The following is a 72089-nucleotide window of genomic DNA, read 5'->3' on the forward strand; positions in this document are numbered from 1 at the left end:
GGCGTATGCTTAAAACACGCCCCGCCAACGTCAAAGTAATAGATACGTCGAACGATCTTGAGGCGTAAACAACGTACCATACTTTCAAAAAAATTTATCCCGTGAACTTGAGATTAAAGATACGAAAATCAATGACAAAGATGCGGAATTCAACTTTCCAATTGTCAACTTCATATTTCTAAGCTGTAACATACTCACTCCTCGTCGAAAGGCGTTTACATGTCTCAATTGAAACGTCATCAACGTTCGTGTGTCAATTCACTGGTGATATGCTATCGCAATCTTTGCTATCGCAATCTGTTAATTAGATACTAGAATAATTGTCCAATCTGTATAAATTATTTGTGTGCAACCCAAGGATTAGATTACTAAAGATGTATTTAGCAAAAACATTTTCGAGTTTCGGGTGATCAATGCTCTACATGTTCGTACTTTATTTGTTTTTTTAAGACTTTTTTATCCGAGCGTCTGACGTAAAATATTTCGATCCATGTATCCAAGATGAGATTATTTAACGATTGTGACATTTTGACATGATGCATCACGGAATGCATGAGACGCCTTCTATGACAACGCACCCGGACTCGCGTGATTTCAGTCTTCTTAATCAATTTGAACATCGGTAAACCTTTGCTGCTTAAATTTACTATCTGTCTATATAAACATATTATGAATGTATATAATCACCAGAAGAAGTTACTTAATCGAGTAGCATATATGGTAAATATGGGGATACTTCATACTGTTTAAAAACAGCTATAGATGAAAGGTGCGATGATACTTAGTGCAACAGGTAGATTTCTGGTAATCATAGAGAATATAGATGAACAGCTACAGAATAAAGGAATGCCTGTCTTGTTTTCTTAATGTAACTGTTAGCATACATCGTAAACATGTGGACGTGTAGATAAATAACTAGAGATTAAAAGAACGATGTTTTTTTAACTTAATGCAATTGGTAGCATACATTGTAAACATGTGGACGTGTAGATAAATAACTAGAGATTACAGGAACGAAGGTTTTGTTAATTTAACGTAACTGGTAGAATATATTGTAAATATGGGAACGCTTAATAATGTAGATAAAAAGCTAGAGATTACAGGAACGATGATTTTGTTAATTTAACGTAACTGGTAGCTTATATTGTAAACGTGGGAACGCTTAATAATGTAGATAAATAGCTAGAGATTACAGGAACGATTTTGTTTACCTAATTCAACAGGTATCATACATAGTAAACAATAGGACGCTTCATACTGTAGATAAACAACTCATCAAATATATCAGAATATCTTCTACTATATGGATGAACACAAACATAGTAATCAATACAAATGTGCATAATAAATTTGATGATATATGATCAATGATATTCTTTATAACAGTTTCACCAGTTGAAAATTCTTTTGTAAATGCAACAGACAGGCAATTTCCATAGGACTGGGGCTCTAAAAAAGATCATGCGAACTGCTCACTGAGGCGAACTGTTTTATTCTTTTTATCTTAAATAAACACAAGAAAATGGAAGTTATATAAAGGTGTATATAATTATGGAAGAAGAAAACAAATAATTTTCTCCTATTAAGTACAACAAATTCGGTTTGCAATGATTTATATCAAACATCATGTCAGCGTCTGAAAGCAACTTGTCAATGTCAACCTTACTTTGAAAATGTTATTAATAACCATGACTGTGAGATGAAACAACAAGTGTCACCATCACAATTCACTGTTTTCAATTGGATAAAAGTTATAGTTTGTCACGCCTTCATCAAATAGTGTCCTATCAACGCCTGTCAACGTAACACTAAACATGAGTATACGCATTATTTACTACATATCCTCTATATAAAAAAAATAACAAAATGCAGGACAACTGAATATTTGTGTTTAATGATATTGCATGTACATGAGCCATGCGAAATAAGGAGATACGTTATTACACAACGATATTTTTCACGAACCGTTTCATTTTTTTATCGACATAACGCACATCCTTGAAATTAGAAACCAAATTCTGTTAGTTAAATTAAACTTTAAGTTCTATCATACACTTGTAAAAATAAGAAGATGAATAAAGCTAGATTATTTAAATTCACATACAGGTATATTGATGATGTTCTTTTCCTTAGCAATCCATTTTTTTCTGATTTAGTTCCATTAATATATCCTATTGCTTATACTCGAGATTTACGAAACTACATCTACAGATTTATTTCTATACATTTTCCTCGATTTGACAACAACGGTCATCTCGGTACCATTATTTACCGGATTTGTTATACCATGAGCAACACGACGGGTGCCACATGTTGAGCAGGATCTGCTTACCCTTCCGGAGCACCCGAGAGCACTCCCAGTTTTTAGTGGGGTTCGTGTTGCTTATTCTTTAGTATTCTATGTTGTGTCATGTGTACTACTGTTTGTCTGTTTGTCTTTTTCATTTTTAGCCACGGCGTTGTCAGTTTATTTTCGATTTATGAGTTTGACTGTCCCTCTGGTATCTTTCGCAACTCTTCTATGAAAAACGAGACCATTTCAATTTTGAAAGTTTTAATTTTGCTCACCTTAGCATCAATGTGCCAACTTCACTGTCGTAAGGAGTACACATTTTTCAGCTCATTATGGTATTCTAGAGATTGCAGCTGCCACTCAGACTTTGTAAAACGTCATCGGTGTCTTAGAAAAAATAATGAGCCAGGGTTTTGTGTAAGAACGTATCAAGACCACCTAATAGATAAATATTGAATGTCTACCGTACAAAATATAAATCCTTACTTTAATCTATAAATTACGTACACGCTTACACGTTTTGCAAATGCATGCATTGATAAGATAGATGCATTTAAAATATTTTTATTTAAAACTAAAAATTCTTTTTGGTAATTCTTTGTCCATCTCCTAATAGCCCTATTGACGGAAAACCAATAATTCTGAAAAGAAATAACTTAATAAACAGAACAGTTTCATATTATTTGCAAATCGTATAAAGAAATCAATGTATGCAAGTACTTTAATGGTACCTTTGTTCAATACTTGATTAAAATGTGGTTTATTTCTCTGTTTTGTGTCCTCTTTGTAATAATCAATAGTAGCCATTCAAATCTTTGATATTGCTATATAAAAAAGAAGATGTGGTATGATTGCCAATGAGACAAATCTTCACAAGAGACCAAAATGACACAGAAATTAACAAATATAGGTCACCGTACGACCTTCAACAATGAGCAAAGCCCATACCGCATAGTCAGCTATAAAAAAACTTTCATTATCAGATGTTAAAAAAGATCAACATTTTTTATAGAACAAATATTGTAAATAAAAGAAGTTTAACATGTTTTATAGAACAAATATTATGAATAAAAAATAGTTTAACATGAAATTATTTACAATATATAGAACATATATTGTAAATAAATTCTCATTTTAAAGAACACATACCTTGAACCTTAACAGCCTCTTCCTCCTCGCCCTCCCTGGCCTCCTGGGCTACCAGGTTCACCTCCACAGCCTCCATCAATAGGCCAAGTAGTAGTTTCAAAACCCCAATCTGGTCCTCCAGGCCGTCCTGGTTCTCCTGGTCCTCCTGGGTTTCCTGGTGCACCAGGAGAACCACCCCATCCATTTACAACACACAATAGTGTCACAGCAATAAAAGTAATAAAAAGTAAACTCTTCATTTTCTGTAAGAAAATTTTTTTTTTAAATCACAATGACCTTCACGATTGAATCCGGAAGAGTAAATAGATAATCTCATCTGAAAAGATTTTTTATAACAAATTTTGTGGGAAACCCCTCAAAAGTACAAAATTTTACAAGATTGTAAAATGTAATGTGTGAAAGCCAATTACCATAATATTAAGTATGTTAAACCAACTCTCCCAGCCCTACCTCTTTGTCCCCTTAAGTAAAAGACAATCGAGATTGTAAACTTCTTTGGTGGTATTAACTTTATATTTATAAATTAACTCACATGTTTTTCTTCTTTATTCTATATAATGTTTTTTTCTTTCAAAAAGACCAAGTAAGTCTGCACATCAAAAATACAAAAAAGTTATTTATATCAAAAAGTAAACAATATTAGTACATCCTTTTGTGACATTTTGAAATATTTCATTGACGCAATTAAACGAGAAAAAAATATATTTCCGTGTTATAATGGACAGTTTGATATAATGTTCATGTCTTGTCATAATAATAAACGAGTTTATTTTTAAGTTGGAAAATGGTCATAGGGAAACTACTATTACAGAGAGACATTAATAATAATCATGTACATACACCTGTAATCGGTTACTTACATTTGTTTTATTCACCTTAACATGAAATGTCCCATCCGCACTATCATTTTCTATTTTCAGTGGACCCTGAAAATGGTATAAAAACTAATTTGGCAATAAAATAAGAAAGATCATGTGTACTAAGTTTCAAGTTGATTGGACTTCAACTGCCATCAAAAACTACCTCGACCAAAAACTTAAACCTTGAAGTGAGACAGACGAACGAACGAACAGACGAACGGACGCACAGACAAGAAAATATAATGCCCATAAATGGGACATAAAACATACCTCTTGTCGATAAAACATTAGATACAGCATAACAAATTTACTTTTATATTGCGTTTATCTTTTTCCATACCCATAACAAAGGCAAAAACGTTTTCATGGAGGTTTTCAAGGACCATTTTTGATGGTGAAAGGTTGCCTTCGTTTTAGGTAAATGCTCATATTGAGTTTTCTCCTGAAAATGTTGAAAACCATTTTATCACTTTTCTCTTACATTATAATTGTATGTACATTTACCAAATAGATGCAGAAACAATAATATCCAAAAGCACAATGCCTTTTTTGAAAATCATTTAAAACATTACCTGTCAACTTGTTTGTGTTCAAACGTTCACTGGTGTGAGTCCTGTCATGTATCAGTATTTGTTTTCAATTGATTTACAAATATTTATCTCGTTGTGGCCATGATATATAACCCTTCTTAAAATTTTCCGTTAAAAATTTTGAAATCGTTAAGAAAGTAAAATTTCAACTCCCTCAGTCAAAGCTGACCTTAGATTTATTTGGCTATTATTATGTACTATTGGGCCGTATAGATCTTTAACTGTTTCGGTTCTTATACATCCTTTGCTTTCGAATATTTGAGCAATCCAGAAAATCGTTTTTGAATGCATGATTTGTGATGAGGGGTTGTCTACTCTTTCAACAACACTAGGTTAATACTGCTGCTTGTAGCCTATCAATAACCGAGTATCATCAACTGAGTAGTCAGTACTTCAGTTATGACATGATTGTTCGTTAATAAATTTTTGTTTATTATGCCCAACCTACGATATTAGAGGGGCATTATGTTTATGGTCTGTGTCTCCGTCTGTCCGTCCGTCCGTCTGTCCCGCTTCAGGTTAAAGTTTTTGGTCAAGGTAGTTTTTGATAAAACTGAAGTCCAATCAACTTGTAACTTAGTACACATGTTGCTTATGATATGATCTTTCTAATGTTTAAGCCAAATTAGACTTTTGACCCCAATTTCACGGTCCACTGAACATAGAAAATGAAAGTGCGAGTTTCAGGTTAAAGTTTTTGGTCAAGGTAGTTTTTTTTCCCAATTTCACGGTCCATTGAACATGGAAAATGATAGTGCGAGTGGGTCATCCGTGTACTTTGGACACATTCTTGTTGTTGACTCTAAATGATTATTCCCTTTTATACGTTCTCTTTAATCAGAAATAACGACAGCAGTACTATACCGCTGTTCAATAGTCATCATTCGATTGAGCGAAAACAAATCAGGATTACAAACCAAAACCGAGAGAAACATATAAACTATAAGAGGAAATCAACGAATAGGGGGAACTTTATCTTTTAATCATGATGACAAACCACTGACAAACAACGTCAGTACCTATAAAAGAGCTGCGAAATATAACAGAGGGACATTCAAACTCAAAGATAGAAAATATACTTCAAGACCACCATGTATAATTTATTTGTGTAGTTAATTCGGAATATTTATCTGCATGTTCTTTGTATCTTCCAAATAACTTTTTTTCATAAACAGAAGACTTTCTTTGACATACAGTAAGTTGAATGCAGACCAAGCATTATATAAAGTAAACGCCGCGTGCACATATTTCGTCAGTTAACTTCAATTTTCGGTTTACTATAACTAAAACACACCCGAGATTTAGATCTTGGTTGAAAGTAAGTAAAGGATATTTTTTTGTAAAAAAATGTATGTCTTGAGAATTTCAGAAAAGGTACAAAAAGTCATAGGTACTTGGAGACAAGACAATTATTTTAATCCCTCTTCCTTTTTCCAAAGTCCGTTATTTTTTTGTTTTCTGTTAAATTCCATAATTTTCGTATTTCTGTCTGGAACTATTATAATAATAGTGTAATAGTCCCAGTTTTTGTATACTATGAACATACGTATATTATAAATAAAGTGTATTTGCTATTAGTACTATACTCAGTATCAATTCCAAGTTCCTTCTCCAAGGCGATCACTGTTATATTATATAGACAGTCTCTATATATTATAGGAGAATAATCATAGTAAACATGAAGAATAGCAGAATAACGCGAAAATAAGTGTCCTTTTCCCGAGCCAATTCCAAGTTTCTTATCCACGACGATCACTGCTATATTATACAGAGTCTCTATTTATTATCAATTTATGAGGAGTATAATCATAGCATGCATGCATAAGAACGCGAAAATAATTGTCCTGATTGTTTCTGAGTAATTATGAAGGGGGTTTCATTGGGGATCCTAATCCCGATTCCCATATCCAACTTACACTATGTACGTAAGCAATACTTATTTTTGTAATTTCCCGTGTCCCGCTAGACTTCATTTCCCGTTTTCACGGCACAATAATTTGACTTTCACGTGTCACGCTTACAAACAAACAGCAATCCCGCGTCACGCTTACACCCAAATGAGACCCACTATGAAAATTATCATAAAAGTTTAAAACCGGAAGTCTTGTCTATGACTTTTGAGTCGGTCTGATGACGGAAACAATATCCGGACACCTTTTTTCGTTTTTCTCCCAAAATAACCAAAACTGAATAATCATAAGAATGGGTAACAAATGCGACTAAGCATGGTACCTATATGAGACGAGGCATGCTGATTAATTTATTGCGGAAGGAAGAGAAGCGATATACAAAATGAGGTCTTCTCGTTTAATAGTATAGATTACATTAAAAGGGCACTTGCTGCCAAATTCATGTTTACCGATTTGACTCAAATTCTCATATTTTATTTATAACAATGTAAAATATTTTTCCAAACAATCAAAAGTATAAAATGAACAATTTTTTACAGGACATGGTCTCAATAAGATGTACCTTCGTTTCGTGTGAATTTTAGCCAAGACGCTATCTAATTAACTATCGAGTTGACCTTCTATGACCATATAAGCGATGTTAACATAAACATAGATATAAGTAGATTAAGCAACTCGTGCAATTGTATTTTTATAGGTCTGTTAAATTTTGTAGTAAATGTTAAAAATTTATGTTTAACGTCGTGTTTACCCTTATAAGAATGATTTTTTGTGGATCGAATCAGTCAATCAAATTATTTACCTTTGTTTCACTTTCAATGTTGACATTCTTTTTCTTTAAATAACCATACACGGACAATGTATGCGTTATTCTTTCTCTTTCTACGGAGTTAAATTGGAGTTCACATGAATACGGATTAAACGAGGTCGTATTATACACTTGCAAGTGAATAATTCATTATCAATGTTTATTACCTCTTTTTGGCCAAATTGAGCCATTTTGTGTGATAAAAACAAATTATTATTTCACCATTTCACTTTCATTAATGATTGAACAAAAAAAAATCATACTTTAGATTTTTTATATATCTCGTAGCTAGTGCCCCTTTAACGCGGTCAAAATTGAAATTTCTATTTAACTTTTATTAATTGCAAAAAATCAGTTTCAACAATTTTAAATAACGGACTTTCTATATTTTCTTTTCAAAAGAACAAATATTGACTCTGACGGAAATCATTAAAACCCTTTCTAGAAACTTGAACATTATTTGAACTTAGAGATCTGATCTTTTTTGTTGACTCATTTATCCCCAACTTCCTACCGAGTGATTTAAAACTTAACATATTGTATATGTAACTGTCTATTGTTGTAGATTGTATGTTGCTCTCTTCATATATTTTTCTGGAAGTAGCAATACATAAATATGTGTATTTCTACACCACAATTTAATTGTGTATTTTGATATCAAATTTATTGAGAAAAAACTTTTCTTCAAGTTTAGAGTTCTAATTGATTAACTTAGTGTAAACTTTCCACTCCGCCTTTGCATCTAAATTTTTGCCTTTTTGTTTTAGTTGTCTTTAAAATGTAATATAAACCATTTAGTTTAAGTTACAAGTTTATTACCACAGCGTGTTCTTCTGCGTTAGATATGAAGGTCTTTTTTAATTCTACCTTGCCAGTACTGCCCATAGTTTATAGCCATATCCGGAAGCGTTTTACACTTGTGTTGATATTATTTTATCAGTATGTTTTGTTTTATATAAGTTATAAGAACTTTACAAACTATTGCATCTTATTGCCAGTATAATACAAGCTCAGATCCCAGGGGAACAAACGGACTGAATTACCGAAATATAGAATTGCTTTCTAGGAACACCACTTGATTTCGTCCTAAGTTTAAATCGATGGTTTTAGTTCTGTCGTCAGTTAACCCAAAGCACTCAATAAATTTGGATTTTTTTGTGTTTTGATTGGTCAATTCAGATCCCTTCGTATCAGCTGGGTACGACAACATATAGCTGCCTTACCCTCCTGTTTCATTTTTGGTGGCCAATGTGGGGATCTGAGTAAAAACAAATATATTTGTATATATATTGGCAGCAAGATAGAAATAAATGTTTTGATTTTGCTTATTTCCTTACAATTTTTAAATAGATAAATAAACAATTAAAAAATGGCGGAACGTGGCTCCGATTTACAATGGACAAATGAGAATGATCTATATTTAGAATGTATTAATATGAGACAGGAGGAAAGACGTGTTAGCTTTAGTGAAGTAGACACACCACCCCTAAAACTCTGCCGCCGTCGAGGGGGAGAATTTATATCGACGAAACATCTCAGAGTAGATTGACAATTGACCGTTCGTATGTACCAGACTCAAGATGTCACCAGAGAAAGATTAAAAAATGATCTCTCTGGGAGACGTTATTACCAAGATATGCGTAATAATTGAGATAGAACAACAACCTGATTCGCGCCGTCCTTAGTCATATAGTAGCAATTCTTATGGGTAGTACTGAAATCGCGATTCTAGATACACAAGTGATAGAAATAGAGATAGCTTTAACTTGAAACGTGGATTTGCCGGTTTAAACACATCTCGATATGAATCAACCAGTAATCGTGGACCCAACACTAGGCGAAATTATTATAAGGAAGATTCTCTATTACCGGTGATTAAAAGTTTTCTCCTCATTCAAGGGGTGATCGTTTCCGAGTTAACACTCCTATTGTTCGAAGAGAAAAAAGAACCGGAAAATTTTGACGGAAAGTCAGTTAATTGGAAAGATGACTTGGTTCATTTGAACAGACGGCTTAATGAAACAATTGGACAAAATTCTGAAAAAGAACAACACCTATTCGTGATTTTGCGCAGTACTGCCCAGAAATTGCTTGTGTTTAAAGTATTCAGCTGTAAACCATTACACGGCTTCGAAAGATGTATAAGCCCAAAGATGTAGACCAAAAGAGCAAGTTACCGCTTGAAAATGTGAATTCAGAGCAAGCAAATACAAACAGAGAAAGTTTAGCAGATTTTTGGTACGCGTTACGTCGCCTAGTACGACTAGCTTATCCCGATCACGAGTACAACAATGTACTAGAAAAACTAGTTATCAATCAGTTCACACTTGGTTTATGCCACACGGAAATAGGAAACATGTCCAATTATCACATCCGCAAACACTTGAGGCCGCTATTGCGAATGCTGTTGAATTAGAAGCATTTACCAATGTACAAATGACTCCGCGGAAACCAATTGACAATGAAAGGCCATTTACAGTCGGAGCTATCAGCAATGAAAACAAAACTGAAAGAGATGAAAACCCTAATAAGACTAATGAAGCTCCAAAGAATGATGAATTATAAGAATTAATTAAATCATTTAGTGAATGCGTAGGCAAATTGTCAGAAAAATTAGACCAAGTAAATAGTACTTAAAATGAAAACGGCGGTAGCCATGCTTTTATAGGGATATTACAGCTGTACTTAAGAATGTTGGAAATATGGAAAATGTTGCCACATTGCTAGATATCGTCGTAGCTATACAAATAGGGATGACAGTAACATAGAAAATAATGACTGAGAAGTAAAAGGGAAAGATTTAAAAATAATTAGGTTGGAATGATCTTAAGGCCGAAGGTTCAGTCCCAATGATTAAACCAAGTGAAAGATCAACTATTAATTTAAATGCTATCAGTGGAAACGCTGTCTATGCTATTTAGATGACGTCATTATATTTGGAGAAACATTTGAAAAGTCGTTCGAAATTTGAGACTACTTTTTCAAAAAGTCTTCCAATTTGAAACTAAAACCAAGTAAATGTACAATGTTTCAAACTCATGTTTTGTTCTTAGGTCATGTAGTGTCTAATAAAGATGCCAGTTGCGATCCAAATAAAGTTGAGACTGTGAAAAATAGGTCAATTCCAACAAGTGTAACCGAGATCAGGTAACCGAGATCAGAAGTTTTCTGCGACTTGCTGGGTATTACCGGAAATATGTTCCAAACTTTTCAGAGATTGCGTCCCCCGTCACGGAGTTGACTAAGAAAGCTAGAAATTTTAAGTGGTCTAACGATTGTCAAAAAGGTTTTGGTAAATTAAAGGAATTATTGATTTCGGTCCCTATTTTGGTTTATCCTAGGGAGGACAGTGAATATGTATTATATACTGAAGCAAATGCCAATGGTCTAGCTAGGTGTCGTTTTGTCACAAATCCAAGATGGTGTGGAAAAATTATTGCATATAGCAGTAATAATCTTAGTGATTTACAAAGAAAATAGTGTACTATTTATAGGGAGTTGCTTGCAGTTGTCACATTTGTTAAGCAGTTTAGACATTTTTTGTTAGGTCAAGACCGATCACGCCTCTTTGATTTAGCTAAAAAAACTTCAAAAATCCTGAAGGTATAATAGCCCGTTAGATAAGTTCATTGGATACTTATGACATGGTTTTGTAGTTTGCACTCAAATGCTGGTGGTTTATCTAGGCGTCCCAAAAAAATGTATGAGAAGATAGTCCTGATTGTACTAACGAAGATCTTGTGTCGGCTAAAACATTGACAATTGTCAGTTAGAAACATATTCACTACCTTTAGTGCTTATACAAGTTATAAAATCCTATCAGGAAACGACATGGAAAACATGTATGGTACAGGATAATCTTACACCTCAGGTTGCAAACGGTGACCTTGAAAATAGTTTGATTCCAAATTGGTTGTTGATTTGGACTGATAAGCAGATATCTGTTTGGCAGAATAATGACCTAGACATTAAGATTTTTTTTATATCCAGTCAGTGTATTGTGGAACATTTGTGATCGTTTGTTTGTTCAAAACAAAATTCTGTATTACATGTTTATTTGTGGAAATTCTGAAACTAAGGCTTTATTAGTAGTTCCTTGTGAAGTTAAGTCTGAAATTTTAAAACAACTACATAATTCGCGTGTAGCAGGTCATTTAGGTCGTGATAAACGCCAGGAATGACAACAGATTGTAAGTCGTAGGTGTTAAACCTGTAATGAATGTGCACCAGCTAAAGTTGGTACTGTATTAGGTCGTTATCCGTTAACAGTCAGTAGTAGGAGGTCTATTTGATAGAATTGCCCTTGACATTGTAGGTCCTTGTCTGATTTCAGGAAATAGAATGAATATTTGATTGTCATAACGGACTATTTTTCAGTGGACTGAGTCTTTTTCTGTACCTAATCATACGGCATTAACTGTCGCTGATAAACTGGTTACTGAAGTTATCGATTTCACATGCTTAGTCAAATCCATTCAGACCAGGGAGGAGATTTTGAGTCCTAGTTATTTGTCCAAAAGTGTTCACTATTAAACATTGAAAAGACCCGTACTTGTCACTATATGTCTCAATTAGATTGGTAGAAAGGATGAATAGAACTTTGATTCAGATGTTATTCATTTTTGTTAACAATAATAGAAATGATTGGGATGACCATCATAGGGGCTTTGCATTGGGAATGAGTACATGTATTTCTAAAACCATTTGAAAGTTGTTGTCATGATACAGGTTATGTTTTCTCGTGGTTTTTTTTTTACGGTATGATACTAAACCCTTAACGGGGGGATTGCGCTTGATTTCATATGATGTCGACATAATCTTCCAATCAGTTTAATTAATCAATTTTATTAATGGTTTAAATTGTAGAAAAAGTTCTTGTTTGGGGTTGCCATGTGAAAAAGATTGAATGTTCTAACCACGCCTGCAAATGCTTGAGATCAAACCTTGAAAAACTAGTGGTTAATAAGCAAGATTATAAGTGAAAAGGTAGACTTAGCAAAATACGAAAAATTAGACTTACAGACTAAAAAATTAGACTGCGGTGCGATGTTCTATCCGAATGAGATTACTAGAAGCATCCATAAAAGAGGATATACAGAAGTTTGAAAATGTTATGAAATTCCTTGAACCATATATATGGAGAACATTCTAAACAATCCGAACTAATCCGATTTTTTTAAGGCGAAAACACCTGCCAATGAAGCAAGCAAAAAAATTTATGAAGAAAAAAAAACGCACTTTAAGATCCGAATGTATTTTTTAGCATCAAACTGCTATGAAGACAGAGGGGGCAAACTTCAATAACAGGACGAATACAGAGTATCATCTCTTTTATAAAAGAGGGACGAAAGATAGCAGAGGGACAATAAAACTCATAAATGCCATGGCTACAACTGAAAAAGATTAACAGACAAACAATAGTACACATGACACAACATAGAAAACTAAAGAATAAACAAGAACCACACCAAAAACTAGAGGTGATCTCATGTGCTCCGGAAGGGTAAGCAGATCCTGCTCCACATGTAGCACCCGTCGTGTTGCTTATGTGATATCAAATCCGGTAAATAGACTAAATCGGTAAGTCACATTCATGAAAGGGAAGGGAATTGTAGTTACGACGTAAGGAACATATCCGATATCATTTGTAAAACGGTTATTCCATAACGGTCAACCAACTCGTGATGGCGTCCGTAATATTTAATGTTGCTACTTAGAAATGGAAAGTTCACAATTGGAAAGCTGAAATCATCTCTTTTGTCGTAAAGTTTTATTTTCAATCGACCCTCATTGTGAATTTCAAAGTAGGATTTATCCCTCCGCAAGACAAGATACTTGTATCTACGTTGGCCATTTTTTTTATGAAGCAAAGCAATACCAACTCTTTCAATTTGTCCTTTAATTTGGAATTCGGAATACATGTGTAAAGAGTAGAAAAGTCAAATATTTTAATACTGTTACAAGATGAAAGAGAGTTAGATTGTATGTACTCTAAAAGATCTTTGGATTTTTTAAGTATCCACATCTGATTCACGCCACCTCTAGAATAGGCAGTTTCACAATAACTTTGAAGATCGTCTTTGTTTGCTGATAAAATAGATGTTAATAATTTAGAAAGAGATTTCGTGGAGCACTTGGAAGACCCAGCAATATACCGTTGTTTGTAAGGACACGTATGTAGTTTAGGTATCCAATACAGTGATGGAAGATCCAGTTCTTCATCTTTGGTTGATATTCCAAAGGAACATAGTGAACCATATCAAGCATGTCTAGAGCGACTCAACTGTTTGTTAATTTTATCATCTTCCGCAGGGATGAATATTGTGATAAGTTCTGAAGACCTGAACAACTTTATCATCCTAAAACCTCGTGCTTTTTCATATAAGTCGAGCGCTCCATTTAAGGAGTGCTTGAATGGTCCATATTTGTATTATATTTAACCTTTATTTAAATACTTCTTAAGGAAATCATGGGTAACACTGCATGCAGTAATATCTGTGTTTAAGTTGTTTGCATTGGATACATAAGCTTCACAAAATACCGTACAAACAACGTTACATTGCCTACTCCCCTGCATGTTCGACAAAGGAATTGTCCATTAGATTGACCAAAAATTCTGTCCGCAGTGAAAGCGGGTGTTCGGAAATACTGTGAAACTGTTTACTTGCGTAGTGGTATAATCAGTTGTAAATTCTAAAAAAAATATAAAAAAAAACTTTTTGATAATTTAAATCTCGATTTATCTCCGAAATAATTTCTATCAAACTTTTGATTTTTTAACCTGTATACCACCATTCCCCATGCTAAATGGAAATATCGTCTACAAGTAATAGTCCTAAATGCTATTCAACGTAAAAATGAAAGCATACGCTATAAATTTATTACTTTGTGATACAATACTGCAGATCAGTTTATCAGTGAACAAAAATGTAAAGCATGCTACAAAGAGGAACAAATGATCCAATATGCTGGAGTTTCTTATTGACAACATTGACTTTTTTCAACAAATTGTTGGCATTATAATGGGAACGAATTGTATTCCTCTCCTTGTCGGCCTTTTCTAATTTTTGTATTAGTCAGAGTTTCTTAATCCAATTGTCAAAAACCAGAAGATAAAGGAAGGAAGCTAGTACTGTTAATCTCCCAATCAGATATATTGATGATGCTCATTTCAATAACAATCAAAACGTTTTTGATTAAATTCCATTAACAGGACAAACTTAAAAGGAACAAGAGACACAGCTTTCTCTTTTTGAGATAATACTTGGAATTTGACACAAGCGGTCAACTAACTACTAGAATCTATGACAAACGAGCCAATTTTAATTTTCCTACACCTTAGAATCAATATACCAACTTCACCTGCATATGGGGTATATATTTCCATAACTCATTCGGTACTTAACAGCTTGCAGTTACTACTCAGACATTTTAAAATGTCACCAGTGTCTGAGCAAAAAGTTTCGGAACCACGGTTATGTCAAAGAACGTCTTGACCTTTTTTTTTTAAATTAAAAAGCGACAAAGACGTTGTTTATAAATATTCCGTATCAGGGAAATGTTAAACGGAAAGACTCATCAAATGGCAAAATCGAAAGCTCAAACACATCAAACGAATATCCAAGTCACAATTTGTAAAAGTAAACCATGATAGGACCTTCATCGCGGAGCCTTGGCTCACATCGAACAGCTATAAGAAGCCAGCAAAAATACCACTATAAAACCGGTCAAAGAGAAAAACCAACAGTTTAATTTATATTTAAAACAAAAAACACTAATGAACCAACTCAAAACTTTCGACGGCCATTGAATGATGGTCTTGAAGTATAGATTCTAGGTATTGACGTTGTTTATCATCTAAAGTACATGCTATATATTTATTGTGTTCTTGTATTTGTCTTTGTAAATTTTTACGTTAACTGTTTAGTCTATTTTTAGTAATATGTGGTTTGGTACTTATACATCCCGTTATTGTGATAGGGTAATTTTTGTATTCTTGTCTTTCGTTTCTGTTTATGTGTTTTATCTTTCTGCCTTTTTGTATTTCTTAGTTGACAAATTTGTTTATTTTGTATTGATTAAGATTATAACGCAATGTTGACTGATGCACACCAATATTTGAGATTGTTTACACAATATTGTCAATATAATAGAATTTTAAGCGACTGACATACAAGTGAGAAGTTAAGCTAGCTATTAAACCAGTTTCAATCTACCATTTTCTACATCCATCAGTAAATGCCTGTATTCAGTCAGGAATGTGACAATTGTTCTTCATTCGTTTGGAGTGTATATGAGTGTTGATTTTGCCATTCGTTGAGGGTCTTCCGGTTTTGAATTTTCCTCGCAGTTCGTTATTTTTTATATTTTACTATTTTTTAAGTACCTTATTGTCAAATATTATATACATAGTACAACCGGAAACTTTAAAGGCTAATCGTGAATTTTAGTCTAATCAATATGATGGCAAATTCTTTTTGATACAATACATACATTATTTGAAATTTGATTACTGTTTTAATGGTATAAATAAAGATTTTGTTTATTACTGAATTAAAACCATACCATATATTATCGTAATACACATGTGCACTTTGACGGAACTACAATTTGTCAATACCTATATTTCAATTCGCGCAAAGTCTAGTTTTTCTCTGACTGTTAATTACGTCTCTACATGAAATCCATCAGATTTTGAATGGTTACCGATTTATATTTTAGTCGTAAATACCTAAGTTTTTTGTATTAATTGTTATTGGCCTTGAACTAGCTGTTAATGACCGCGAGTACTCTCAGATATGTACTTTATGTCTTTTGGTGTCGTTAAGATACATAAATATCCTGCCACGTCCGGTCTGTGATCTAGTTATATGTTTTCTAATTTGAATTGATCTGATGAGCTAAGCCTTTTCAACTGATCTTTATAATTTGTTCTTATGTTGTGCTGTAGTAGCACTGTCCGAGATTAGGTGGATGAGTGAGCGCTTCCAAACATGTGTAACCCCTCCACATTCTCTATTGAGCGCTTCCAAACATGTGCAACCCCACCACATTCTCTATTGAGCGCTTCCATACCTGTGTAACCCCCACCACATTCTCTATGTGCTTAGTGCTTCCAAACATGTGTAACCCCACCACATTCTCTATGTGTAACCCCACCACAAGCTCTATGTGTAACCCCACCACATGCTCTATTGAGCGCTTCCAAACATGTGCAACCCCACCACATTCTCTATTGAGCGCTTCCAAACCTGTGTAACCCCACCACATTCTCTATGTGCTCAGTGCTTCCAAACATGTGTAACCCCACCACATTCTCTATTGAGTGCTTCCAAACATGTGTAACCCCACCACATTCTCTATTGAGCGCTTCCAAACATGTGTAACCACACCATATTCTCTATTGAGCGCTTCCAAACATGTGTAACCCCACCACATCCTCTATGTGCTCAGTGCTTCCAAACATGTGTAACCCCACCACATTCTCTATGTGTAACCCCATCACATTCTCAAAATGTAACCCCACCACATTCTCTATGTGCTCAGTGATTCCATAGGTCAGTGGTTTTCGTTGGTTCATATCTATCATATTTGTTTTCGTAAATTGTTGATATTCATCAGTAAGCCCCTATTAGTTTTCTGGATTAAACGGTTTAATAATTTTCATGTCGAGGACTTTTATAGCCGACTACACGGTGTTTCTCATTCAGTCATTGTTCAAGGTCGTACGGCTGCCTGTAATTGTTTAAATCCACTTTATTTAAACTTTGTTGGACAATTGTCTCATTGGAATCATACAACATCTCTTAGTACCACGTATGTTTTTAAATGTCGTACATTATATTGTGTATCTCTATAACCATGTTATTTGGTTACAACTGATCTTTATATAGCAATATAATAAATTACGACATATTATATTTGTTATTAGAAAACACAAAATTCCGTGAAAACATGCACAGTAGAGTACAAAATGTAAGCATTGGCTTATTTCAGACAAAGAAACGGTTTTTTTCTTAAATAGAATGAGATTTTATTTTAACGAAATCCGTGCAAGTTTCTGTTAAAACAAATATTTGGCGGTTATCATTATCAAAATCCCTAAAACAAATTTTGAACAAGTTTTTATGCTTAACGAAAACTTTGATTAGGACAACGGGTGACTTTAATAAAAATAATTACAACATTTGAACTTTGCATAATGGTGCTTTAATCCGAAATGAATACAAAATGGTTTTCTTCGTCTTTTATAAAGGCATCATTGTAAAAGAACTGTGATTGTATTTCAACGTGTAAATCAGTTGTTTCTGTTGTTTCTTCTCTGTAAATTGTTTCTTCTGTGTCAAGTTGCGATTGGACTTCATCATTGACTTCTTTTGAATCATCCTTTAAAAAAAGTAAAGGAAAATTCAGTATTAACAACAAATTTTTCAATATAAGATGATAACTTAAATGTTGTATGTGAGTTCTTAATTTATCAACGACTTATATCCATACAATTTACATTTAATTGATAAATTCCGTGTTCGTGATGTTATGAATTCTTAAATATACAATATTTTTATATCAGAATAAACACATTGGAGCATAGATTAGGAATTGCAAGCAGTAAAGGTATTGTAAAATTAACAGTACATGTATATAGAGTCCTATTGCAATGATAATTTAAGCCATATAGTTAATGATTAAGATATACAATTAAAGCATACAAAAGAGAAGTGTGCATGGACCTTGCAAATAAAAAGACTTAACTGGGTATATATAATTGTTGGGATAAATTATTTACAACAATAATACTGTTCGTCCTCATAAAAATGAAAATAATCAGGAAAATTCAATACTTACTATACATGTGTTCTTCGGACAATCCCTCCACAATCCGAAAGTAGACTATTCGTTGGAACCAGTATGACACGATTTTTATAAGGAAAAACTCCATTTCGCGACTTTTATAGTTTTTTGGATAATATTTTTTGAAACTGAAGTGTTGTTTTTTTTTAAATTCTATGATAATTTTTTTTCGTACAGACGACTTTACTGAAAATTCAAACTCATAGATCAAATAGACAACGACAGGACTAAAAAGGAAAAGACAAACAATGGTACACAAGACACAACAAATAAGACTAAAGACAAAGCAACAAGACTTGGGGTGATGACAGCATTCTCCGAAAGGGTGAGCATATCCTGCTCTTCATGTGGCACCCGTCGTGTTTCTAATTTCATTGCAAACCCGGTAAATAGTCTAATTCGGTAGGTCACATTCGTGGAAAAGAAACGGACGGGATTGTAGTTACGACATTAGGAACATCTTTGATATCATATGTGAAACGGATATTCACAGATATCATGTGCTCCGGAAGGGTAAGCAGATCGTGCTCCACATGTGGCACCCGTTGTGTTGCTCATGTTATTACAAAGCCGGATATTCACAGATAAGTGTTGATTTATAGACACAGAAAGGATTGTTCATAAAATACAAAATCAAAACTGAATGAAATGTGATAACGTATATAGAGTATGGGTTAAAAAAGCGATTGATAGAATATTAGGTTAAGGATAAATAAAATGCATATGAATGTTACAACATTAAACTTTATTGTGTTGTTTGCAAATCTTAACAAATTCAACGATCCATTCCATTTTTAATGTCTACAATGTAGATACACATCATTTGCTGTCATGTTGGAAAGTTTAAGTGATACGCAAGGTTATATTGATTTGATAAATGAGTGTCTTTATTTATACTGTAATTTCGTAAATGCAATGCGACAGTGCTTGTGTAAAGATATGAACTTCTATTTCTCTAACGCTTTTTGATCAAAGTGCTGTATTTTCATCTCTTGTTAGCAAAGGTTTGGTAACAACGACTATGTCTTTTTGACCAAGTACCTTGACATAAAACATTCCCTCTCTTTGTTTGAACATTTCTTCTTTCGCTATTTTTGCTACTCTACAGCTAAGAATAGATGATAGTATACAAACAAGACATTCTGTTCCTGCTACGGCCAACGCTATCAGTATTAAAATGTCTTTGTTTTCTTTCTGAAAAGTGTGTCCATCTGTCGTATGATTCACTAGTCCAAGACGAAGAAGCTGAATACTGACCACGGCTGTAACTATGGATACTACGGACAGTGCTATAAAGCTCATGATCTAAAAAAAAAATAATTTTAAATCCAAAATTGCTTAGATGGTAAGGGTTTCAATAACATTTCTCGGTAGTGAATGTAATTTAAGCAAAAGAAATAAGTTATCAATCTTGTTTCTTAGTTATGGGATATCAAATGTATCCTTTCTATGAAGAGAATAAATGGGGAATGTAAAAAATATGAAATTTAATTGACGACAGAATTTTGTAATCACGTTGCGGGGGTAGATTTATTGACTACGATCTCGTTTACTTGTTACAAAGAAAAACAACTTTTTAAGCAATTATCAATGAAATCATAGATTTTATTTTTATTTTTTATTTGTTTTTAATAGATCAAAACATTATTAAAGGAAAGTTAACAATTACATAAAACATCAAGGTGTTTCGATATAAATGAAAAAACGTCTGAAATATATTTAGGATTACATTTTTACGGTTAAATTTCTTAACCAACCATTTTTTTAAACCCCAAGATGGTGTTTACATGCCATTTTGTTTTTCTTTAGAATAATAACTTGTTTTAAATATGATTCAGATTATTACACAATGTTGACATCTGTACCCATTTTTTTTTCTTTTTGACCTGACTGGTATGTTTGTTTGCTCACACATTGTTTTAACATAATGCCACTGTCATACAAGTAAGAGATTTAGCTAGTTATAAAACTTGGTTTACTCCACCATTTTCTTCATAAGGAAATACCTGTACCAAGTTAGGAATATGACAGTTGTTATTCATTCGTGTGATGTGTTTGAGCTTTTGATTTTTCAATGTGATACTGGACTTTCTGTTTTGAATTTTCTTTGGAACTCTGTAACAGTTTTTTTTGTTATTTTACTTTTTTCATGCAGAGCCTCCCGGCGATTTCCTAAAACTGACCATTACAAAACAGAACAGCCAAAAGTGTTGAAAGTGGTACGGGCTTTGCCCATTGCTGAAGGTCGTACCGTGACATATAGTTGTTAATTTCTGTGTCATTCGGTCTATTGTGATGATTTGTCTCATTGACATTCCTACCACATATTCTTTTTCGTGTTAAACACCAAAGATCGACCAATAAGTAGTCGCCTGACTGTATCTGATTTAGATATATGTTTTCCAAACTTTTGTCTTTGAAGATGATTTTTGTGAGGTTTATAATACAGAAAAGTAAATCATGACCTTACCACGTATGATGATTTCCTTTTAGCACATAAAATCCCTATAATTCCTGTGATAATGAACTGAAACAGAAAGGAAAATATTTATAAATACATGTACACATAAAAACTTGAAGTAAAAGCGTGAAAATATTTTTCATGTTTTAAATGTATCTTCAATATTTGTTTTTGGTATATGATTCCCAAACATGCTGTCATTCAACACAATTCGCATTGTTGACTAATTATTTTTCAAGGAAATACACTTTTGCAGTTTTTATTTTTCAGATAAAACGTTTCAACGCATGACATATAGTCGCCGTCAGCTGAAATTCGTAGCGGTTATCGGTAAAAATCATCTTAACTATCAATCGCGTTCACTCGAGATATAGTTTTTCACATTCCATTCATAAATCGCAAAAAGAAAAACCACTTCTGACCTACCTTTTAAGTGATCACACTGTAATTATAATCCTGACCTTCACATTTTCCAGAATATTTTCCATTGTAATTCTGCCGGCTTCTATGAGGATCATTTGTTTACATACGACATTCGTCACTGTACGCAGTTTCCTGCATTGTTCCTTTCATTGATGTGATAAGGTTTCCCGCGCTTTATGCAACTTTTATGAAAGTGAACTCCACGGAAACACTTCCGGTAAAAACAATGGCTGATTCCACCATTCAAAATCGTCTATGAAAAAGTGAAGGTCAGGATTATTACAGTGCGATCACTTAAAAGGTAGGTCAGTAGTGGTTTTTATGCAGTTAAGCTCCATTATGCGAGCACCCTAGATTTCTGTTCTACCCAATAAATCCTGAAATATTTGCCATTGTTATTATCTAGCTTGCTACTATATTATATATAACTAATTGAACACTTTTTTAATACTTTTTATTCTGGATTACAAAAAAAACTAGATATCATTGAGATGGGAGCCATCTCTGTGGGCCCCGCTGTGAATAATGTGCATTAAAAAATTGTATCTTTACCATAGGACATGGGTTTGTCAACTGAAATCAAAGTTTTTGACCTTGACCTTTGACCTAGGAAGTTGTAAATAAATTATGACACACCCTTTGGTGTTGGTTTATAAACATGTCAAGTATAAACTTTGAAATGATAACGGTTCTCAAGATATAGAGCGGACACGATCTTTACCATAGGACATGGGGTTGTCAACTGAAACCAAAGTTTTTGACCTTGACCTTTGACCTAGGAAGTTGCACATAAATTATGACACACCCTTTGGTGTTGGTTTATATACATGTCAAGTATAAACTTTGAAATGATAACGGTTCTCAAGATATAGAGCGGACACAATATTTACCATAGGACATGGGGTTGTCAACTGAAACCAAAGTTTTTGACCTTGAACTTTGCCCTAGGCAGTCGTTCATAAATTATGACACACCCTCTGGTGTTGGTTCATATACATGTCAAGTATAAACTTTGAAATCATAACGGTTCTCAAGATATAGAGCGGACACGATCTTCACCACAGGACACAGGGTTGTCAACTGAAATTAAAGTTTTTGACCTTGACCTTTGACCTAGGAAGTTTTACATACATCATGACACACCCTCTGGTGTTGGTTAAAATGGATGTCAAGTTTAAACTTTGAAATCATAACGGTTCTCAAGATATAGAGCGGACACGATCTTCACCACAGGACACAGGGTTGTCAACTGAAACCAAAGTTTTTGACCTTGACCTTTGACCTAGGAAGTTTTACATACATCATGACACACCCTCTGGTGTTGGTTAAAATGGATGTCAAGTATAAACTTTGAAATCATAACGGTTTTTAAGATATAGAGCGGACACAAAGTTAAAGTGTTACGGACGGACGGACGGACGGACGGACAGACTGATCACTATAGGGCGACCCGCCTTAGTCGGCGGGGCCCTAATTACCAGAAAAAACCTTAAATGATCGTCGATTTATCCAAAAGTTTTAAAGTTACACATAGGAAGTAGTGCTTTTTAAGAATCCTTGTGTAGTTCATTAGGACTTGTGCTTTTAGCTAAGATGTCAAAGAACAATTGTATGAAATATTTAATCGCCGAAAATCTCTTAAGACAAGTAGTTTAGATTTCCCAAATGACAAAAGTCGTAGGAATATGGTTTGTCATCAATACGTAGTACAACTACGTCAGTAGTCTATTATATAATAAGTTCAACTGTTCATGCTGTTGGCGGCAATTTCAAATTAGAAAAAGACATTTTCGTAGCTTTTCAATTTGGAGGCAGGTGTTCAAATTAGCGGTGGTCCGAGGTCCGCGACCTTCCACTTTTGCAAGCGGAATTTCGACTAGGATAGTTGGTTTCTACATTTAGCTACGACCGACGTACGTAGTCACCTTCCATTTGAAAGAAAATAAGAAATTACTTTGCAAACCTTTTCACCATGTTCACCAAAGTCTCCAATTAAACGAGCTAAAACTTATTTTTATCATTATTATTCATGACGGCGATGTTCATTTTGTTCAACCGCTAGCTTTATATAGAAAATCGCCGACAAATATTGTATAAATTCGAGTAAAATCGTATCTGATTGACAAAAACAACATTGTAAACACATAACAATGGCGGCCGTGAAGACAAAATTTTACAAAATCGGATCTGATTCCGGAAGCGGATAAGGGTAATTCCGGGTTTGGCAATCATTTTCAAAATAAATCCAAGCAGGTGTAAAAAATACATCTATGCATGGTAAATGAATATAAACACTAGTATTGTAAACCAAAAGATATATGTAAAAGAAAGAAAAAGCACAAAAATATTTTATTCAGAAACTCAAAATTACTTTTTGACAAATTTTGATTTAAAAATCCAATACAACGTGACAGCATGGAACAGTATATCTAACAATATACATGGTCATGGTCACAGTCTAAATTTTCTTTATAAATGATAAATGATGATAATGCATGTGAGATGCTTTTAAAGTGTAAACATATTACTGCAATTTCGAGGGGTTATTTGTTTTTTTTCTCAATTTTGAAGGGTCAATTAAAGTAGCTGAAAGTTTCTTTCTTTATTTTCACAAATAATGCAACTATATTATATATACCTTAATGTAAGTAAATCATATGATATATAGGTGGCATTCTTTGGGCCACTCTACCCCCTCCTGTTTGATAACTTGGAAACGGTCCAGCTCCCCACCCCTAAACCATATGAGGGGCAGATCTAGGATTTTAGGTTAAGAGGGGCGCAAACTTAAATTTTCGACGAGCAGAGCGAGGCTAAAAAAAATTTAGGTAAAATTATCGGAATATTCTTTATCAAGCTGAGAACAACCCATGCTTTGCAAATTTAAGGGGGTGCAAGCCTGCAACCCTCCCCCGTCTGAATCCGCCCCTGCATATATTCAAGTATAGGACAATATAATAAATAAAAAATGAAATATAGGGGGAGTCCCTGGAGTTATCCCACCCCTCCTGTTTGAGAACTTGGAAACGGTCGAGATCCACACCCCTTAACCATATATATTCATGTTTTTGACAATATAAAAAATCAAATGAAATATAGGAAGAGTCGCTAGGGGTCACCCCACCCCTCCTGTTTTAGAATTTAAAAATGGTCGAGATCCCCATCCCTAAACCATATATATTCATGTATGACAATATAACAAATCAGATGATATATAGGGGGAGTCCCTTGGGTCACCCCACCCCCTCCTGTTTGAGAATTTGAAACCCATTGAGATCGCCACCCCTTAACCATATATATTCATGTACGGGACAATAAAACAATTCAAATGAAAGATAGGGGGAGTCCCTGAGGTCACTGTTCACCCTCCTGTTTGAGAACTTGGAAATGGTCAAGATCCTTACCCCTAAACCATATATACTCATGTATGGGACAATATAACAAATCAAATGAAATATAGGGGAAGTCCCTGTGGTCATCCCAACCCTCCTGTTTGAAAACTTGGAAACGGTCGAGATCCCCACACCAAAACAATATATATTCATGTATGGGACAATATAACTAATTAAATGAAATATAGGGGGAGTCCCTGGGGTCACCCTACCCCTCCTGTTTGAGAACTTGAAAACCAATGAGATCCCCACCTCTAAACCATATATATTCATGTATGGGACAATATAACAAATAAAATGAAATGTAGGGGAAGTCCCTAGGGTCACCCTACCCCCAGTGGCGGATCCAGAAATTTTCATAAGTTGGGCCCACTGACTGACCTAAGAGGGGCCCGCTCCAGTCACGCTTCAGTGATTCCCTATATAAGCAACCAATTTTTTTCCCAAAAAAGGGGGTCCGGGCCCCCTGCCCCCCCCCTAAATCCTCTGCCTACCCCTACCTGTTTGAGAACTTGAAAACCGTTGAGATCCCCGCCCCTAAATTATATAAACTCATATGTATGGGACAAAATAACAAATCATTTACATTTACTATGGGCAGGTCAGTCAGACCTCACCTTTGATCCCTGTTGTAGTGAACATTTGTCTGATTCGTGTCTCATAACTTTTGTACTATAGAACACAAACTCAGTTTTCTTTCCAGGGAAACCAGTCCATTCATACTATTACATGTTCATACTAAGTCAAATTGAACTTCTAGCAGTCAAATAAAACCAAGGTTAACTACCAAGTAGAACAACTGCAATCTTTGGGAACTTGTACCACTGCAGACTCACCATAAAAAATATACATTGATATATGCATTGCTTTTGAAACCTTGATAACATATAAATTATTTGCCTTAATAAATAAATCATTAGATAAACATGAATGTACTCATATATGAATGTTTAATGTTGAGGCAACATTGCAACAGTTTTCATAATAACGGTTGCCTTGGTTTTTGGTTAACTGCCTTCAGCGCTTTGATTCTTTTTGCGATTTATGAATGGAATGTGAAAAACTATATCTCGAGTGAACGCGATTGATAGTTTAGATTATTTTTACCGATAACCGCTACGAATTTCAGCTGACGGCGACTATAGTTAAAATCACAATACCCGTCTCACACAACCCAAAGTTAACGTTTACGTTAAACAAAACAAAACTGCGTGTGTGCTTATTTTTATTGTTAAGGGGTTGCTTATTTGTGACAATATATCGTGATTTAAGACGTTCCAATTTTCTTTAAAATTGCATACTTACAAACCCTCCACTCCATATTGGAGACACACTGTGTGCAAGCCATACTTCTGAACGAATACTGGACACTACACCTAGACAAACACTAAGAATCCCCAAAAATATATGGACACCAGATATAATGTAAACTGCAGTCAACACAGCTCTCAGCATTTTCCACTGTCTATATCTTCAATTCATGAATAAATTCATACAGTTCTCAAAAGAACTGCTAGTATAAGTTTATAACAGATTGTCTTCTCTCAATTGATCACTTCTTTGCATCCTGAAAATAATGAAAAGTTGCGTACAATTAAACTTGATTTATCCTTATAACAATAATTTGCAGATGTGAACAAACTATAATAGTTTGGTCTGAAGTTCAAACATTCATCAAACAAAGGAACTATATATGTGTGCTTTATATACAATAAACAAAACATATTCCAGATAGTATAAAACAATTACTTATACTCTAAAGTATATCCATAAAAACTCACTTCCTAATTAATCTGACCTTTACACTGATAATCAGTATTTAGAACATAATCTAGACTAGCTCAACTCTTATAGAATTGTCGCTTTTTAGTGTATTTGTCACAATCACATTCATTTAGTAATAGCTATTTTCACTTACCTCACAAAAATACCTAATTCCGCGGTGTTATGTGCAATTCAACAACACAAGTTTCTTCCATTTAATCTACGTCATCGACCTGTCATAAAATTCCCACTTTGAAACCGATCAATCAAGTATTGATAATTTGCCTGCAGACTCTGTCAGTTTATATTCTACAAACTCGATCGATGAAGCCACGCTAGGAAAAGTCGATAATGTAGAAAAAAAATGTCAACGGTGTAGGAAACTTTAAATGATAAAAAAAAAAATAATCAATCGGAAATCAGTATATGGTTATTATTTACATCAAAATTATAAGAATCGAGAAAAATTGTTTGTGGTTTTTTTTTTACTGATTTTGTCATGTTTTCTTCGAGGTTTTCTTTCATATCATCAAGTCGGCTACACATTAATTGATAATCAATGTTGCTAAGAAAGTTCTGTGGTTAAGTAGCGTTTGCAAGGTTGTTGGATTTTGTTCTTTAAAATTTTAAAATCAAACAAAAAATTTAAGTCTCCGAGGCCATTTGTTTTAATAATACATTTCTATGATTTGTGGCCTTTTTTTACCGCAATCTATAAAAATTTAACTATTAAATAAATGCATAAAAAAAGATGTGGAGTTTTCGTCAATATAGGACAACGACTAAACGATACAAACAACCATAAAACATCTATAGGGGCATTAGGGGCCCGTTTGAAATTCTGTGTCTAGAGCGATTTATTTTTTATTTTTGTCGCCATCTGAGGGCTCCAAATACAGAATACCAAAAAGGGATTTGGGGGGCAAACATACAATATTCATTAACAGGCAAGTGTCTTTGCTTATTTTTAATTCAGTCTTAGTCGTCCCGAGACTATAAAAGGTTGTGAATAATTTAAACAAAAACAAAAAAACATTTCAAACATCTACCATCACCATCAAATTCTTCACAATAACAGAAACATTTGGATATAACGATATGCGAGAAGTCATACCATGTTTGTCAACGTGAAAATTTAAATTGGATGCTTATTTGTTAATATTTATTACGTCCTTTTCAATGCAGATACGCATCTAATATTCCCGTTGAAACAGCTATTTCGAAATGTATTTGAAAGAACTAATTAGACAAGTCTGCTATATAGATAATTTATAATCCTTATGAGATTAGTTTCAAGTGCCGCAGAGCTATAGAAAGATATTATGCATGCTTAATTTTTTAACATATATCTACATGTATCTATGTGTTCACATATAGGCAAGTTACACGAGAATGTGTTTGACTTATAAAATTACTTTGCAACCGTGAGTTGTATTTGACTCAAAGTTTTTGTATCAACATTCCAATTTCACAAGGATGCTATAACTATTCCCCATACTCCCAAAAATTTCTCCCCATCTCGAAAGTCTGTTTGTGTGTAAGGAATTGTTTCTCGCGGAAATAACGATTTTTAGAGTTTGAATAAAGACCTTGAACTCGATAGTGTATTTATGGTCATAATCAAGACAAGATAGGTCCAGTGCGGAAACTGTTGACACAACACAATGTGACATTACCTTCCTTTCAAACATTCAGTCTACTTAATGTTTTGACAATTATCGATAAGGTCGTAAATATTCACAATAAACTATTCTGGTAAATGTTATAATGGTAAAAGATAGCAAGAAATTAGGGTTCTCAAATTGGTTTGTAAGTGGTCAGTTTTATCCTCGAATAACACTAATGTACAGCACTGATGTCAAATTAAACTTGATTAGAGGTTTTGTGTTGCAAATTGGTTTCTGCTGTTCGGTTATATGAGAGCTAATGTCTGATCATGGTGCCTAACAACACTTATATGATGAGATAAGATGAGAACATTTTATTTGGATTCGGCATTTACAAAACATCATAAGAAAGATCGAGCTTTTGACCAAACATAAACAAATATTCATAACACAAAAAATATTAACTACCTGCATTACAATTAAGATTAAGAGTATAAGACCATGTTGAATGTTGTAGTCGTAATTTTGACATTTTTACCTATGGAATTTGCTCTAATCAATTCGACTGTTATACAAATGAGAGGTTTATCTAGCAATAAAACCAGTTTTATCCACCATATTCTTTATTAAAAAATGTCTGTACCAAGTCAGCAACATGACATTAGTTTGATATGTTTGGGCTTTTGATTTTCAAGCCATCTTATTAGGGACTTTCCATTTTGAATATTCTCGGAGTTCAGAATTTGTGTGATAATGCTTTTTACATACACAAAATTTGGCATGTATATGTGAAAGACTTGGTAAATTTGAAGTATGATAAAAGAGTATCTACTTGCGTGACAAAAATTGAATAAGCGCAAATAAGAGGGTGGTAATGGGTTATTTTCGTGCAACGTTTTCGGCCTTTTTATTTCCCGTATTTTTATGTTTTGGCGTTTTATTTCTTGTTTTCTCGTGTTTGGATCGACTTGCGTGCTTCGTGTTTCCACTTATTTATTTTCCGTGTTTCGTGTCTGTGCTCTTAATTTCTCGTACATGTCCCGCATTTGATTAAAAAGTCGGTGTGTTATACTGAATACCTTCAGAAATTTGTGTAATCTAATAGTAATTTATGTATGTTGTTACCATTCTACTTTTGCAATATGTATGGTATCAATGAATTCCATCAAATTACTATGAATGATTTTTTTTTCAAATAAGATGCAAGTAGCGGACGCTAAAAGTTGACCGCAAGGTCTCCATGTCCATTGATAAAGGCTGCATGATCTCCAAGAACGACTGAGTAATAACTTATGGTACTTTTTTTCCTTAATATTTACGATTTTATTTCTCGTGCTTCGTTTTTCACAATTTTTATTTTTCGTGCAACGTTTTTGCGATTTTGTTTCACGTGTTTCCGTGTTCAGTATCCCCTTGACCACCCTCAAATAATAAAATTAAAAATAAAAATTTATAAACATAGAAATTCATTAATAAGCATAGGTACTTGTGACACGATATTTGTTTAACTCTTCCTGTTAATTTTTTTTTTAAATTTTTGTTTGTTAATTTTGATTATTTTTGCGTTTTTTTGTATTTCATGAACATTTATATGAATGATGACTTGTTTGTCTATTTACAATCAATTTAAAATTTATTACCCACAGCAGTCACTGATATCACTGATATATGTTAAACAAGTTATTTCTGGTAAATGCATGTTCAAATATTACAGAAAAGCGAAAATTATCGAAATTTATAAAAGGAAAAAAAGGGGGGGATGGCTAAAAATTGTCATGTCCCCAAGTACCTATGATTCAAGTGTGACTGTTGTTATCGAGGTGAACATAAGGTTTTTCCATTTAATCCAAGTTATGGTTATTTAACTGCTGGTAATTTGATGTGAAGTGATGTTTTGATTTATTTCATGTGAAAATTCGGATGACAAGGGAGAAAACTTGGCTGTTACTGAATTGGATTATCTCCCGTGATACAACTATTTACCAAACTAATAAAAGAAGACCAACAGTCCCCGTGGAACCAAACTGTGGTTTGCAATGTGATGCGGTTATTGAAGACACATTTTTAGGTCGGTATTAAGAGAAACAATCTTATACTGTCCTTTAGATAATGTCCATTTAATGATTTTATCCGAACTTTCATACTCATACTGTCACAATCTATCTGATACAAATTTAGTGTCAGTGTCAACTCTTGATATGATGATGAACTGGCTGTCATACTCATGGGATACGCACAGCCAGACAACCTTGTATGGGCGTTCCAGGGGGTCTGTTGGTCCGGGTCCACCCCTTAGTGCCAATTGTGGGGGACGATTTGGTTGATTATAGAGGAAATCACTGAAGCATGACTTGAGCCCCCTTCCTCCCTTCTATAAAAAATTCTGGATCCTCCACTGACATGTATGAATGAGGGTAGTAATACCCTTTAAAGTCAGTCATCAATTGGTATTTTTGGCTACCATTCTAGTGTTAAATTGGTTAAAACTTTACCATGGTTCATCAAAATATCCTGATAGTGATTCGACAGAGGTCTCAAACATTGAAATAATTATTGAAATAGTAAAATAATTTTTTTTCAATTTAAATATTTTTTTCAAAATCAATCAATTTTTTGATTGTCCAGAAGAATGTACATTTTATCATCATTCACCAAAAATTACCTAAAAACTTCATTTGGCATGATTTTTACTGTTATTTTTCATGATGGTACTCCCATTCTTGTATGTGTGTCAATCATGTTTCTAAATAAACTGTTAAAAATATCTAACCACAACACAAAAATCTGTGGTCTAACATAATTTTGTATGTACAGCCTGTTAATTTATATGTTGGAGCTGGGAACAGTATATCTATATCGTCCTGAACACGCTTGAAATATTTGCCACTGGATGTAAAGCAACCATCAATCAATCATTATATTTATATATATGTTCCTAAGTAGAGCCATAGTGTATTTTGAAATATGTTTGATTATGTGAAGCACCTGAGAGTTAAGTAAGACGTGACCTAAGACATTGAGTAGTCCAAGATTACTCTTGACGTCCAACGGCTGTGTATAGATATAGATAAATTTCATTTTTAAATCATCATTCATATTTTTCAGGTTTTGAAAAAATTTGGTTATGGCAACATTAGATGTGTTTGTTGGAAACTTCACCATAATTGATTTTGAGCTGTATGATCTATGGCTTAATGGATTATCAGGTAATATTGTATATAAAGATGATATTTTGTAATGGGAGGAAAAACAAAAAAAAATCAAAACTTTACATTTTCGATATACACAGACCAATTCTCAATCTTTCTTCTTTCCTGATAGATAATTACATATATCACTGTATATATACTGCTCATTATCAATATTTTTGGAATTAAAGTTTCAATTGTTAGATAATGTCCAGAATTATCCTACATGTATAATACAGCAAAAAAACCTAAATACTAGTTGGATATACATGATATAAGAAGATGTGGTATGAGTGCCAATGAGACAACTCTCCATCCAAGTCACAATTTGTAAAAAGTAAACCATTATAGGTCAAAGTCCATTTATTATCTTGACAATTGTTCTCTGTTGAACAAAAGTCAGTTATGTTACAAAAGCATACAATAACTGTGATGTACAAAGAAAATATATATAAGACAAATAATCAGTGGTTGAATATTTATCTCGTCATTTAAGGGCCATTTCTATTTTAAAAGCACAGCATATGACTTTATTCTGACATATGTCACAAGCTTTCGTGCATGCATGGAACAGAGAGCGAACAAGAATTGAATGACGGATACTGGTTTAACTTTTCAAATTTAATTGAAAAATAAGGAGATGTGATATAATTGCCAATGAAACAACTATTCATGGAAGTTCATTAGTTCAATTGAAGTGGATGGAAGCAATTAAAGGCAATCCTACCGCCTTCAACAATGAGAAAACCCCATACCGTATGGTAGGCTATAAAAGGCCTAGATAAAAAAAAACATGAAAGTCAATATATATATATATGAATCTAAATTCAGGGAGGGTTAAATTTGAATCCAATTTGATGATATTTATGTCAAAGTCGCTTTCTTAACTGAGGTTTGCCTCATGTTAGTTTTTATAAAAAACAAGCTGTAAACCAAAACATGTAGGCAGAGTTCAATTTCAGGCAGTGAGTCACTTACTGTTGTAGAATTATGTTCCTTTGTAACTTGGATTTTTTTTTTTCATTTCCCTACTCTTACTTTAGTACTGTTAGCAACCTTGAGCAGGGCCCTCCTACTTTAGTATTGTAAGTAACCTTGAGCAAGGCCCCCCTACTTTAGTATTGTAAGTAACCTTGAGCAGGGCCCTCCTACTTTAGTATTGTAAGTAACCTTGAGCAAGGCCCCCTACTTTAGTATTGTAAGTAACCTTGAGCAGGGCCCTCCTACTTTAGTACTGTAAGCAACCTTGAGCAGGGCCCTCCTACTTTAGTATTGTAAGCAACCTTGAGCAGGACCCTCCTACTTTAGTACTGTAAGCAACCTTAAGCAGGGCCCTCCTACTTTAGTATTGTAAGTAACCTTGAGCAAGGCCCTCCTACTTTAGTATTGTAAGTAACCTTAAGCAGGGCCCTCTTACTTTAGCATTGTAGGTAACCTTCAGCAGGGCCCTCTTAGTAAGTAACCTTGAGCAAGGCCCTCCTACTTTAGTATTGTAAGTAACCTTAAGCAGGGCCCTCTTACTTTAGCATTGTAGGTAACCTTCAGCAGGGCCCTCCTACTTTAGTATTGTAAGCAACCTTGAGCAGGGCCCTCCTACTTTAGTATTGTAAGCAACCTTGAGCAGGGCCCCCCTACTTTAGTATTGTAAGTAACCTTGAGCAGGGCCCTCCTACTTTAGTATTGTAAGTAACCTTGAGCAGGGCTCTCCTACTTTAGTATTGTAAGTAACCTTGAACAGGGCTCTCCTACTTTAGTACTGTAAGCAACCTTGAGCAGGGCCCTCCTACTTTAGTATTGTAAGTAACCTTGAGCAAGGCCCCTCTACTTTAGTATTGTTAGTAACCTTGAGCAGGGCCCTCCTACTTTAGTATTGTAAGTAACCTTGAGCAGGGCCCTCCTACTTTAGTACTGTAAGTAACCTTGAGCAAGGCCCTCCTACTTTAGTATTGTAAGTAACCTTAAGCAGGGCCCTCTTACTTTAGTATTGTAGGTAACCTTCAGCAGGGCCCTCCTACTTTAGTATTGTAAGCAACCTTGAGCAGGGCCCTCCTACTTTAGTATTGTAAGTAACCTTGAGCAAGGCCCTCCTACTTTAGTATTGTAAGTAACCTTAAGCAGGGCCCTCTTACTTTAGTATTGTAGGTAACCTTCAGCAGGGCCCTCCTACTTTAGTATTGTAAGCAACCTTGAGCAGGGCCCTCCTACTTTAGTATTGTAAGTAACCTTGAGCAAGGCCTCCCTACTTTAGTATTGTAAGTAACCTTGAGCAGGGCCCTCCTACTTAAGTATTGTAAGTAACCTTGAGCAGGGCTCTCCTACTTTAGTATTGTAAGTAACCTTGAACAGGGCTCTCCTACTTTAGTACTGTAAGCAACCTTGAGCAGGGCCCTTCTTCTTTAGTATTGTAAGTAACCTTGAGCAGGGCTCTCCTACTTTAGTATTGTAAGCAACCTTGAGCAGGGCTCTCCTGTCCTCAGACACATCCTTCTGTTATTTATAATTGCTTCAGTCATATTTGGTATTGTTTTATTTATAATTGCTTCAGTTATATTTGGTATTGTTTTATAAAGTCATTTAAAAATCTTCAGCTTTTCTGTAAAACTAATGAAAATGTAGAAAATTATATTTTAGATAATTGCATTTTTATACCCCCGCTTTAAAAAAGGGGGTATACTGTTTTACCTCTGTCTGTCCGTCCGTCAGTCCGTCCGTCAGTCCGTCCGTCCGTCAGTCAGTCCGTCCCATGAAACTTTCGTCACATTTTTCTCAGGAACTACACATCCACCCTTTCTGTAATTTGGTATCAACATTTATATATGTCAGCCATACCGTGTGATGCGTTTTCAGATTCATCACTTGACAACTTCCTGTTTACCGAACACTTGTCTGATTTTACACATGATAGCCAAGTTGAAAATTTTCGTCACATTTTTCTCAGGAACTACAATACAAGGATTTCTGAAATTTGGTTTCAGGATTTATATAAGTCAGCTATACCGTGTGATGCGTTTTCAGATTCATCACTCGACAACTTCCTGTTTACCGAACACTTGCATATTTTTACACTATTAATATTATCCACTTGCGGCGGGGGTATCATCAGTGAGCAGTAGCTCGCAGTTTCACTTGTTTTTTACAGATGTAGACGCTGCTCATGTCTTACAGAAAGGAGAGTTACAACATTGTCCTTGGGTCACTATTGAGGACATTGTCAGTGAGGTTCATGACCACTACAGGCTCTTTAACCATCTGGAGAAAATATTGAAAAATCCAACACACCTTGCAGACCAACAAATTCATCAAATTGATGCAGAAGCACAAACTCTTCTTATAGAAAAGTAATCATCTTTTTTACATCTTAAACCAGTTCTATTCAGACCATATTTTGTTCGCAATATTTTTCATAGCTTGTGTAACTTCTCAATATGTGAAATAATTTAAAAAGGACAACACATCTTGGAATAATGCTAGAATAATAAACAAAACAAAAAGCAATATGCATGCTTGAATTATTTCAGAAATTATATTTGGATTTCTCAAAGTATTAAAGCTTCCTTTCTACTTTAATACTTTTTCCGTCTTGTCATTTTATATAGTTGTTGTTGTCTACAACTTTCAGGTAAAAGACCTTTTCCGACATCTTAGGATATAAAGTAATAAAAAACAAGAGTACTTGAAATTTAATGAAATGTACAAATGAAAGAGGAATGTAATTTATTTGAAATTCTTATATCTAAAGAGAGGAACCATGTGTCACAGTATAATTGTATTTTGATGACTGCTTGTCTTTCAAATACAGATAAACTTTGTTTGATTCAAGTTATTCAATTTTTTCAACTTTGCAATGTAAGGGGAGATTACTCAGAAAAAAATGTAACTTTTAATATTAGTGAATAAGTATTGCTTTTGTTGTTGTGTAGCATGAAAACATTTCCTGTAGCAAATGTCATCAGATATTTGTCCATTGTCCTTGACCTGATTTGCATGGCTCAGGGACTGCTTAAAAAAGTTTTATTTTATAAAATATGTAATTGCCGGGTATTATCAAAAGATAGCTGCTGTGAAAGTTGATATTAACTCAGGTTCATATAAGCTTAGACTATCCTTCATACATTTGCTTGCAATTAGTACTAAGTATATGATAAACCCTGCCTAAGTCTTTATAATCAGGAGTTTCTGGTAAAACAAAGATTATTGATCAAGTATTTAAGGTAGCACAATACAAAGATTTTTTCACTCCCAATCAGACAACTTTAAACTGATGTAATTCATTTCATCCTTCTTTATATTTTATAAATGAGGTACCAAAAGAAAGAAGAAAGATTAATCTTTCAAATTGTGATAATTTCATTATGACATAATTATTATGTAATCAGTCGTAATATTGTGATGTCCACACTTGAATGAATTTAGCGTCTTTGTTTTTCATAGCATCCCAAAATATTTTATAGATTCTTGTACAACACAGCTTGACCTCCAAAACTGTCTCAGATTTCCAAAAACATCAATAGAACAAATTTTATACCCAATTGAACTCAGTGGTCTCGAATGAATTGATGTTGCAAACTTCATTGAAGATTTATGAGAGAATGAAATACAATAGGAAAAATCTGAGACACAGTTTTGGAGGTCAAACTGTGTTGTGTAAGAATCTATAAAATTTTTTAGAATACTATGACGAACAAAGAAGCTAAATTCATTCAAGTATGGACATCACAGAATGGCAACTAATTACATAACAATTAATCATGTAACAATTATGTCATAATGAAATTATCACAATTTGAAAGATTAATCCTTCTTCTCTCTTTTGGTACCTCATTTATAAAATTTAAAGAAAGATGAGTGGAATTACATCAGTTTAAAGATGTCTGATTGGGGATGAAAAATCTTTGTATTGTGCTACCTTAAACTGCTTATATGTTTAAGGTATTATCAGTTTGATGAAGTTGTCATCAGAGAAATTATTGGAAAGAAATTATCTGGAAGAAATAGGAAAGATTTAGATGATGTTAGTGAAAAAACAAGAAGGAGTATAAAAAAGTGTAGAAGACAGGTAAATTAAACTTTCAAGGAGATGATTATGGGAATATCTTGAATACCTATCAGGCCAACCTTAAAAATATGTTTGTTTGCAGTTTTCCGACTGTACCTTCAGACTGAAGGGTCGGTAGGTAGGAAAAATATTTTATTTTATCAGCCAAAATACAGTTTAAACAAGCAGTTACACTAAACCAAGTTTCTTGTGAAGAAAAAAAAACATTTTAAAACAACAAACACTGGACATGCTGAAAACCAACATCAAATGAACAGGCATTTCCAGATAAAAAACTTTTTAACCAAAACTGAAACTTTAACATAGTGTCATTATCCAATTTATGACATAAAATATGGTATAATTATTAAATACTGGAACACTTATAAACAAGGAATGTCATTATGACTAGAACTGTTTTAAAGAAATATATTCAGACATGTATGCTTCTTGACTAGAATGTTTTCATGAGTAGAATATTTTCATCAGAAAAATGTAGATATTAAAGATTTATAAGACAATGTATTAAAGAGTGTAATTTTAATAAAAAAAAATAACCATTGAATCTTCCTCAATTGAAAAAAAGGCAACTTGAAAAAAAAGTATTAAGACATTCGACTGTTTTCATATTTCTAACAATATTTAATTATATGTGATAAGGTTATATTTTTGTCAGGCTTTAATGAAAACCAAAGAAGTCTAAAGTTTGGGGTGAAATCCATAGCACCCCATTAAAAGTAAATGGTCTGTACTGAAATGTTTTTAATGCATAAAAAAAATTGGCAGCATAGCTCATAAGGACATGTTTTAATTGAATTCACACAGGCCACACAGTTTGGGTATATTTAATATTGTAAGAAAGAGAATAATTGCAATGAGTGGGGCAGCCCCCCTTATCCTAAAGGAGCATACTCATTGCAATCGAAGATAGATTTAATATAGAGAGAGTATATTTATTTTTCAAGCTAACCATTCATTTTCTCTACATCTTTGTGTAGTTAGGGTTGCTTCTTATTGATTTGGCATGATCTATATCCATTAACATTTCAAATGAGCCCTTCCCCCGTACAGGCGTGTTTACAGATATCCATGAAGATTTAAGTCACGGAGGAGTGGTTTCATCTTTGTCGTCTTCACAACGATTTGTAGAAAATATACCATACTTTAAGCTGCTGTCGAATTATTTAACCACTGAAATTGGTTCCATAAAGTCAGGCTCCACAGATTCTGTACCCGATTTGTTTGAGACAGAATGGTTATCGTGTCAGTTATGAATATCCGCTACATCATCGTCAATGATATCATCACACATCATTACATGTGCCTGAATCTGTATAAACAGTTTACTAATAAACTTTTTTGTTTGTTATTTGTCTTAAAATTGACACGAGACGACAGCGTAAAGTACTCCTCCGTGACTTCATGGATACCTGTAAACAATTTCCATGTGCTTTATCATTAAATGGTCACATAAACGCTTGACGGGAAGCTAAGAAAAGGGCAGGTCTAAAACGCGGAAATGGAAAACGCGGAAATGAAAAATGAGTGTATTATAACTAATATCTTTGGAACCGCTAAAGCTAAATTAATAAATAAAACTGATTTTGAAAGCTAATATAATAGTCTATAAGATAAAATTAAAAAAATATATATTTGAATATGCTTTTTTACTGAAAAGTTGACCGGAAGGCTTTCTTAGTGCGACTCTGGCAACACATTTTTGAACCTTAAAACTTAAATTCACGAAAAAGCATATAACCCGGTCAAAGTCTGTAAATTGGCTCTTAAAGACATTTAAATGGCAAATAATATGATATAAAGAAAAAAATAAATATGTTACTATAAAAGGACAAAAAGTTGACCGGAAGACCCCCTTGTACACAAATATTGAAGGGAAATTTTCAACTTTGAATTAAAATTCACAAAAATATAAAAAGCCCGGTCAAAGTCTGTAAATTGACTCTTAAAGACATTTAAATGACAAATAATATGATATAAAGAAAAAAATAAATGTATTACTATAAAAGGGCAAAAAGTTGACCGGAAGACCCCCTTGTACCCAAATATTGAAGTGAAATTTTCAACTTTGAATTAAAATTCACAAAAATATAAAATGCCCGGTCAAATTCTGCCAATTGATTCTTTAAGACATTTAAATGACAAATAATATGATATAAAGAAAACAATAAATATATTACTATAAAAGGGCAAAAAGTTGACCGGAAGACCCCCTTGTACCCAAATATTGAAGTGAAATTTTCAACTTTGAACTTGCTATTTCTATTACATTTAATTTAATTTCAATAGTATCAACATACTTATCATTTCTGATTTTTTTTTCTCCTTATTTTGCTTAATTATTTATTGATACACTACACTCAGTGGCATTAATTTATCTATTTATTATCTATATATGTAGGATAAATAATGTTCAAATTTATTTCAAGAATAGGTATTGTTAACATTTTTAAGATTTATTTCAGATTTATCAAAACTGTAAATCGGGGCTTTAAATTGCTATAAAATTTCAGTTAAACTATCTATGTACTTCGCAGAACCAGCTGTTTCCTCTCATATTTTTTTTAGCACAAGACCGATGTGTCCAGACATCACACATTTTACGCCCTGTTTTTCCCTTCACAACCTACCATATCCTCTATTGTATCGGGTTTTCCACAGTTTATTGAGATAATGTGGGTTTTAGTTTTCAGATTTTTAGGAGTTTTACCGAAATAATTTTTTGGAAAATGTGTGAATTTACCATTTTCAAGACAATGAATTTAATGTTCTCTCATATATTTTTGCTCGTATGTGATATGAGTACCTCCTTTAAACTCAGTTTGACAAAATTCAAGAGCATTTGCAATTGCAAAAAGTCCACAATCTATCATAATGCTGTTTTGTTGTTTTTGGACATCGGGTATTCTTATTGTTAATTTTTTACTGTCTACCCAATAAGCTATACGTTTAAAATCTGATGTAGAACGAGGTCTTTTTCGACCAACTTTTGATTCAAAACCAGGCAATCTTAGTTTAAAGTAACATTTGTTTAATTTTACACCTTCAATTTCAAAAACATATTTACTTTCATTAATCCAGGTGTACTGGTCGCATTTCCAGTCATTGGGATGTTTTGACTGAATGAGGTATATATCACCACCATTAGGTTTTACAGGAGGAAGACAACCAATTTTTTCTTTAATAGGATTCTGAAGTATATTTATGACCTTTTCATTTTCAAACATAACTTTAACACCAGTCAAATAAGGTAAAATACCGCCACCACGTTGTGGTGAAGAGGAAGGTGAAATAGACTGAACACTATAAATAGGTACCGATGGACCACAATGAACACTAGAAATAGGGACTGATGGAATAGACTGAACACTAGAAATAGGGACTGATGGAATAGACTGAACACTGGAAACAGGTACTGATGAAATAGACTGAACACCAGAAACAGGTACTGACAGGGGCGGATGCAGGAATTTTCGAAAGGGGGGGTGCTAACCCAGGGCACCCAGGGCAAAGGGGGGGTGTAAAACATATGTCCCGATACAAATGCATTGATCGGCAAAAATAAAGGGGGGGTGCGCACCCCCGGAACCCCCCCTGGATCCGCCACTGACTGATGAAATAGACTCAACACTAGAAATAGGGACTGATGAAATAGACTGAACACTAGAAACAGGGACTGATGAAATAGACTCGACACTAGAAATAGGGACTGATGAAATAGACTGAACACTAGAAACAGGGACTGATGAAATAGACTCGACACTAGAAACAGGGACTGATGAAATAGACTGAACACTAGAAACAGGTACTGATGGACTAGACTGAACACTAGAAACAGGGACTGATGAAATAGACTCGACACTAGAAATAGGGACTGATGAAATAGACTGAACACTAGAAACAGGTACTGATGGACTAGACTGAACACTAGAAACAGGGACTGATGAAATAGACTCGACACTAGAAATAGGGACTGATGAAATCAGGCCCGTAGCCAGGAATTTCCAAGGGGGGGGGGGGGCGGGGGGTTCGTTGGACTCACTAACTCGACTTTAACAGTCACAATTTGAACCGAACGTTGACTTTAACAGTGCTTATTTGATTTCAAGGGGGGGGTTCGGACGAACCCCCCGACCCCCCCCCCCCTGGCTACGGGTATGGAAATAGACAACATAATTAGTCCACATGCCGACATTCCTTACATACTATGATGCGAGCGGAAAAAAACTAAATATTAATCATTTAATATATAATTTATACTTTAATAAAGCAATCAAACATAAATAAAATAGAATAATTAATAATCATCACCTTATGTGAATTTTAATTAAAAGTTGAAAATTTCACTTCAATATTTGTTTACAAGGATGAGTTCCGGTCAACTTTTTGCCCTTTTATAGTAGAGTGGGGTGCTCATTTTCGCCGGGGACACAATTTCGCCAATTAAGGATTTTGAGGTGTAAAAACTTCAAAGGATGGCTGAAATGGAAGAAATGTACCTGTAAATTATATTTTTATAACAAATATAATATTTTTTTAAACTGAGACAAAATTGCGGCTCCTACCCAAAAATGACCGAAAAACGGACAACGATTTTCGGACAATTTCCTGAATAAAAAACACGATTTCAAAGAAGTATTACTAAGTCAATATTTGACTGAATGCCCTAATTTTGAATTCTTTATACCTTTGGAATGTCTGCTATTCATCTATAATGCAATTGATTTGATAAAAATTGTTAAAAGCTGCGGTTATTTGGTTTTAAATAGATGTGTAAAAACGGCGAATATGTGTCCCCCATTGACAAAACATCCGGAAATTTCAAACACCCTTTAATCTAACTTTTCAGATGATTTTCTTAAAACAAACCGGTTTTCAAGCTTAAGTATATTTTGCATTTGAAGTTATCTTCATATAGAAATATTAGTCTACTTCAGAAACATTTAGACCTGAACATAAACTGTAGAAAACATGGAAAGATGTGGCGAAAATGAGCGCCCCACTCTAACATATTTATTGTTTTCTTTATATCATATTATTTGTCATTTAAATGTCTTAAAGCATCAATTGACAGACTTTGACCGGGCTTTTTATATTTTTGTGAATTTTAATTCAAAGTTGAAAATTTCACTTCAATATTTGTGTACAAGGAGGCCTTCCGGTCAACTTTTTGCCCTTTTATAGTAATATATTTATTTTGTTCTTTATATCATATTATTTGTCATTTAAATATCTTTAAGAGTCAATTTAAAGACTTTGACCGGGTTATATTCTTTTTTGTGAATTTAAGTTTTAATGTTCAAAAATGTGTTGCCAGAGTCACACTAAGAAAGTCTTCCGGTCAACTTTACAATAAAAAAACATATTCAAATATATCTTTTTTTTATTTTATCTTATAGACTATTATATTAGCTTTCAAAATCAGTTTTATTTATTAATTTAGCTTTAGTGGTTCCAAAGATATCAGTTATAATACACTCATTTTTCTCTTCCGCGTTTTTCATTTCCGCGTTTTAGACCCTCTCCTAAGAAAAACCGAACTTGAAATGCGTAATTAACCCAGACTTTAAATCATTTCCGGAAAGGACCCAAAGTTCCGGATCGCGTCAATAGAAGTATTAAAAAAAATTTCTTCAAATTTAAAGCAATAAAATTTTCACAGTCGGGAGGATTTTCAAGGGTCGGTCGCTAAACTGCAAACAAACAATATTTTAATTTAAGCCTCATCTACCTATATATTAATGAATGAAGTGTTATAAGAAGATATGGTATGAGTGCCAATGAGACAACTCTCCATCCAAGTCAGAATTTGTGAAAGTAAACCTTTAAGGTCAAAGAATGGCTTTCAACACAGAGATTCTGATAGTCATATAAAAGTGTAATACTTATTTGTAAAATATCATAAAGCAATTCATGATTGTTGTTCACATGTTGTTCACAAAGACCTGACAACACTCAGATTCTCCTTTCAATGTATAAGACCTTTTCAAGACTATTTTGTTTTGTCCTTATGTTACACACCTTCAAAAACTTAGAGGCATATATTTCAATTGTGGAAGAGATTTTCTCAATCACTGCTATACATAATTTTGATATGGTCTGTTGATAAAATTGAGAATCAAAATGGGGAATATGTCAAAGAGAGAACAACCTGACCAAAGAGCAGACAACAACTGAAGGCCACCAATGGTTCTTCAACGCAGTGGAAAACATCCTGCACCTGGAGGTGGTCCTTAGATGGCCCCTAAATAAAATTGTGTACTAGTTCAGTGAAAATGGACGTAACACTCTACTACAAAACATATTAATGAACTAAAATTTAAAAACGTACCAGACTAACAAAGGCTAGAGGCTCCTGACATGGGACAGTTGCAAAAAATGTTTTGTTAGATCTCAACCCTCCCCTATACCTGTAGCCAATTTAGAGTAAAGAATAACAATATGCACAGTAATACTCAGTTAAAAAGAAGTCCAAGTCCAATGTCAGATAGGTAACAAAAGAAACTAAGAAAATGACAATGATTCATAAATTAACATAGGACTACTAGCTTGAATTTAGATTTATTTTAGTGAAACATTGTACATGTATACTTATTGACTGGGTATGACTGGAATAGTAAGTTTATTGTCCCTGAGGTGCAACTATTGTCCTGAGGCATAGCCGAGAGCATTAGTTGTATCCGAGGGTACAATAAATTTACTATTCCCGAATATCCAGTCAGTAATCGAAAAAGACAACAGACAATAAATAGCGATGATAAATCAACTATCATTATATAAAAAGCAGAAACCCAACATTTACTTCATAAATATTCAGAAATGCTAAAGCTACGTCTTGCACTGAAGGCAACTCTAGATTAAATAGGTAAAACGGGACGTCGTTACTCCCGCTGTATTTTCAAATCCTCCAATCCCGTAGCTGCATTTGAAATTCCGCGAAATATTATAACACTTATGTTTAAATAGTTTCATCGAGGTCCAATAGTTGGAAACTGTTGACCAGTTTTATAGTTCAACCCTTGCAATTTAAAAAATAATCAAAATATTGTGTTATTATTTTATATAGAAAATGATAACTGAGGTATAATAAATCTGAACTATTACTTTATTGCCTTTATTTGAAAATTATATATAGTTTCTTACTACAGTTTGATAATTTGAAAAGAGTGTTTAAGACTGTAGAAGAAATGCTTGGTTCCTTGGTAGACAATATAAAGACACACTACCTGATATCAGCTGATTTAGCAAGGTAATTGTTTGTTGTTACACATTAGATATCATTATAAATATGATCGTTTAATTAGAGTGTGGTCGATAGTTATGTTGATACATTGTACTTATTATATTGGTGGATTTTTATGAATGTACCCAGAGCAGCCTGTATGATTTGATTTGATGTAATTTGTTCTTTGGGAAAATGGGACAAAATTGAATTATGAAATTATATGGTATTTAAGAAAAAAAAACCAGAAAATATAATTTTGGGACCAAGCATAGTTCTATAAGACAAAGCATAGATTTTGGGTCCAGACAGAAATCTATCAGACAGTTCTATATTTGATGTACCTCCATTTTCTGCTGTTACAGGAAGTATGCTGCTTTAGTATTTATTGCTAACAACAGATTTGAAACTGGAAAGAAGAAACTAAGCCAATACTCATTACTTACATTTATAAAATGTGCAAATCAGATGATTACAAACTGGTCATATAGTGCTGATGGTAAGAATCAATAATAGAAAAACCTTATTGACCACTACCTAAATATCTGACTTTTCTTAAGTATCACTGCTTATATTTTTGGTTTAATTTGAATAACTTTTTTATTATTATTGAACACTGTAAATTCAGAAATTATTGCAAGGTTTTCGTTATTGTGAATAATGCAACTGAGTATTGCATGGAATGGCAACAATTAATTTGCTTTTTTGTCCATCGTTCAAAAAACCTTTTTTACCTTCTAAAATGTATAGGCAATATTATTGTTACAGTCAGAAATCACCTTTTAATTGTAGCCAACAAAAATCACAAATTGATAATAAAATTTAACATACAAGATTTTTATGCAGTTAAGCTGCATTATGCGAGCACCCTAGATTTGTGTTCTACCCAATATTTCCTGAAATACTTGCCATTGTTATTTTCTAGCTTGCTACAATGTTATATATAACTAATTGAACACTGTTTTAATACTTTTTATTCTGGATTACAAAAAATATGACCAGAAAAACCTTAAATGATCGTCGATTTATCCAAAAGTTTTAAAGTTACACATAGGAAGTAGTGCTTATTAAGAATCCTTGTGTAGTTCATTATGACTTGTGCTTTTAGCCAAGATGTCAAAGAACAATTGTATGATATATTTAATCGCCGAAAATCTCTTAAGTCAAGTAGTTTAGATTTCCCAAATGACAAAAGTCGTAGGAATATTGTTTGTCATCAATACGTAGTACAACTACGTCAGTAGTCTATATATAATATAATAAGTTCAACTGTTCATGCTGTTGGCGGCAATTTCAAATTAGAAAAAGAAATTTTCGTAGCTTTTCAATTTGGAGGCAGGTTTGCAAATTAGCGGTGGTCCGAGGTCCGCGACCTTCCACTTTTGCAAGCGGAATTTTGACTAGGATAGTTGGTTTCTAGCTACGCCCGACGTAGTCACCTTCCACTTGAAAGAAAATAAGAAATTACTTTGCAAACCTTTTCACCAATTAAACGAGCTAAAAACTTATTTTTATCATTATTATTCATGACAGCGATGTTCATTTTGTTCAACCGCTAGCTTTATACAGAAAATCGCCGACAAATATTGTATAAATTTGAGTAAAATCGTATCTGATTGACAAAAACAACATTGTAAACACATAACAATGGCGGCCGTGAAGACAAAATTTTACAAAATCGGGTCCGATTCCGGAAGCGGATAAGGGTAATTCCGGGTTGGGCGATCATTTACAAAATAAATCCAAGCAGGTGAAAAATACATCAATGCATGGTAAATGAATATAAACACTAGTATTGTAAACCAAAAGATATACATGTAAAAGAAAGAAAAAGCAGAAAAATATTTTATTCAGAAACTCAAAATTAGTTTTTGACAAATTTTAATTTAAAAATCCAATACAACGTGACAGATGGGAACAGTATATCTAACAATATACATGTTCATGGTCACAGTCTAAATTTTCTTTATAAATGATAAATGATGATAATGCATGTGAGATGTTTTTAAAGTGTGAACATATTACTGCAATTTCGAGGGGTTATTTGTTTTTCTCAATTTTGAAGGGTCAATTAAAGTAGCTGAAAGTTTCTTTCTTTATTTTCACAAATAATGCAGCTATATTATATATACCTTAATGTAAGTAAATCATATGATATATAGGTGGCATTCTTTGAGCCACTCTACCCCCTCCTGTTTGATAACTTGGAAACGGTCGAGCTACCCACCCCTAAACCATATGAGGGGCAGATCCAAGATTTTAGGTTAGGACGGGCGCAAACATGAATTTTCGCCGAGCAGAGCGAGGCTAAAAAATAAAAAAAAATTGAGGAAAATTATCGGAATATTCTTTATTAAGCTGAGAACAACCCATGCTTTGCAAATTAAAGGAGGATGCAAGCCCGCAACCCCCCCCCCGGCCTGAATCCGCCTCTGCATATATTCAAGTATAGGATAATATAATAAATAAAATGAAATATAGGGGGAGTCCCTGGAGTTACCCCAACCACTCCTGTTTGAGAACTTGGAAACAGTCGAGATCCACACCCCTTAACCATATATATTCATGTTTGTGACAATATGAGAAATCAAATGAAATATAGGAGTCGCTGGGGGTCACCCCACCCCTCCTTTTTTAGAATTTAAAAATGGTCGAGATCCCCACCCCTTAAACATATATATTCAATATAACAAATCAGATGAAATATAGGGGGAGTCCATTGGGTCACCCTACCCCTCCTGTTTTAGAATTTGAAACCCGTTGAGATCGCAAACCCTAAACCATATATATTCATGTACGGGACAATATAACAATTCAAATGAAAATAGGGAGAGTCCCTGGGGCCACTGTACACCCTCCTGTTTGAGAACTTGGAAATGGTCAAGATCCTTACCCCTAAATCATATATACTCATGTATGGGACAATATAACAAATCAAATGAAATATAGGGGAAGTCCCTGTGATCACCCCAACCCTCCTGTTTGAGAACTTGGAAACGGTCGAGATCCCCACACCAAAACAATACATATTCATGTATGGGCCAATATAGCTAATTAAATGAAAGATAGGGGGAGTCCCTGGGGTCACCCTACCCCTCCTGTTTGAGAACTTGGAAACCAACGAGATCCCCATCCCTAAACTATATATATTCATGTATGAGACAATATAACAAAAAAGATGAAATGTAGGGGAAGTCCCTAGGGATCCAGAAATTTTCATAAGTGGGGGCCCACTGACTGACCTAAGAGGGGGCCTGCTCCAGTCACGCTTCAGTGATTCCCTATATAAGCAACCATATTTTTCCCAAAAAGGGGGGGGGCATGCTCCCCTGCCCCCCTAAATTCTCTCCCTACCCCTACCTGTTTGAGAACTTGAAAACTGTTGAGATCCCCACCCCTGAATTACATATATTCATATGTATTGGACAAAATAACAAATCATTAGATAAACATGAATGTACTATATATGAATGTGTAATGTTTAGGCAACATTGCCACAGTTTTCATAATTACGGTTGCCTTGGTTTTTGGTTAACTGCCTTCAGCGCTTACAGCGCTTTGATTTATACAAGTTTACAAGATTTTTTATACAAAAGTTTACAAGAAGTATTACACAAATATTACTGTTAACTTAACTGTCAAAATATGAGTCCAATCTTTTATCTTAATCTGTATCTGGAAATCTTCTGGGGAATCCAATCAGAATATTACTTCCACTACTAAGGTCACAATCTACTATAATGTTGTTTGTACATGTACAATGTAGAATAAAATTGTCAATCCAAATGCTGTGAATACTAATGTCTATTGATGTCTAAGGCTGAAAGTTTAACTTTAATGTCTGTATATATATAGTTGTCACAGAAATTTTTAGAACACTGTAGAAACGGAATGCCCTGGAAAACTAGAACAGAAGATTCTAGAAACTTGTAGAACGGCCTAGCCACAATCAGATGTGCATTTTGTGTTTCACATGAAGTCAAAAATGAGTATCACCTCAGGGAAAAACTCTTTTGATATTTTGGTTCAAAAATGGTTTAAATTATGAAAAATTGCCATCGTTAGGCTAACACTGGAAGCATTTATATAATTACATGCAGTTTTTGAAAGAAAAATTTAATATTTTTATTAAATAAATGGTGTTTAAAAACTGCATAATTTTCTTTAATGGTTGCCTTCAAGACATGGTCACCAGTGACAGATTTTTGCTCAATGACAAAGACAACAAAATATGTTTAGAACTATTGAATATCAAACATTTTAATTGAAAAAAAAATAACAAGAACATGTTTGACTCAGTTATTTCAAACAACAGTAGCTTTCTTTGATCATTAATCTTATCTGATAAAACTGTATCTAAAATTATCTATAAATAACAAAACTTCCAGAAGAACCCTTTCTTTTGGTGTGTAGAACATTAAAATAACTTGATGCATATTCTTACAATAAACAATCAAACTTAGCAATACAATTTATATGTTTTGTCTACGGACAAGACATTGTATTCATATTTAATGAAATGCATTATTAAAACCTAATTTTGATATAGCTGAAAGTGTTATCTTGAAAAAAAAAAACATACATTTTATCAGGTTTATCTATCAAATGATGCTTAACTTCGAGGAAAATGGAAACAAATACATTTTGATAATGTCTACGGACAAGACATTTTATTGATATTCAATTAAATGCTTTCAAAGATGATTGTTAAAGTTAAGATTAAAAGTAACTAATTAAGTTTTAAGCGGTGTTTTTTAATTTTGGACAATATAAAAATGTACCCATAATTCTTTACATATCTCAATAATTTATTGATTAAGCCAAAATGAAGACACATTCTTTTAACTGAAATCCATATATCTGACTGTTTAAAACAATCAAACTATTATTAAAACTCAATTTTGACATAGTTAAATGTGTTCTCTTGAAAAAATAACATACATTTTACCTATCAAATTAGGCTGAACTCGAGGAAATTGGATACAAATATATTGTGGTAATGTCTACAGACAAGAGAATTTCAGTTAAAAAAAAATCTGTTAGAATTAATTGTGACTATATCTATACTATTAAACGAGAAGACCTCATTTTGGGTGTCGCTTCTCTTCTTTCCACAATAAATTAATTATCATGCCTCTGTGTCCTATAGGCATAGTGCATAGTCGCATTTGTCATCCATTCATATGATTATTCAGATTGAGTTATTTTGGGAGAAAAACGAGAAAAAAGGCGTCCGGATATGTTTCCGTCATTGGACGAAATTTTAAGTCAGATTAGACTTCCGGTTTGCGTTTTTAACATACATATACTACGAATACAGGACCTTTTTCGGGACGTCGGGATCGGGTGTTTTTAAGCTCGGAATTTCGGGATGTTGGGATATTTAATTATTATTAAATTAGGGACCTCAGGATTTCATGTTTTTAAGCACGGGATATCGGGATCGGGACCCCTTTGACCCCCCCCCCCGGCCCCTTTATGAATGTTTATAATATACAGATAAGCGCTAAAATTATTCATGTGTTATTAAAATTAATAGAGAACAAACCAAAAAATAGGAATTTTTGGGGAAAAAGGAGCTAGGAGCCGGGCTAGAAAAACAATTATCCTGTCCCAAAGTACCTATGACTTTTTATACCTTTTCTGAAATTCTCCAGTCATTAAATCTTTTACAAAAATTCATTGATTACAAAAAAAAAGAAGATGTGATATGATTGCCAATGAGACAACTCTCCACAACAAGCTAAAAACAAAAGCACAAAATTTCATAACAAGCGCATAGTATTCAACTTTTTATCATAACTTTGTAACCACTGAAGATTTTTTGTTGCAACAAACAGTAAAAGAAAGATGAATAAATTGTCTATAGCAATGAACCAATAATGTAGTTCAAATTAAGTTCACTTATTAACTATCAATTGATAAAAACAGCGAAATTTTAAATGAAACAACATAACGTGAAATTTTGCCCATTTTCAGCGTGTATTTTAGTGTTTTTTTTTCAAAACGGTAACACCTATACATGATATTTGATATTCATTGTGAAGCCCTACATTCTCTTCTTCAGTTCAAAGATGTATTACTTATGTAAAGTTTATCTTCTTGTCTTTACAAGCCTATAACATAGACCCAATATGAAATGCACATCTGATCTTGGCTAGGCCGAGAAGTTTGAATAACGCATCTTTTATTAGGATCATTCTGGAATCATTATGTAAGTTAAATGGAAAGTTCCAATCATGCCATCAGTATCTATGATTGTTCCAGTAATTTCTAAACTGCACAGTTCTAATGTTATTCTGTAAAAAAAACTATCAGGCCACACAACAGAAATTAGGCCAGCATAAATAAATATAATAATTACAATATCATAACAGTATACATGTATATATATAAATAACTTAATTGATTTGTGCTATACTATTTTTATTTTAGAATGTAAAAGCCATCAAGATATGGATGTAGATTTAGATCGTAAATTTCTACAAGATCTGAGAGATTTAAAGCCTCTACTTGAAAAAGAAAGTATAGAAGAACACAGAAGGTTAGAGTCCTTAAAAAGATTAAGATTTGTTTAATTTTGTAATCTCCATAGATGTGATAATTTTCCATATGGTTTTTGTCTTTATTTTAACAAATTGGTACAAATATACCATCAGCTCTCAATAGCCAATAGTCACTGGCAAACTAGTCAGTATTGCATTTTGATTATTACCGTACTCCATCTGTCATTCTACACTTCCATGTTATACATTATATGATAATTCAATGTTGCCTCAACTGGTTTCAGTATTTTAGGGGCACTGATATTTTATTAATAATTCTAATATGACGTGCTTCTTTCGCTTTGTGAATAAATCCATGATCTGAATCCAATAAAATTTGTTTGCACATGAGTATATTGACTACTGCAGAATAATGAATTTTATCAAATTGGCATGCATTAAATATATTTTATTATTTAAAACTTCCAAACTCTTAAATGATGCATATGTTGTTACTAATTCATTTATCATGACTGTAATGTGTTGCATTTTGAAATTGACATATTTGACCTAGATACAACAACCGTTCATGCCGGCTGTTCAAAAGTCCTCACTCTGAAAAGACACAGTGCCAGTCATTTGCTTCTTTACAAACAAAAACGGGAGGTTCATGGAAGAGCCTGCACAAACATTCTACACTTATACTCATCGACTATAGAAATTACCTTAATTGTCTTAATCAGAATGGAAATAATTGATGCAAGCTATACTTTATTGTAGTTTTAACATGGCTAGGCATTATATTCGTGTTATTTTAGCCCTCACTGTTGCTCGGGCAAAAATAATCATGAATATAATGCTTACCCATGTTAACACTACAATAAAGTATAGCTTGCATCAATTACTTCTTAAATCACACATTTACTTGAATCCTGAATAAAAAATTAAAATGTATTTATAAGTAAAAAATAACACTGTTCTAATCTTTAAACATAGTTTGAATGGATACTCTATTTTTTAGTTTTGTTCTGCAAGCACTGAGGTCTAGTATTTCAAGGAGGGCATTGCAAGATCTGGAAGATAACTTTAAGGTGAGAACTCGGTGATCCAACTCAATTAGATCAAAGTAAATATTTGTGAAATATATGAATAATAAGACTTCTCAAGATATATGGTATTGTTGTGCAATTATCATTCAGTTATTATAAATCACTGGTGGGGAAGAGGAATTGTGGGCATAATTTCGATCAATATCTAAAACATTAGTATTCCATTGAGGTAGGGTTTGGAACAGAAAATGACATTATAACATAATTACAAATTGCTAGAAAACAACACAACAAAAAAACAGAAATTCCTGCACCTGGAATAACTGTACTGTATTATAACAAAGTCATTGTAGGATTTTCTAGAGATATTATTATGTCTGAGCGATACAAATGATACCCTCAAGCAGATGCAAAGTGTTTTTTTTTTAAATACATAAAGTTGAGCATGGGAGTGCATAAAGTCTGGTTCTCTATAGGAGGAGGTATCCAGAAACTGTATGCACTTCTTCTGCAAGTGAATACAAAAAAAAATAACAAATTTCATCTATCTCCCAAAAAAAGCGAACATTAACAAAATTAAAACACTAACCACATGCACACATTTAACATATGTACAAACAGCCAGCAAAGTGAAAACTTCCTAGCATTCATACTGTAGGGGGAGTGATCTGGAATAGCTATATACCCATAATGGGATAGACAGACAGACAGACAGGGGTGAAACAATATGCCCCCAACTTTCAGTAGCTGGGGCATAAAAAGCTGTTCTCGCCTATAAGCCTATTAACAAGTACATTTTTTTTTCAGAATATATCAAAGTCCATAATAAACATAGCAATGGGATTGAATCACAGCAGAGAAGTTAGGGATATCTTTATCGACATATATGAAAAAGTAAGTTATTAAAAGAAATCAGTAATATCATTGCTAATCTGATGAGTCTTTTCATAGAACCCTCTGCCCTGTACTTTACAATAAAGTGAAAAAATTTTAACAAATAAGTTGTAGTTTTAAAATCATTGAAAATAATAAACATATTAATTAATTTGCTGTATTATTATTTTATTTATCATAAAGAAATTAGGAGTATGATAGAAAGTGAAAGGAATTTATGAACAAATGCAGAACCACTTTGCTCAATGCATTGCCTCCAATGTTTCACTTGTATGTACACTGTAAAAACACAATATTGATAATGCTTTTTTTTTTTTTTATCAAAAACTTATCTGATACCCAACATAGATGTTGTGAAAGTGTCAGACTGGTTTAACAAAAATAAAATAAGGACCTGAGGGATAACTGCCAATGTGACAACTATTCACCAGAAACACAAGGACAAAAATTTAATCAGCTATTGGACCTTGTATGGCACATGCCTTCCATAAGGATAGTGCAAAAGTTTTTATTGTATATATATATATATATATATATATCTATAAACGAGTCTAAATTGAAAACTACGTTCAAACCTACGATTGCGTTGGATAAAAAACGCAATTTTTATACGTGTGCATGTAAAACAAATTTCGTTTTAGAAGGGTCTAAAAACAGCACAAACAACATTTTCCAAAAGACCAAAAAAGTGAAAAAGTATATTTAAACAAAACGCATTTGACCAACAGGTCGAACAACTGATGTTCTTTAACTCAGCTGACTGCCATTGGCGATTGCCAAATAAAATTGATCACAAGATGTAACAAAATGGATCTTAATATAAATTTAATACTAAACAGAAAAAAATTTTTAACTTGTGGCCACGATGTTATGCCACAAACATACGGTGTCAATATTTTTCAGTACACCAGATCTGGATTTCGACAATAAATGTCTCTTCAGTGATGTTAGGGATCGAAACGGTATTTGGAAGGCCATATAAAAAGTACCCTCATTTTTAGATAGACTCTTGAATTTTAAGAGTCAATATAGGATGAACAGATCATATAAACTGGAGGGAAAATATGATACAAGCCCAAACGAAAAAATATAAACGAGTCTAAATTGAAAACTACGTTCAAACCTACGATTGCGTATGATAAAAACCGCAATTTTTATGCCCCACCTACAATAGTAGAGGGGCATTATGTTTTCTGGTCTGTGCCTCCGTTCGTCTGTCCGCTTCAGGTTAAAGTTTTTGGTCAAGGTAGTTTTTGAAGAAGTTGAAGTCCAATCAACTTGAAACTTAGTACACTTGTTCCCCATGATATGATCTTTCTAATTTTAATGCCAAATTATAGTTTTGACCCCAATTTCATGGTCCACTGAACATAGAAAATGATAGTGCGAAGTTCAGGTTAAAGTTTTTGGTCAAGGTAGTTTTTGATGAAGTTAAAGTTACATCAACTTGAAACTTAGTACACATGTTCCCTATGATATGATCTTTCTAATTTTAATTCCAAATTAAAGTTTTGACCCCAAATTCACGGTCCACTGAACATAGAAAATGATAGTGCCAGTGGGGCATTCGTGTACTATGGACACATTCTTGTTATACGTGTGCATGTAAAACAAATTTCGTTTTGGAAGGGTCTAAAAACAGCACAAACAACATTTTCCAAAAGACCAAAAAAGTGAAAAAGTATATTGGAGCTGGCATGTCAGTTAACTGCTAGTAGTCTGTTGTTATTTATGTATTATTGTCATTTTGTTTATTTTCTTTGGTTACTTCTTCTGACATCAGACTCGGACTTCTCTTGAACTGAATTTTAATGTGCGTATTGTTATGCGTTTACTTTTCTACATTGGTTAGAGGTATAGGGGGAGGGTTGAGATCTCACAAACATGTTTAACCCCGCCGCATTTTTGCGCCTGTCCCTAGTCAGGAGCCTCTGGCCTTTGTTAGTCTTGTATTATTTTAATTTTAGTTTCTTGTGTACAATTTGGAAATAAGTATGGCGTTCATTATCACTGGACTAGTATATATTTGTTCAGGGGCCAGCTGAAGGACGCCTCCGGGTGCAGGAATTTCCCGCTACATTGAAGACCTGTTGGTGACCCTCTGCTGTTGTTTTTTATTTGGTCGGGTTGTTGTCTCTTTGACACATTCCCCATTTCCATTCTCAATTTTATTAAACAAAACGCATTTGACTAACAGGTCAAACAACTGATGTTCTTTAACCCTGCTGACTGCCATTGACGATTGCCAAATAAAATTGATCACAAGATGTAACAAAATGGATCTTAATATAAATTTAATACTAAACAGAAAAATTTTTTTAACTTGTGGCCACGATGTTATATATTATATACATAAAAGTCTATAAAAAGGACCAATCAGCAAATCTAATGTGTACCTGATTGTCTAAAATAGATGAAACTGTGCATAGAAGGGGAAAATTATAAAAGTCTAAATATGTGTGCAATAGTTTTGATATAAGATGGTAATATACGAAGATGAAGTTATAAAATCTTGTTGACAAATATTTCAATTTAGCAGAACAAATAGCCTTTGTCAGTGTCAATAATTTTAACTTGTCAACAATATTTTATAACATCATCTTAGTAAATAACCATCTTATAATAGTAGTGTTGCACAAATCTTTAGAACTTTATATATATGATTTGCAGATCAGTGAAAAAACTTGTCTACATATGGTATAAAAAATTATTAGGGAAACAAATCTTATGCAATATGATATTTCTACACTAGACTTTATTTAAAAGATATTTAAACGATAGAAAAGCCTTAAGTTTAAGATATGAAAATTGAATTGTCTTGTGTGGAGAAATATTGTATCACACTTGATGCAGTAGTAGACTCTATATTTATAGCATTACTATTTCTACCCAATAATAGTTGAATAATATGTGTATATTCTAGATTGTGGAACCTTGTCAACAAGCCAGATGGAGTAGGGAAGATTTACAAAGCTTTGTTACTGCTTACCAAGCTACAGCTAAAGATATGGAATACATGAAGTAGGTTTAAACACTTTTAGATAGGATCATACATCAATTCATTATTGAATTACTTCTGATCTTGAATTTGGTTTAAATGTTAATGATTCTTGTATATTTGCATGTTAGGGAATATGTTTATGTGATTTGTCAAGAAGGTTTCCAGTAGTGGCTCTTGAAGTTATTAATGTTTTAATAATAAAGTCATTGATGGGACAATATTTTGTAACCAATGTAAGCAAAATGACATTGATTATAAAACAAACAAACTTTTCATTAAAAATATCTATGTTCACCTTGCGTTCATCTTAAAATTAAATTACAATAAGATATTTTGTGTAGTTCATTTTTTATTTGATAGTAAATTACACAGAGTGCTTTTTTTGCCTTAAAAAAACAAATATATTCATGCACCAGACAAATTCATTTACACAAATATACAATTAGATTGTGATAGAGGTAACAAGTGAGGAAATCAAATTCCTTAACTCCAATTTTAAAAATTATAACAATTTAACACATTTTTAAAGGAATTTATTGGGGATTAAACTGGACCAAGTCACTCACAAACATTTCAAACTTATTATTAAAGTTAGTCTTTAAAACTTGAAAAGAATTCTGACAAGAGCAAAGTTTCAATCTCAAAAGAAGAATTTTTCTGTAAAAATACACATAAACATATGTGCCAACAGAAAATTAAAATTTTTCCCATTCTACAAATGTCGTTGAAATGATGAGTACAGACAAGTTCTGATGAAACACTCCCGTGGAGGATAAAAAGGTTAGAACAATGATACAAATATATTTATTTTCTACTTACCTGATTTTTGTGATTTTTTATGAATATATTTATATATAGATAAGTACATCTGAGTCAGTGACAACTCTACAACAGATTTATCCATCGGATCACCAGCAATGACGGTGATACATGGCTGTGTACATTATGTATATACAACTAGTCTAAACATCAACCCAACAATGTTAGACCTGTTAATTTGCTTTCGCAATTTTTTTTGTCCTTCCTGCGCCAGGATTCGAACCCATGCTACTGAGATATCGTGACACCAAATCGCCTGCACTGTAGGCATCACGCTAGACCACACTACCACCTAGGCTTCACTATAATAAAGCTTTCGGTGGCCGTGTGTTACCTTTCCTTGTCAGTTTTAATCTAGCGGCGTACTACAGTACATGATATATTAGGCATGGAGATGTTATTGTTACAGATCAGCTCAATTATCTATAGTAAAGGATCCTACAAATTAATGCAAGATACAGTCACAGAAAATAATTATATTAATAAGTACGTCTGAGTCAGTAACAACTCTACAACAGATTTATCCATCGGATCACTGACTTGAAGTTCATAATACCAATTGGATTCCTAACATCCCTGAAGAGACATTTATTGTCGAAATCCGGATATGGTGTACTAATTTTGTTTTTGATTTAAACAATAGGAAAAAATCTTTTTGCATTTTAATTGCTTTTATGCAGTTATTGAGTTAACTGTGTGATTTATTGTTTATTTTGAAGTATTTTTTTCTTTTCTAGATATCAACCCTTATTGCAAGTTGTATGGGACAGATACATGAACACTATGAGTAGTTGTATATTAGAGCTGTTTCCATCCTGACATTGCCAAAGACTTATGTTGTGAATATCTAGTCAAATACACAAGGTCATAATAAGTTGATGAACTGTCAAGATCATTGTAATATACCACTACTGAACAGTTTTAGATGTAGCTTGGTGTAATGTAATTATTTAGACTACAGTATCAGCCTAATTTACATTCCAAATAGTCATAGAAAACATGGCACAGATTACGGTGCAGTCCAATGTATCCACGCACTTGAGACTTATGACTTCACTTCATCAAACTAATAAAACCAATAATTGGATAAAAATGTGTGAACACATTCATAACATACTTTTATTTCATAAAATCTTCTGTTTGTATGGTTTCATCCTCAGGATTTGAGTAATGCGTGTCCAAAATTAGGGAAACCCCTGTTCTGAGAGTTCCTTCAATGTTCGGTGATTTCGAGCATGCCTTACAAAAATAGCTTATTTTGAATAAAGGAAAGATAACTACAAAATATAGTTGAATTTGAACCAAACAAACTGCCAAAGATGCAGAGCAAAAATTATATTAATCTGATATAAATTTGACTTAGATAAAACAAATTTTATCTGATGAAGTATTTTTTTTAATGGAAATTGACCAAATATGATAAATCATGGGATTGCAGTTATAAATGAACTCTTGAACTTATCAATTTTATTCTTTTTTTATCCCTTTTGGAAGCAGAAACTATAAGCAGAACGATTTTATTTATATTACTGTGTTGATATGACGAAATCAGCTAATGCGCGATATCATCCGCTGCCAGACACAGGGGACTCCACTGTAACCTTATATATCAGATATTTGATTGCACATTATGCCATTCTATTACGATTAGTTTAACATTGTAACTATAACATGAATTGTTTGTGAAATGTCTATATTATTTTTTTACAGTTATGAATGGCATTAATTTAGTCTTTTTATAAGCTATAATCTTTATTGGTAACTGTAGATCATAAAAATAAATATTTTTTTCTACTGAACTTATTTTGTTGTAAATTTTGCAAAGAAGCAACAAGGTTGTTCTCGGCAAATAATATAATGAATGCTGACATCATACATAAACAATATTTTACTCAATTTCAAGTTGAAGTGACTTTGAGGTTACTAGGTCAATGTCAAATTCCCAACAGAGAATGCCAACAATTGACAAGTTAAATTGAGGCAAATATTTTGTTTCTGTATGTAATTTCTTTTAAATTATATCCAAACTAATTATGATACTGTTTGATGGATTTTGAGGTCATTAGGTCAAAGATTAAGTTCAACACAACCACTAGTGAAAACAACATCTTGTACATTTTTGTTTTTTTTTATATATTAAAAACCTTCACCAATCCTACATTGATTGATTGATTATTGGTTGCTTACATCATTCAGTCATCATAGACTGAAAAGGCACCTGAGAGAGAACAAGATTGCTGTTATTTTTTTGGTCAGTATCCTAAAGGTCAACGTTTCATCCCCAAAAATGAGAAAACAAAAATTGTTTCTAGACATAAACATTTGAAATATAATTCAGGTAATTACTAATCTTTGCCAGAAAATGTGCCTAGGGTGGGAAAAAAGCCCTATCAGTTTTGAGATAGCTAGGTCAAATATCAAGTTTGTTTCTGGACAATATTCTTTGCATTATAAATCAGATCTTTTATCTTTTACCTTCTTAGTTGAATGCTATCCCTTTGTAGGAAAAAAAGTTCACCAGTGACTTTAGGGTCAAGTCACTGGGACAAGGACAAGGTTGTTATTGACAAAGAAAAACTTGGAAGATAAAAATAATCTTTGATAGTATCTTTCAAACTATACAAAAAAAATATATTCAGCGATTTGAACCATCAACAAACGTGGCATCTGTTGCCAAAACAAAGAATGAAGGGGTAAACTGTAGTTGTTGCCTTGAATCTGAATTATCATTTAATGCAAACTTGACAGGGTAAAATTGATTAACAGGTTAATGACTATCTATTCAGACATTTAGACAATTTCGAAGATTTATAATTGTTTTCGAGTGACTTCAAATGTCTTTCTTTAATATTTCACAGTTCTTTGTTATTCATTTGATAGCTATTGTAGAAAGAGAAAAAAATTGAAAGGTAAAAACTACTTGACCAATAAGATCTAAAGTTATTCAAGATTGCAAAATCGTCAGTTGATCCCTTGCATTAAGTACTTGCATCTCGTATATCCCTGCGAACTTGAAATTAAGGATACTACTGATACTAGAAGAACTGATTCATATCTTGATCTATTCCTCAATATTGACATAAATGAACGAATTTTCACTAAAATCTATGACAACGGGACGGTTTTGACTTCCCAATTGTCAATTTCCCATTTTCAGCAGTAACATAACACCCTCTGCTCCATCGTATCTGTAATCTGTTATCGTAGTTCTGCCAATCAAGGTACACCTCCATTCACATAGAGGAAAATGTCAATACACAATATTTTACAATACAACGCACATCACTTTATATATTAAAATATAAAAATTTCCGCCACCTCAAGAATTTATATAACACACACAAATAAAGCAATAAAATCTTTGATAGAAATAAATTAAATGCTCTTTCAATGCAAAAACAACTCATTCTGGGACCATGTGTGCCCGTTATGTAATTGCAAGGCCAAGCTTCCTATAGTAAGGAATTTTTCTGTTGTCCTTTAGATTTGCACTAACTGAAATTGCTAAAGGATGTACGGATCCTATATTGTATTTATGGTCCATGAATTTAAGAGTTGAATAACCTTTTGATTCCTCAAGTAATTTTGTATGTCCAATAGTCATGAATTTTGGATTTAACTAGCTTTTTCCATTGAAATTTTAATAACGGGTTGTTTAAATAAGCTTACAAGTAATTAATTTCATATTTTAAACATAATTCCTTGTGTTCGATAAACCAGCTGCGAGTATTATGGGGTTTTATCTGTAGCTGCCTTTCGGGTAACCGCCATTCAATTGAATCACATTTCGCTCTAGATATGTTTCCAAAAAGATTGATAGCTTTGACATGGATTTCAGCTTCTACAGGGAGTCAATCAGATAAGGTATAAACTGCAGAATCAGCTTCATTGGAATTTATAGACAAAATTTGTTTGATCCATTTTTTATACTGAATAGAGATATTATTTAGTATTTTTCCTTTTGGTAATAAAATGTCCAACCCATAAGTTAATGTTGGCAGAATATATGTTCTTATTAATGAAATTGAAGTTTTACTATCTAAACCATTCTCTCCATGGAGGCCTGTACCCATTAAACTGTACATCGCTCTACGCGCTTTCTTTATATTTTCATTAACAGTTGTGTCGGCAGAGTCTTTGTCAGATTTTTGAAACTTATATGTGAGGCGTTCGAAACAATTGGCATGTTTTTTCCATTTAATTTCCAAAATCCATCTTCAATTTCATAAGATTTGCGGCATGTTTTTACTGGTATAACAACGCTTTTTGTAGGCTGTAAAAATATCCTTCCCTTTTGCTAAAATCCAAAGCAATATTAATCATGGTTTGTAGTTCTAGAGGGTTGTTGGAGACAAGTGCTACATCGTAAACACATGTACGAGCACAACAATATGTTCCCGACTCTTCCACCAAGACCTGATGTACTTAAAATGTTAGACAACGGATTAATGAAGATTTTATATATAAGTCAGCGGTGAATGCACCTTCTGGACGGACCCCTTGAACAATAGTGAACATCTCTTTTGACCTTATATTACTCAATTTGATAAGAGAAGATGCATTTTTATATAAATTATTTAGTAAAAGTATGGATTGTTCCGTAAAGTCTATCTGGAACATACGACGGATCAAATTAGCATGTACCACAACATCGAAAGCTGACTTGCTATCTAATAAGGCTATGTAGACTGAAAGTTTAAGGTCTTTGCTTTCCCTTTCAAATTCTTCTATGAAAATTTCACAAATCAGTGGAGAAGTGCCCTCAGTGAATACTTTTTGAAGCGGGTTTTGTGAAATTATAATTTTTGGATTTTCTCTGTCTTTCAATATTTTTTTCTATAATTTTTGAGTATGTTGGAGTTATTGTAATTCCTCTAAAATTTTTGGCATTTTTTATATCCCCTTTATTTTTGAACACCGGAAATAAAGTTCCAATTTTCAGTAAATCAGGTATGTAACAGAATTTAAAGCAAACATTCAAAAGTTATTGTAAATGTTTAAAAAAGATTCGCGTCCATGAATAAAATGTTCAGCAGTTAAACCATAAAAGTCCTCAGCTTTGTTTGTGTTGAGTTTTGAGACAGTTCTTTTGATCTCTTCAGTAGTGATTTCCTGATGAATGTATGTATCTGTACACATGTTTATTATATGGGTAGTTTCTTTTTCAATTGAATTTAGATATTTAGTGTCAAAAGAGTTATTGTTGGATTTTTTTGCAAGATCTCCAAAATGTTTATTCCAGCCCTTCATTACATTTACCGGAGATTGGAAAATTTCTTCATCAACAAGTGCAGCTTCTACTCTACATTGTTTCCGAAGTGAGGAGGTTGTGATTTTCCTTTGAATAGTAAGAGGGTTTGTTGGGGTCAGGTGGACGACCATTTTGTTTCTATTGAAAAAATGCTACTTTTTTCTCTGATTTTGCTTGAGAAATATTTTCAGTCATAATTTGTAATTTCTTCCTCCGTATCTTTTTTTTCTTTTTGGGAGCAACCGCCAATGTAGCTTTTGTTATGGTATGGTTGAGAGTCTGAAATGCTTCGTCCAGTTCGTTACGGTTCATTGGATCAACTTTTAATAATGCGATTCCCTCTTCAACTAGATTTTTATATTTATCTTTAGCTTTATTGTTCCATTTGACCTTATGATTGGTAGTCACCTGCGTTTGAATTTCAGAATTACTGCAGGGAAGTTCATATTTTAGTTGTAGTAGAATTGGAAGATGATCCGAGACGTTTGATATAATGTCAGGTTTTTCAATATTTATTATTCAGTCTTTAAATTTCTCTTGGTAATGTATATAATCAATTGCAGAAGATGTTTACATATCTCATATAATACGTTATGCTCGCGCATGTTCACAATATATATGGACTTAATATACAGGAGTGTGCTCCTTACTCAAAAACTGCCCAACAACGTTATTAGGAGAATAGATTAAAAATGATATTCCGTAAATTTTGTGGACACCATCACGATTATGTTGATTCATACGACAGAAAATATTGGGTTTAACCAGTTGTGTGTGTGCAAAAACCTAGACATAAAAACAAAACACACAATACAAAACCTCTACAATCTAGCTGTCAACGGTATGCCCTCTTAATTGAATAAAGATATAAAAGAAGAGTATATAATATGGATTTTTTTGTCAAAAGGTGCTTGCTCATGAAGCAGTCGATTTTGCAGTACAGTTAACGTTGTTTCTAACATTCTAAAAGAGTCGAACAACATTCCTGACAGTTTTCATGAAATCTCATTGTAGTCAGTGCCGTTTGGCTAGAAATACCACCTATTGTTAATATGTGAACCATTACTTTCAGATGAAACACTCATTTTTAAAAACGACGTAACACTTATTGATAGTTTAAAAAAAAAGATTGTTTGTCTATTATTTTTTAATAATGTTCTATAGCGCGAAACACTTTGTTCACTTAGTTAAATATGAACATCACAACCGAAATTGATAGATTGAAATACCAATAAAATCTATGTAGAAAATGGCATGGTAAACCTTGGTTTAAAGGTGAGATTAACCCTTTACTTGCTTGACAGTCGCATACAATTCTATTATATTGACAACAATGTTCGAACGAAACATACAGACAAAGGTAAATATGTCAAAATTAGACTACAGCAGTCAACATCGTGTTATAATCTAAATAATTTAATACACCAGATGCGCGTTTCGTCTTTATAAGACTCATCAGTGACGCTCAGATCAAAATAGATATAAAGCCAAACAACCACAAAGTTAAAGAGAATCGAGGACCAAAAATTCAAAAAAGTTGTGCCAAATGCGGCTCTCTATAATCTCTCTTTAATCTCTAAAAAACAAACAACTATCTCTACAAAGAAAACCAAATCGCCATACAGATACAGCACATAAGCAAAAATTAAAGACAAAATTAAAAAATAATCATAGCACATAACACACGAAAGGATGTATAATTATCGGGCCACGTCAAAAGGATATAACAAACTATAGACAAAAATAGTAAAGTTAAATAATAGACAAAGACAAATAAATGAAAAATATAAGACGTAATTAAGTTGATAAACAACGGGGGAAATTTATAATTTCAAAATTAAAGTTGTCTAGTTTGTTATAGATTCTGGTACTGAGAAGACCGTTTATGTTATTTGAGTTATACATTGTGTCTGTTGTTTCATTAATTTCCTGTTCTGGAGGATATATTGAGGAAATCCAATCCGAAAGTTAATGGAAAGAACATCATCAAGATATTTGAATGTTATATACTAAATGATCTTTCGTTTTAGACAAGTGTCTGAAGGAACTTAAATGAAAATAAGAAGAGATCATGGGAATGCTGACAATTTTCAGAAAAAGTCTACCTCAAAATTCAACAAATATGTAGTCAATAATAAACTCCAGTATACTAACAGTTGTTCCTCGGTGTAGAATGTTTTACCTTTTTGTTTACTTCTAACAAATTATTTCGTATGGTTTCCCAAACTGATAAATTTATAGTGTATGCTACCATTTTTGTACATTGAGAATTATTTCTTTTAGGCGATTTTTCAATTTGACACAGAGAATGGTAGTATGAAGGGTAAAAAAAATCAAAGATTTTGGTGTTTTTATTGATATAATTTTAGAGAAAGATCGATATCTTAAAATTATCCAAAAGTCTTGGAGTTTTAGAATCCACTTATAATTAGTACGACTACAGGAGTGAACAGTTTCACAGTATTTCTGAAGACCCTCTATCACTACAGACGGATTGTTAGTCAATTCCTTTGTATAACATATAGATGAGCCTGCAATATACGGTTGTTTATATATAAATTCTTATGTATCTAATACAACATTCGCTTTTCAGTCTGATGTTTATTGAAACCAAGAAGGACTTACCATTCGCCAAAATCTCATCTTTGTCAAATGGTATGTTTATTGTTTTTGTATGTGGGATTACCTATGCGAATTTTTTTATATTCATTTACAAAAAAACTCCTAGTAGAGTGATTTTCAAATATCACAATATTATTTCAAGCATGAACACTTCTTTTGAATTTGGTGTCTCTAGTACAATATTCAAGACTGAGGTAATACTAATGTGATGTGAAGGTCATATCAGGTTTACATAGACAGAAATTTGAGCTAATTTTCTATTTTTTAAATATGGAGATACATTTAGTAATACATTTCAAACTTTTGCCAAAACTTACCTTTAAAATACCTGTTTGAAAGAACAACTGCTTCACCTAAACTACACCAAAAAAGAAATTAATTTATCAACAAACATGTCAATTTTAAGAGGAAAAAATCGATAGAAATTTGATAATTTTACCTAAATATAGTCCCATTTACTAACAGCTTTAAAAATACTGAAATTTGAGTTTTCATGGAAATTGAGTTGTTGTTTTTTTTTTTTTTTTTTTTTTTTTTTTTTTTTTTTGTGATATCTTATGTCCATAAACTCTAAGGCCAACAATTGCAATCATTTGATATAAAACTTGAGCAGATTTTACAATTTTCTACATCCTACCGTGTGAGGGATGTATATCCAGTCAAGGCCGTTAAACACTTCCATCATCAATCTTCTACACGAAAACCCCCGTCCAATGAAGTACCTGACACAAAAAGGGTCCTTTAACTAACCTCATAAAATCGAAAGTCTACCTATGCTTTCATGTTAAAGAAGAATTTTCTTGGTTTTTACCATTTCAAAAAGGGATAAAGAGCTCGAGCTTATCATTTTAACAAAGACGCGTTTCGTCTACAAAAAAAGACTCATCTACCTAGACTACCTTGAAGTGGTCTTGCAATTACAAAGCACTGGTAATCAAACTTGACTGATGCTTCATGTAACGTCCCAACGTGTTTTAACATAACCCCTATAGTGCAAATTGACGATTAAAGTTTGTCGATGGCAATGTTATGAGATAGAAGAAAAGCAAAAGATGAAATACTTTCTGAAAGTGGTAAAGGAAAGAAAATCCCTATTGTCTATTACAGTCTAGTGTCCTCTCTCATTTGCATTTATTATTTTCTGTAGATGTTTTGGCAAAAAAAGTGCTAAGGGTATTTCATTCCTTTCCCCCAGCTCATACGTCACTGTACTATTTTTTATGTCCATATGACAGGTTTTGTTCTGATGTTTTGTTGTTTAAAGGTTTAATTACCCATTAGTCATGTGGTTGAACTAAAAAAAACATAAAATCTATTTGTTTGAGACTCCGATATTAGACATTGCATGAAGATGTCAACATTTTACACAATGAAATACTTAATGATTCTTCTTTCAAGAAAGGTCCGTTTTCCGACACATTGTTCAGACGGATATTGAAATTGTCCTGGTTATAATAAAATCTCTATTGATTTTATCTGGCTTCCTGTTAGTTAATTTCAGCATATTGTCCAATAGACCTTAATTGATAATCAATATTAGAACGAATATTTATTCGTTAAACAATCAAAATAAATTGCAAAAGTACAGGAATTTTAAGTTCATGAACTTGCACTCAACTTGAAACATAAATAACACATATTTGTTACGCAAAAAGTTAGAAATCTGAAGCATTTGAATTTTGGCACATGAAATTAAGAGTGTAAGGTCAATAAAAAGGGCTATGTTACAGATTTTGGTAAAGTTTTGCATACCACTTTGTCTCGTTAAAAAATATTTCTCTGTTAATGTTTTGAAACATTACTGAATTAATTCTTTCAAAATATATGCAGATGTATAGAGAGCAAATACATTTTCCGATTCTCTTCTTAGATTTATATTAAAATGATATTGTTTTGTCTAGATATTATACTATAATAGTACAATAGTGCCAGGTTATGTCTGTTATTCCTTTCAAAGTTTACACAGATTATAACTTAAAGTTGAACTCGCCGTTTCCTTACTAAAATAATTAAATTTACCAACTGTAAATTTCGTTTGCTAGAATTGTACCACTGTACTAATTCTAGTTGCTTCTTACTAACATATGAAAGCTTCATTTTCATACCAAGTTAAAGTAAGGGAACAATTGTCATGTTTCTAAATAAACAGTCCAGCATTATACTGTCAACCGACTTAAGACCCTCATTTTAATACAGTAAAATTGGGTTTATTATGATGTAATTCGAACAAAAATAAAAAAAGCGTGTTACATCTTGCAATAGACATTTCTACCAGTGATGGGTTACTGTAATTTTCAAATAAAATGTCTTGTAGTGATCGCTGTATAGGATCGGCGTTATGTCATTACCATCTCTTTATCGTTTTCTCTGCGTCATTTATGTGCTAAAAACAGGTACATTTTCTTTCTGATTCGTTACCTTTATCGATCGATTTAAAATCGATAGGAATTGTTCAAATGTGAAGTCATCACGATTGATTCTGACGATTGTCATCTTACGCCAGCCAAATATTGTGCGCCGCATTAAATAAACGGATAATTTTCATAAAGATTTTAGTAACAATATTTATGGAACTATTATAGTCATATGTTAAAAGTTTAAATGAAAAGTATTATTAATTTTAAATTCAGTTGACAATAGTGATGAAATTGTTTTATAAAGATGTATCAGTTTCACAATATGATACATAAGAATTTCAAAATGACAGATTTACTAACAGGACTTATATCTTGGCTATTATTTTCTGGTAAGATTTTTTAAAAATATTACAAAAAAAGGTTGAACCATAAGAGATTGTTTGATAGGTAAAGACCATTCCACTGTATGATCCGAATACAGAAATAATGTTGAGTTGGAAAGTTTAGGTAAAACTCGTTTGTCAGAATGTTTCTTGGCATCTTAACATCGGTGCAGTGTTCTCCAACATACATCTTTGAATATAATTTTTTTTTCACCTGCAGATCTGATACTTCCTACCTAGAATTAAAACAATTAAGACTACAAACCACATCTTACTTCCCAAATTATCTTTTTGTTGTTTTATTATATTCAGGATAATTATAAATGTCACTTCTGATACTTAAAATAAATGCAAAAACTTTCAAGGACTTGTAATACTCTAGAAAAAAAATATATACTGAATAGCCAGCTTATAATACGTAAAGCAATGCAAACTGCTAATTCAATTTAGTAAGAAACGGAGTGAGGGATACGACATTGAATTTATGGCATGATTTTGCTTCCGTCGGTCTATCTGTTTTATCATTGCAGTGTCTTCTATTAAATCTATCTACAGGGACAATCTGAACTCTAAATGTCATTATTGAATATCATACTACAAACATCACAAGGAACAAAACCCATGGTCACCTCTTTCATTGTTCATCTTATAGAATTCTCTGGCGGCTGTGTTTAAGAATCTACTACATAATTTCAAGTTTTCTATCTAGTGGTAATAATCCATGTATTATGACTAGGAAACCTGTATATACTTATCCATCCCGACTATTAAACTGATATTTTTCTGGGTTGAGGACCAGGAGAATTTTGAAAATAAATAGCTTGGCCTGGTAAGAACTAATTGTGGGTAACAAATATGTAAAAAAAAAAATGAAAAAGTAAGCAAGCGTAGCAAAAAAATAATTTAATTTTCAATCCAGAAAAAATTATCCTGGCCCCCCAGAACATCAAATGATTATCCCATATTCGAAACGAAATATCTACACTTAAATCACTCTAAAAAGATATTGACAAGGAAGTATTAATATACCAAGATGGAACGCGAGTTGAATACTGAAGTCGAAGAAAAACACCACTATCCCTTGACCAATAAAGAAGACGAACAAACAACAATTAACACAAATTACTCAAAAAATCAAAGCTGGAGAACACGAACCAAACGTAAAACAGCAGGAAGTGAACTCAAATGGTATAAATGTAAATTTACAACCATTGTTTTACATTCTATATGGGCGTTTCAGCAATATTAATGGACGGTTTAACAAAACCTTGTCTAGGTGGTCAAATGTTTGTCTTACTCCATACATTTATATGTATTTACAAATTCAAAACATTTTTGAAACTTTAAGAAAAGAATACGAAAGAAATGTCACTAAATGAAATTGACTACTGACATAAACTTTTTTGTTGCTGATTTTTTATGCTAAACTTACAATTTACATGGTTTAGGTTTTTTATAACGTTCATTCTATACATTTCAGTGGTTGAAGCGAAGTCAAATTCAACAGATTCGGTAAGTTTAACATATGCTATGTACCTGCACCCCCTAAAAAAACTAATAGCAGACAAAGTATTTTATGATGTGACTTATGAAGCAAGTCTTTTGTCTTTTTAATTGAAGAGAAAAATTAAAAATGACACTCCGTAAATTTTAGGGACACCATAACGAATAGGTTGTCTTTCGTGTTCGTTTTTATTCTGTGGTTAGTCCGCACTTCGGTGTTGACATATCAATTATATAGCCTTTTTTATATATAGTTTGCAGAAGTACGAATTATTCTTTAAAACTTAGGATTTTTCTTATCACAGGCATAGATAATCTTAGCCGTATTTCGCACAACCTTTTGGGAATTTTGTGTCATCAATGCTCTTAAACTTTGTACTTGTTTGGCTTTCTTTACTATTTTGATCTGAGTGTCACTGGTGTGTCTTATGTAGACGAAACACACGTATGGTGTATTAAATTATAAGTCTGGTACCTTTGATAACTATAAGCTTGTCGAAATGTTCTATTATAATGTTTATTTGTGTATTTCACAATCAACATTGTCATAAAGGCGGGAGGTTTGGCTAGCCTCAAAAACAGGTTCAACCCGATATTTTGTCTTAAAATGTCTTGTACCAAGTCAGGAAAATGCCAGCTGTTACTTTATATATATATATATATATATAAAGATGTGGTATTATTGCCAATGAGACAACTGTCCACAAGAGACTAAAATGACACAGACATTAACAACTATAGCTCACCGTACGGCCTTCAACAATGAGCAAAGCCCATACCGCATATTTAGTTATAAAAGGCCCCGATAAGACAATGTAAAACAATTCAAACGAGAAAACTAACGTTTCTGTGTGTGTTACATTGTCGTTTTTGTTTTGGGTTGCACTTCAGTGTTTCTTTTGTTTCGTTGATTTTCTCTTATAGTTGATGTGTTGACCTCAGATTTAGTTTGTAACCGGGATTTATTTTCTCTCAGTCGATTTATGACGTTCGAACAGCGGTATACTACTGTTGCCTTTAGTTAAACTACTTAAGGAATTTTTTTACCAAGTCTGAGATTGTGGTTTACCATATACGTCGTCTGCTCATTCAAAAACCGCACGTGACCGTTTCCCGAATATGACTGTTTAGCTGAGTGTGAATTCGCATTGCTTTAAGACGTGACTCCATATTTGCATAACTAACATTCATGCATTTAGTTATGATGTTCTATTAGTAATTCTGATTGGATATTGTTTTATGTTTTATCGTTTGCAGTTTTATTTCTATTGTTTATTCGTAAGTAAAAGAAGAGACAATTAATCACTTATTTCATTAATAAGATTTTAGTTTAAAGTTTAAAGCAACTATATGCACAGGATTTATTTGTTTTACACAGTTTGATTTAGAAGAACAACTGCCACAGTTAGATAATACATTTAATTATACAATCCCTAATACAATATTCTTGTAATTGTTTTAAAAACATATGAAATAACACCAAAACAGACTTTATCCCATTTTATATTCAAATTTTAGAAATTGAGCTGTGACACCACCTTTTGTGGCGTTGATACATTAGTGTGACGCAAAGTTCGTTATTCTATCATGCTAGTTTTGTGTACTGTCGTAAATTCATATTAGGTGTTCGTTATTATTCTGTGGTTAACTTGTCGAAATGTAATATTATAGTATCTATTTATGTATTTCTCTGTCCTGTCTGTTTTCTTGCATTTATTTGTACTGTATTTCTGTCATGCAGTGTCATGATAGCGGCAATTTTAGCATTGCCATCAAGCGGGATCGAGGTTTGGCTAGTCATAAAACCATGGTGTACAAAGTCAGGAATATGGCAGTTGTTTCAAATAGTTCGTTTCTATGTATGTTGCATTCGCGTTTGGTTTTGTTGCACTTCATTGGCGTAGTTGTTTTCGTCTTAAAGTTGATGTGTTTCCCTCGGTTTAAGTTTGTAACCCGGATTTGTTTTCTCTCAATCAATTTATGACTTTAGTATACTACTATTGCCTTAATTTACCCTGCCTTTCTGTTCAAAATCATATCAAAATATTCTTCATTAATTCATTTTAGATTTCAAGTCGCCTAGGCATGAAGGAAATTAAATTTAAATTAATTTTCAAACAATTTTCTTAGCTAAAAAAACATATATTTATTAAGAAATGTCATCTTAGACAAAATTAACATCTGGATCATTTTGAATTCATTTTGATGAAATACAGTGTTTTTGTTTGTTGGTGATATTTTATTGTTGTTCTTGAATTAGAGATAATCGACATTTTTAATATTCGAATGAAATGGAAATATCATATATGTTTCTTTATTAAAAAGACAACCACACATTCTCGTTTGTTCTATGATAATGATTAGATGTAAGGAAAAGGGTAGTTAGTGTCCATCTTCCTTGGATTTATTTCTCAAGGCTTTGTTCTAAAAGGCCTCTATTTATTAAAAAAAATCACTACAATAATAGATCAAAATTTACAAGGTTTTATCGTTTTTGAACATGTTGCCAAATTTTAAACGCTTAAAGGCAATTTTGATAGATTGTAGCCATGGACAGATTATAAATGCATTAAGGTGGCACAAAACTGCAATTTTGATAGATCTTGGCAAACTTCGAGGATTTATCATAAATATGTATCAGAAAGACATTCTTCACCAATGGAAGAAACGATATATATGTATTGTTCATCGAAGAATCAAACATTTTGGTTGGAGATAGCCGTTGGTTGGCTTTTTCATAAACAATATTCGCAATACTGTCTTCTTCGTAACATGTAGTACTAAATATCATTACTATTTAATTAAGTCTACATTGAAAACAATGTTCAAACCTATGATTGCGTTGGATAAAATCGGCAATTATTACACGTATATTAAAATACCAAACAGAAAAACACTAAACTTGCGACAAGATGGTATACCACAAACATGAGGTGAAAATTTGTACACCATATCCGGATTTCGACAACTAATGTCTCTTCAGTGGTGTTATGGATCGAAACAGTATGGGTGAGTCCATATAATTAACCTCAATTTTGGATAGATTCTTAAATTTCAAACAGTCGAAATAGGATGAACGGATTATATAAACCAGAGGGGAAATATAATACAAGCCCAAACGAAAAAATGTAAACAAGTCTAAATTGAAAACAACGTTCAAACCTATGATTGCGTAAGATAATAACCACACTTTTCAAACATGTGCATGTAAAACACATTGATATAAGCCCTAAGCCGGGAATGTCACAGTTTATACCCTAACTGAGACTTGAATTACACATATATTACGGATTACCCCTGACTTAATGTTATTTTCCAGTGCAGGTATTTGATGAACATTCACAATGCAGCATGTATATTCATTACATGTTTATTGTCTCTTTAATATTTTGAGTAATTCATTTAAATGCACCTTTTTTTACCTTGACATTTTTTTCCGTTAAAAAATAGTTCCCATAAAGTTTTTAGATATCATATTTTGTGTTTGTATGTGTGTGGGGCTTTGTTTTTTACAACACATATATTGAAAAACCCAAAATGATATGCTCGTCATGCGTGTAGGATTTTCTAATTTGCTGTGAACATAATTTTATTGTGTATGTAATAATTTATCATGACACTTTTTAAGTGTTAAAAGTGTAAATTGCGTGATTTTGTATTAAAAATGTATTATTGACTGAAGCACGTCATTATTTTCCCTCTGTGAGTCTCTGATATTCCTTAGTGTTCTGTATAGATTTTGACTACGTCACATAGTAACGGTGTTATGATGACGTTTTTGAGGTTCCAATTTGTGATAAAAACGTCGTATATACCCCGGCAGTTTCCTGAATATATACTGACATCTCTGTGTTGTTATCTAATCACAAACCTCGACACATTTGTAATCCGTGATATATATTAATATATACATACATCTTGAGCAGACAGTATATCTTACTTTCGAATAAAATATATAATGGTGGTGTCTGATTTGGATTAACGATCTGCATATATATCCAAGAAGATTTAAAATATTTGATAAATATTTTATGTGGTTTAAGAAATTCTATGATATTTCTGTCAAGTGTGAATTTGATACTCAAGATGTTATACAGTATCATTGATTTTCAATACGCAGTGTTTGATATAGCTTTAAAAGACTAATATGTCTT

The 72089-nt window shown here is 33.0% G+C and overlaps 2 protein-coding genes and 2 long non-coding RNA genes across 5 annotated transcripts in view; 2 read left to right on the forward strand and 2 right to left on the reverse strand.

Moving 5' to 3' along the window:
- Window positions 1-2841: 2841 nt before the first annotated feature.
- On the reverse strand, window positions 2842-4107 carry LOC143066417 (uncharacterized). Its single transcript, XR_012975608.1, has 3 exons — window positions 3975-4107; window positions 3443-3684; window positions 2842-2934 (listed from the first exon to the last, which is right to left on the reverse strand). It is a non-coding gene; the product is annotated as an uncharacterized LOC143066417 (long non-coding RNA).
- A 15078-nt stretch (window positions 4108-19185) lies between these two features.
- LOC143067926 (transmembrane protein 196-like) lies at window positions 19186-26784 on the reverse strand. Of its 2 annotated transcripts, none has more exons than XM_076241548.1 (4): window positions 26656-26784; window positions 26043-26304; window positions 20932-20988; window positions 19186-19766 (listed from the first exon to the last, which is right to left on the reverse strand). In XM_076241548.1, exons 2-4 carry the CDS (start codon window positions 26190-26192, stop codon window positions 19431-19433), a joined length of 543 nt encoding a protein of 180 aa, XP_076097663.1. In that variant the 5' UTR covers window positions 26193-26304; window positions 26656-26784; the 3' UTR covers window positions 19186-19430. The 2 variants fall into 2 exon arrangements, with proteins under 2 accessions (XP_076097663.1, XP_076097664.1); XM_076241549.1 differs by lacking the exon at window positions 26656-26784 and adding an exon at window positions 26487-26544.
- Window positions 26785-30078: 3294 nt separating this feature from the next.
- LOC143067927 (acidic fibroblast growth factor intracellular-binding protein-like) lies at window positions 30079-56961 on the forward strand. Its single transcript, XM_076241550.1, has 11 exons — window positions 30079-30176; window positions 31214-31314; window positions 34436-34634; window positions 36226-36352; window positions 43498-43598; window positions 43937-44070; window positions 50007-50115; window positions 51078-51147; window positions 51913-51999; window positions 54923-55020; window positions 56557-56961. Exons 2-11 carry the CDS (start codon window positions 31233-31235, stop codon window positions 56636-56638), a joined length of 1089 nt encoding a protein of 362 aa, XP_076097665.1. The 5' UTR covers window positions 30079-30176; window positions 31214-31232; the 3' UTR covers window positions 56639-56961.
- Window positions 56962-66192: 9231 nt separating this feature from the next.
- LOC143066418 (uncharacterized) overlaps window positions 66193-72089 on the forward strand; it is a 7654-nt gene continuing 1757 nt past the window's right edge. The window contains exons 1-2 of the long non-coding RNA XR_012975609.1: window positions 66193-66438; window positions 67913-67944. This is a non-coding gene — a long non-coding RNA (uncharacterized LOC143066418). The remainder of the gene's footprint in view (window positions 66439-67912; window positions 67945-72089) is intronic.

The sequence above is a fragment of the Mytilus galloprovincialis genome, chromosome 3, assembly GCF_965363235.1.
Source record: "Mytilus galloprovincialis chromosome 3, xbMytGall1.hap1.1, whole genome shotgun sequence".
In the NCBI taxonomy this organism is placed as follows: domain Eukaryota; kingdom Metazoa; phylum Mollusca; class Bivalvia; order Mytilida; family Mytilidae; genus Mytilus; species Mytilus galloprovincialis.

Bases quoted from the DNA above. Each gene is read 5' to 3' on its own strand.
- LOC143067926 (XM_076241548.1), bottom strand. From the start codon at position 26,192: ATGCTGAGAGCTGTGTTGACTGCAGTTTACATTATATCTGGTGTCCAT. The intron at 20,989-26,042 runs GTAAGTATGCAA...TTTCTGTTTCAG, and splicing joins CAATATGGAGTGGAGGGTTT to TTCATTATCACAGGAATTAT. The intron at 19,767-20,931 runs GTAAGGTCATGA...TTTTTTTTTTAG, and splicing joins AAAGGAAATCATCATACGTG to ATCATGAGCTTTATAGCACT.
- LOC143067927 (XM_076241550.1), top strand. From the start codon at position 31,233: ATGGCAACATTAGATGTGTTTGTTGGAAACTTCACCATAATTGATTTT. The intron at 34,635-36,225 runs GTAATCATCTTT...TATATGTTTAAG, and splicing joins CAAACTCTTCTTATAGAAAA to GTATTATCAGTTTGATGAAG. The intron at 50,116-51,077 runs GTTAGAGTCCTT...TCTATTTTTTAG, and splicing joins AGTATAGAAGAACACAGAAG to TTTTGTTCTGCAAGCACTGA.